The sequence below is a fragment of the Cantharellus anzutake genome (assembly GCF_015039405.1).
Source record: "Cantharellus anzutake strain C23 chromosome Unknown EI90scaffold_56, whole genome shotgun sequence".
Lineage (NCBI taxonomy): Eukaryota > Fungi > Basidiomycota > Agaricomycetes > Cantharellales > Hydnaceae > Cantharellus > Cantharellus anzutake.
Window position 1 is genome coordinate 57444 of NW_024067006.1, and position 71614 is coordinate 129057.

Sequence of the window (71614 nt, forward strand, 5' to 3'; positions counted from 1 at the left end):
ACCCACTTCAGCGGTTCACTCGCAGTCCAGATGTAATATAGAAAGAAATATAACTAAAATACACACAGCACTCCAGTGCCCATATTTATACTCCTCAATAACATTCCAGGCTCTTCTATGCCCAGCGCTTATGCAGGTGCCTAGTAACCTGTAGAATATTCCCGGTTTAGTCTAATCATGTGACTCGTATTCCAACATTCCTTCTCATAACATACACTCTTCACTTAACAATTGATTTCTCACTGTACATAACTTAATCTAAAATGTTGTCTGAAAATAGGTTTTGCCCTCTCTCATGAACCCCCCGTACCCTGTGTTCAGCATTTCCCAAAATGACACCCCTTGGTTCATTGGGGCCTTGCGAGAACAGCCTCACTGGAGAATCCAAGTGGCTGAACGAGTATTTAACAGCATATCAGATATGTTTGGGTTGCCCCTTCCACCGAAATTGCAGCAGATCTCCTAAGGGATGACCAGTGGGCATTGCTAACTTCCTTAGGAATCGGAGGAGCGGTACCACAACACCGGACATGCCATGCATTCTTACTTGTGTTTCTCTTCTCTGACACTCGGGATTGACTGTGGAGCCACCTGTGACAACCTGGCTTCATCTGGGGCTGATGTGGCACCTCCACATGACCTGTTTTCACATGTATATAAACTTAGCTGAAGCAGGACCAAAGAAGCAGCCTTCTTCTCATTCCTGCTTCAGGCAAGTAGTTCAACCTAGTTTAGCTTTTCATCTTAATAATAATACATTCCCACTTCAGCCTAAGAAGCCACACAGGGACACAAGCCCAAGTGAGGGCTGCCCACCATACAATCCCACCGCCCTGCTGCCATCCAGGCTGCTAGTGCCAAGTGCTATGCTGCTACCCCCACCTCTCTCAAGCTGTCCCTGACATTGTGTCAGTGCCACATGCTGACTGTCAGGGCACACACCCTGACTAGCCCGGACCTGCTTCCACCCACCACGCTTCCCGCACGCACGCACGCTCCGCGCGCCGCATCCTCCGGGCCCGGTTCCTACCCTTCATGTGACTTCCGGGTATCCCCGGAAGTTTTGCTGATATTGTGGCCACTGTGGGAAGATGAGAAGTTAGCTTCCTTCTCATCTCCTTACCCACAGTAGGCAAGTGTATTCTACATTGCCTTTATCTATTCATCTCCTTACCCACAGTAGTTGTTGCCCTGGATAAGGCTGTTCATAGGTCAGGCTGTGGACCATAGGAGAGGGTCATGGGGACCCGGGAGTCGTCCCCTGACACTGACCCCTGCTTTTCTTTGGCCATCTTTGCCACTTGGCAACATTATTCATTTTTTGCCAAGTGTCTATTACATTTATCTATTCATTTGCTTAATTTGCCAATATTGGTGTTTTGTCATATCCATACAAACCCGATCCCAATCCGACTCCTGGAACCTCTGCTTCACCCAAGGGGTGTCATTTTGGGAAATGCTGAACACAGGGTATGGGGGGTTCATGAGAGAGGGCAAAACCTATTTTCAGACAACATTTTAGATTAAGTTATGTACAGTGAGAAATCAATTGTTAAGTGAAGAGTGTATGTTATGAGAAGGAATGTTGGAATACGAGTCACATGATTAGACTAAACCGGGAATATTCTACAGGTTACTAGGCACCTGCATAAGCGCTGGGCATAGAAGAGCCTGGAATGTTATTGAGGAGTATAAATATGGGCACTGGAGTGCTGTGTGTATTTTAGTTATATTTCTTTCTATATTACATCTGGACTGCGAGTGAACCGCTGAAGTGGGTTGCCATATTTGGAATGCCACATTTACAAGGGTGGGTTGGAGTGAAGGGTTGGTCAGCAGAAAAAGGTCAGTCAGCAGCAAAGGGCCGGTTGAAGGCAAGAAGCTGGACAGCAGAAAAGGGTTGGCTGGTGGTGAAGGTCTGATTGGTTAGGTAATTATCAATTACATTGTAGTTACATTGTAGTTCATGTACTTTAAACTGAGTGCTTATATGTGGCTAGTTCATAATTTCAATACACTTTAGTGGGACATTTCCACATGTGTTCATTTGAGATGGAGTGCTTGCTGGGCCCATATGAGAATTTAAGAAGTTTTGGAGTATTTTGGATGAATTGGGATTTCAATTCTTGCTCCAGACCAAATTCCTAAATTTGGGAACCGGCATCTCCCGAAATGATGGATACTGCCAATTGAATTGAAGAGGGGGGGGGTCTTGCACACTGCCCTAATCCTAAAAAGGGACATGATGTTTAGGATTTCCATAACTGACCCCCCTTGCAATGAACTGCAGCAGGAATTTTATCACTTTCTTACCCATAACTTACTTTGGTTCGTCATACTGTCTCAGGGTGAATTCACGTTGCTGGATGAGTACCTTCAATCTAACATAAGTTTATACTCGATAATTTGAATGATTTAAATGGTGTGACACCATTTCACTCTAGGATAATAATTACAATTCAACTATTAAGAGAAGCGAACGAATATGTGGTGGACCAATACTCTTGTCCTCCACGGGAACCCCTACCTTACATATATGAAGCCCAAAACTGAAGTCGTCCGTTCATTTTATCCTCGGCACATTTTTCGCTCCATGCTCCCCTTCACTCCAACATCATCTCCACTCTTCAAATCATACAGTCATCTCTCTGATCCCGTTCAAATCTTCAGCATTTCTGGAGAGTTCACTGGTCATCTGATTCCATTAAGCGAGCATGCACTCGATGCTTGGAAGATTATGGAGGCAAAGCTAAGCAGGATGTCATGGGGGCAGAGGCCCAGGGCTGATTCTTTGATCCTGATATTCATGAAGGTACAGTGACTTCTGCAGCAATCTCCAAAGACGGTTGTCATATCGCACTCGGCTTCGGAAATGGTGGCATGACATTGATCAGCAGCATTTCATCACTCGATTCCAATGTGAATCGTGTAGTTCCTCAGTGTGGATTGAGTTTATCTCCAGCAGGCACTGGATTGCTACCGAAGTTAATGAAGGGAATATATTCATCTTCGACCATGGATCACAGCCCCTGAAGCTTGGTACACTCCCCAGCGGGCACCATCCCCCTGTCACTGTGGCAGCAGACAATGGATCATTCATCGTTTGACTCCCACGGCATCTTGGTCTCAACTGGTGCGAAAGTGTATCGATCCTGTATGTTTCGGGGGAGCCATCCATTCACTTTCTTTCCTCTCCTGGTTCTATACCTACTACTGCTCCAATTCGCCACTCTCACTTGAATTGTCTCCTGGAGCACAATACCTTGTCGCTTGCGATCAGAACCAGGCTTTCATTTGGTCAATGGAGTCACGCAAGTTCATTATCAGTCACCACCTATCGAATTTCGGAGCTTTTGTTACAGGCATAACGCTGTACTGCCCATACATCACCAGTGGGGACATTAAGGACTCGGAGGATGGCATCCCTCATACGCAGGGCTCTGGGGCAAAGTACGATTCTGATAAATCGTGGCTGGAGTCGCTCTTTCATAGAAGCTCACAGCTCTCATGACAGCCAAAACCTCAGCTGGCGATGGGACTTTTCGGTCACGATCAGGGCCGTCTGGTCAGCCACCCTAAACTGAAATTATTGCTCAATAATACATTGAAACTCATTCTCCCAATCGAATATCATCCAATCCTTCTTAGTATGGGGCACCTTGACGGGCTAGGAGAATGATATGGAGATCGAGTGATAGGGTATGAAGATTTCATCTACTTTCCCTGTGCTAGCAAGGATGGGACGCGATTCTTGGTTCAGGGCCGTATGAGAGCCCCTATCGTCGTTGATATTAGCCAAATCATTTAGCACCTCTACAAGCCCATGATCCACATTCTTCATACTTGTTAATCAGCTGGGTGACAGTTTGCGTTCCAGTTGTCTCAGGAATAGCAATGGTATCAAAATCTGCGATCAGGATGGATTGCATCTGCGTACACTCATGAAGCCGATGGACTGGTGCATTGTCGGGAGGAATGGACTACATTTGTCAAATTACTCTCGCCTTATCATCCAGTACTCTTGAGGTCACACTGGGCGAGTCCTTGAGGCCACGTCAAATCTGGGAGACATGCTACCCTCGTCTGCGATCGATATCATTGGAAATGACAATCAGCCTGCTATGACATGGCAACCGTGCTCTTGAGATTGTCCTTTACACCGCCTTGATATCCCTGCCTAACATATACTTCACCAGTACTCGATATTTGGAAAAAATCTAGGGTGGAGGAGGAAACAAAGTCATAATGGGATGTTGTGGTGGAGACAGTGTCAGGGTGGGTCGTGTTAGAAACATGGGCTATGCATCAATGGGTGCATTGGGTAGGAACAAACGACTGGCCAAATGATGAAACACAATTGTGGTGGTCTGTGGGTGGGATGTCGGATGCGACGAACCTACCCAACTCCAGCCCAGCTGTTGGTTAGGCTGAATGTCAGCAGACGGAACGAATTGGAACATGGATTGGCATATAAATGAAGATCATGACTCGCAGGGAAATAAACATGAGTAGACTGCTAAGGCTATAACCAATGGTGGTTAGGATTACATAGGTAGTTTACGAGTAGAGGCCCCTGCCAGTGTTTTGAATCGACTTGTAGCTTTCGGATTTGAATTAGGGTGGAGAGGACGAGGAGAGTATGATAACCCTTCATATGCAGTTAAAATACCTAAGCTTCGAAAGAGTGAGTGCTCTTAATGTGAAGGTCGGGCTGAATGAAGCATGAACAATTAGCTGCCCCAATGCATGGCCAGGTGGACATATGTGCAGAGAGTAGTATGCAAACAAGCTGGGTGGACAATGGGAAATGGGAATCGGAAAGCATGAGAGAGAAGGCTAACTTGTCAAGGAAGAATGTGTGTAGAAGGTTCCCCAGTATGGCATTCCTTTTCTCTGGTCGTTGGTAATGTAGAAAGTTCACATCACGAACTATGGTGCTTGGCTTTGAAATCAATTGTAGGTGGGATTGGGGGCCATGCATGGTATTAGGCTATGACACATTGGTGAGCTTACTTCAGACTGCCGGAACCTGGTGTGGGGCTCCGACATCGATAACTGAAGCAAGTAAACATCACAATCCTTCTCCATCATATGGAAAACTAGAATGTAAATGGGTTTGATCTTGCCAATAAATGATGAACTACATAGGATCATGTGAATACCGGTAGTGTACAATCTGGAATTACAGGGCGAGAGAAAGGGGAGGAGCAGGGACTGATGGTGGGGGAAGCGGAGTAGGGCAGGGCAGCGTGGGGTGCGGCACAGGGTCAGGTGGGGTATGCCCTGACATCACCCCCTCCCCCCCCTTAAGCCGCTTCACCTTGAAGCAGCCAGGCGGTTTTCTTTTTCTCTCCCTGGGGCATGGGGGTGCATTCAATGGAACTCCTCAACTAGGTCGGAGGCGTGGGTCAGGTGGTTGCATGCAAGCCATTGGTTTTCCGAGTGTGGCCAGCCTGTATACTTTACCAAGTACCAGAGTTTTCAGTGTAGTGTCAGGGCACACACCCTGACTAGCCCGGACCCGGACCCGCATCTGCCCGCTGCGCTTCCCACACACGTGCATGCTCCACACACCGCATGTCCCGGGCCTGGTTCCCACCCCCTCATGTGACTTCCAGGTATCCCCAGAAGTTAGCTTCCTTCTCATCTTCTTACCCACAGTAGGTTGTGCCCTGGATAGGGCTGGTTACACCATAGGGCTGTGGACCATAGGGGAGGGTCATGGGGACCTGGGAGTCATCCCCTGACATGTAGCCATTTAGAGTCCAGAATTTCTTGACCTCATACTCCTCTTCTCCATCTACAAGGTCTGGGCCCAGGCAGGGGTCAGCAGGCCATTCCGTGATCTCGTCAGGGCGGTGCAGCCTGATGTTTGTCATGGATACAACTAGGTGGATCCCTCTTTGTCAGGTGGTGAGCTGGAGTTTGACGGCAGTGGGGGAGGCAACTTTAACAATTGTGAAGGGGCTGGTCCATTTATGGTCCAGCTTCTTGGTTGGGCAGTCAGTTGTGTAATTCTGGGTGCTGAGCCAGACTTGGTTGCCTTCTTGGTACATAGGGGCCACCTTGTGGTTCCAGTTGTAGTAGTGGGCCATCTTGTCTGCTGCGTGCTCTAGCGCCACTTTCGCCTCTTCCTGCATCTTCATCATCCTCAATGAGAAGGCATCAGCAGCTTCTACCTTGGACGTGCATGTGGGCTCTGTCCCCATCCTGCATCAGCAAACCCAACCAGGAGGTATGAGAGCTCATAGAGCTCTCAGAGCTAAGAACTTTGAAAATTGCAGGTCCCCCTCTCTGAGAGCTTGGGAAAGTAGCTCAAAGCTCTGAGAGCTCATAAAGATATATTTGCCCACAGAGGACTATTAGCTCTATGAGCACCCTGAGCCCATGTTTAATTCGCAAAATATTCAAAAAATTAACAATTAAAAAGCTTGACTACACTATCATGTGACTGGCCACAGTCAAGTCCCTACCCCAGGGTCAACTGGACAACAGTCTGCTTAACTTGCAACCCCTCATGTGGCACTGCACACCAAGGCCACACAACCCAATTGATATATACACTGAATTTAGGGTGATAAATAGGGTTAATCCGAAATTACTTAGGGGAAAATAGGGGGGAATGGGGGGGATGAGGGAGAAAATGAGGGGGAAAATGAGGGGGAAATGGGGAAATTTGGAGGGGGGATGAGGGGGGAATGAGGGGAAAATTGGAGGGGGGAAATGAGGGGAAATGGAGGGGGGGAATGGGGTGACATTTGGAGGGGGCAATGAGGGGGAAATGAGGGGGAATTGGGGGAATGAGGGAGGAAATGGGGGAGATTGAGGGGGGAAATGAGGGGAAAATTGAGGGGGGGGAATGAGGGGGAAAATGAGGGGGAAAATGAGGGAGGAAATGGGGGGTAATTGAGGGGGTAATTGAGGGGGGGAATGGGTGAAATTTGGAGGGGAGAATGAGGGGGAAATGAGGAGAAAATTAAGGAGGAATTGGGGGGGAATGAGGGGAAAATTGAAGGGAGGGATGGGGGGAGAATTGCAGAGGGAATTGGGGGGGGATGAAGGGGAAAATGGAAAATGCGGGGGAACTGGGGGGTTTCTAAAAACTTGAAAAAAAGTCAGGGAAAATTAAGGAAAATTCAGAAAATTCAGGGAGAAATGGGGGACTTTCAAAAAAAATTGAGAAAAGGAAATTTTCTAAAAAATCAGGGAAAATTCAGAAATCTTAGGAAATGTTAGGGAGAGAAATTTCAGGACATTTAGAAATAATTTAAAAAAATTGAAATCACCTTTCTATCATAAAATTTTTGCTGTCTGAAAATTTCAAGGCAAACTCCAAAATCCAAAAATTTACACTATATATATTTCATCTCCTTTCTCACCCAAAACTCAACCAATTTTGACAATTCAAAAGGCTTGGTATGGATATATGGATGATATCTGAAGGATACATCAGCTTTCTGTTTGCTTTATTGGGCTGTATTTTAAATTTACTCTTTTTGGGACACTTTTCAAAACTGATTTATACCCTACATAACATGCATGGTTACATTGCCACACTTAAGTGCTTTCCAATGCACATAGATAGAATCATCAAAATTGGATGAGTTTTGAGCAAGAAATGAGATGAAAGATAAAGTGCAAAGTTTTGAATTTTGGAGTTTTCCTCAAGTAGCAATAAGTGGGGTGCTTGTCGGGGGACGGACCCCGGGTCCCCATGACCCCTCTCTCTATAGCCCACAGCCCTGTGTGTAAACAGCCTATCCTAAGGCACAACCTACTGTGGGTAAGAAAGTGAGAAGAAGGTTAACTTCTCACTTTCCCACAGTGGCCCGATATGGCAAAAACTTCCGGGGATACCCGGAAGTCACATGAAGGTAGGATCCGGGGACTGGAGCATGCGGTGTAAGGGGGCAAGGGATCTACCACCCTAACGAGAAAGAGAGGGGGCCTAGTGTTGGGAATGCTCAGGGGAGGTTCAGATGAAGAGGAGGGGGGGGAAATGGTCCGGTGCTATATGATAAAAAAAGATAAACTTGTAAATCTCGCTAATAATCAAACTGATGGGAACTCTGTCCCTGCACTATGTCTTGAGCCTCTTTGGCTTTGTATTCGCCACTCTGGGTGCTGGTAATGTTTGCTAAAACTTCATGTTCGTTGGGGAGCACCTCTCTCTGTTGGGGGAGTCCTTTTTGTAAATACAGGAAAGAGGGTAACTATAAATATGAAAGAAATATGTGGAAATCCGAATGATCCGACGGGTTTAGGACGGCAACAGATCCACAAGAAAAAAGCAATATCAAAGCAATATTGATGTTGTTAAGGAAATAAAGAACCATGGCGATCGGAACAACCGCTGAACTAAATGCGTCATTCGTAACATCGTTCGACTCGTGTTGACAAGGGCTTTCCAACGATACCAAATTCGTCCGGATCGGTTGAGAATTGATGGAGCTATGGAGGAAGCGGCAGAATATGCGGGTGACAGTTGCCCAATTTGGAAACTGATGGTTGTCCATGGTCAGGAATGGCTTGAAAAAAATCGAAAAAAATATGGGAAACATGGAAGGGGTATCTGGAACAATGGTAAATGTGTTTCGGGAGTGGGGTGCTTGATGTGGGTGGTAGAATCACGATAATCAGCTCGTTTGCGATGGTACCGGCTGTGCCTGCCTACAGCGGCGCACGGATCATGCGGTGTGGGAAGCATGCATGGGAAGTGGAGCAGGTCCGGACACGGGTCTGGGTCCGGGCTAAGTCAGGGTATGTGCCCTGACAGTGCTGTATCTCAGCATATTCCATGGATACATCAGTAAACACAAAAGGTCTATGAGGTCTATGAGCCTGCTGAGATCATAGAGCTCATAGAGCCTTTGGAGCCTTTGGAGTGATGAGGATGGCTATTTTCCACACATTTACAGAAACATATATCCATATTACCATTGCACTACTGGTGCCAAGATAACTCAGCAGATTCCATGGAGACATGAAGACCATTCATTAGTAAAAAAAAAACACAAAGCTCTATGAGCTTTTTGAGTGATGATGATGGCTATTTTACATGCATTTCCAAAAATGGATATCCATATTATTTTTGCACTTCTGCATCCTTATGAGAACAAAATCATATATATATTTCATTTTCTTGACTCTATGTGTAGAGGGTGCACAACAAAAGACTCAATTTGCTCACAGAGCTCTGAGAGGTCCGTACCAGGTTTGCTGATGTGGGGTGTTGGCCAGTATTGAGCTTGAAGGGGGTCCAGCAGGTGGAGGAGTGGACACGGTTATTGTAGGCAATTTCTGCTAGCGGGAGCCAGTCCGCTGTAGGTGGGATAACCTACTATACCCTACACTGCCAGTATTTTTGCGGTTTTACGTTCCTTAAGGATTTCCCATATGCGATGATCACCTACCAATGCCAATGGTGCATAAGAACATTTTATTTCATTTAATACAGGGTACAATTGCGCATAATGCGCTGGTACTGAATTGGTTCAGCCCAAAAACTACGCTTGGCACTACTGGCCACCAGAAGACGATCAAGAGCTCAGAAAATAGAGAAAAATCATAACTATGGATTCCCCGAATTTCGTCCAGATCGACACAGCCGTTGTGGAACAATGGTGGTGACGATTTCTCATCTTACCATGAGGTTCCACACGATGTCGAAAGGCACATGAGGGTGGCAGTGTCAAAAGTCCCATGTGGCGGAGCCAAGATCCATACTTCGGGAGATCGCGAAACTGGTTTTTGGCCCAATATGGAAATCACAAGCCATACCGAAGCAAACAAACAGCCAAAATGCACTCCGGAGTGCTCATAAAAACTCAGAAAAATCACAAAGGATGCATATGAAGATCCAATTGACACGGGGACTCTCACAAACACTTTTCGGGACGTCTAACCCTGTGCACGGGCCAATTTTACGATTTTCACGCCCACCACTCGGTCAAATCTCAACCATTTGGGACAAATTTAGTATCGAGAGAAAGCTGCGAACCTGGGGAATCGAATGGAGAGGTCAGGAAAGGATGCTACGGGTAGGAAGAGACGGATGAGTGTAGTGTGATGGTGGAAATTGGTGGAGAATGGCAATTATTAGCAGATATGGCCCGCTTATCACTCCTGTTTCTTTTTATTGAACTTCCACGTCAGCTGTTGGACTTATCGGCCGTACTTAATGGTCCACATGGTGCCCGTAACAACAATCCTTCGTTTTATATTTTTTCCTTTCATTTGTTTTTCCACATTATTGCCGTTCCATGTGTTTAAAAGCTTGTACATGTAGGAATGGAAAAGAGACCTCCCTTTTTGACTACAAGAGACTGTAGCGCTGAGAGATCCAAGAAAAAGAGAGAAATTCTAAGCTTGACTCTTCGAGTATTATAAGGAAATCCCTGACGATTGTCCAAGATGGACCAGGGGTACATAATTCTCAGCGAGTTTTGTGATTGTTTTTGTTTTGTTAGGACCCGGACCAAACCTAGGACGAGCTTAGGATAATCCCAGACTTCCTCCCCACAAATTTGCTCGCATTTAGGGGGTTAGATCTCTAGCCCGCTTGCACTGCCCAGTCATCTTGGCGGTGGTTGACAAATACCCGGAGGTAGGCCTCTACCTCTTGGTTTTGTCATATCCATACAATCCCGACCTCCGCTCCGGGCTCCCGGAACTCCGAACTCCGACTTCCGGAGCCCTACTTCCCTTCCATCACCTTCTCCTTGCAAGAGGTATTCCCACCTCCGGCTCGGACACCACCTTCGGTCCGACTCCGAAACATTCCGGGTCCGACCCCAACCTCGACACCTTCCAGACGAGTATGCAACACCTATGCTCCCGACTCCGGACCTCCGCTCCGGAATCCCGTTTGCGTCTCTGTCCCCGGAACCTCCGGTCTTAGCTCCGACCTCGGACTTTGACCCCACCTCCGCTTATACCCATTGTATTGGTTAGCTCATTCCATTTAATTGCCTTTGCCAATATTCCGGAGTTTAACTTCCGAGTTCGGACTTTCCGGACTTACTCCGGACCTTGCAACTATTGCATTGTCCATTTCAATTCCGCTATTCTCCCTCATTCCTATTTGGGCTGCTGCTTCCTTCTATTCAGTCAGCTAGCCATTCCCGACTCCCATCCTCCTTCCTTCCTCCTTGGGCCTTGGCCCTTCATTCCTCCTTTGGGAAACACCATTGAGTCAAACACTTGACCCTCGGTGTTGTTCCTCTTTCCATCTCCCTTTGTCTCCTTTTGTCCTACCCTTGTTCCTTTTGATTCCGGACCCCTCCTTATATACAATGTACCTAGTAACTTGTAACCTCAGTCCGAAATCGACCTGAATTCCCCCCAAGAGACTTTCCCTCTGCTAGATCCGAAATTAGGGACCCCCAGGACAACCAGCAATGGCACAGCGCTCCACCTGAGTTGCTGAGGCTGAGGTCCTTCCATGCTAAGTCTCCGATTCCATTCCGGAGTCGTCCGAATCCGCAAGTTCTAACAGGTTTACTCGCTCCATCTGCCCATCTGTCTGGGGGTGGTAGGGCGTTGAAGGGGTGAGTTTGATGCCAAGGAGGTCCACAAGTTCTTTCGAGAAACGTGAGACAAAGGCGCTCCCCCTGTCACTGAGGATTTCTTCAGGGAGACCGTGGTGCTTCCAGACGTGTTCAAGGAAAAGCTGCATGATTCCCACTGAGTCCACTGTTGTCACCGTTGGGATTGCATGGATGCATTTGGATAGGCAATCCACTATGACCAGAATGGCATTGTAGCCCTTCAACTTGGGGAGTTCTCCAATCATGTCCACTGAGGTCACTTGCCAGCAGCAGGTGGGGATCTTGTTTGGGATGAGCTTCCCCACTTTATGGGAGGGGAAGGATTTGACATGGTTACAGGTGTCACACCTGCAGACGTACCGCCCAACATACTCCACCATCCGTGGCCACCAGTATGTCAGGGCACACCCCACCTGACCCCACGCCGTGCTGCCCTACCCCGCTCCCCGCTATCACTCCCCGTTTCTTCTTTTCCCTTTCCTTCTTTCTTTCTATTTCCGTTCCACGGTCAACTTCCCCTTCACTACACACCTAACCCTGCTCCCCTGATCGCCGCACCCGCCGTGCGCATTCCCGCTCACAGAGCAGCACACCTCCAGGATATCCCACGGAGATACCCAGGGAAGTGTGGCTGTGTGCGGAGATGACATGGCTCCTCCCACGTGACCCCAACCACGTGTATATAATAGTGCCTGGGGTGGGAACAGAAGAAGCAGCCTTCTTCTCAACTTCCCACTTCAGGTAAGTACTGTAGCTTCTCCCCTTTAATGATAACACAACTTCCCACTTCAGACTAAGTGGTTGGGGACACTCACCCTGCAATGGGACCACCGCTATGCATAGCTGACATCTGTCCCATCGAGTCCCTCATGCCGGGACCTCACCGCTTTCGGAGCTGTCCCTGACACAGTAGTCGCAGGAGATGAGTTCCAAGGTTTTCCACCACCCTGGGTGCCCTGTCGCCTGTGCATCATGGTGTAACTGCACCAGGTTGTGGCGGAGCTGTGGGTCTTTTGGGACATATACCTTTCCTCTGTACAGAACCAGCTCTCCCTGTTTCTCCCACTTGCCCAACCTCAGTGTGCCCTCTCCTAGTTCTTGCATTGCCTTCACCACCTTCTCATCCAGTTCCTTCACCCTGCTGATCTTCTTGAGGATAGTCATCTCTTTGCCTTCCACCAAGACTGCCTCTGCTGCCCAGGCCTCAAACCAAGCAGGTTGGAGGAGAGTCAGCCCATCATTATCATCCCTACCTTTCAGGTGGTCAGTGCAGTGTGAGAGCACATCGGGTTTCCCCATGAGTTTCCCTGGGTGGTGGATGAGGGTGAAGTGGAATTGGGAGAGGAAGAGTGACCACCATGCCTGGCACCGTGTCAGGGTTCAGCACCCTGCCTTAGGGTGCCCCGGACTCCCCACCTACTTTACCCCCTTTTATTCTTTGACTGTTGCCTTGTTGTTGCCTTTGTGTGTTGTGTACATGCGCGCACGGGATAGCGTGGGAACTTTCTGAGCAAGCAGCTCGCCCAGAATGTTCCCACGGGTCACAGCCACAGTTCTGGGCGAGCAACTCGCCCAGAACGTTCCCACGCTTACTGGGCACTGCCACCTGGATGTTCCCTCCGGGTCACACTACACAACTCTAGGAGCTGTATAGTTGTGGGCATGTGACCCATTCCTTTATATAGCAACCATGCGGGGAGATGAGACCTTTACCCTTCTTCTCATCTCATGCCCCGCATAGGCAAGTGTATATTATCTTTCCATTTACTATACATCTCATGCCCCGCATAGTGTGAGGACAGGCCAGATGGGGGTTGAGGTCAGGGAGCCTCCGAGTCCGAGGCCGGGCCCTGACACACCGGTTCAGGCATTGTGTGGTGCAGAAATATCCTAGGTTGTGGTAGTCAGTGTAGACATCGACCTTCTCCTCCACTCCCTGTAGGAAATGCTGCCACTCCTTGAGGGTGCACACTATTGCAAGCATCTCCTTGTCACATACCTCGTAGTTATGCTCCACATCCATGAAACTCTTGGACATTTATGGGGTGGAACTCTCTGTCTGTTTGGAGCTGGGATAGGACCGCACCAGCTGCAAAGTTAGAGGTGTTGCACTCGAGTTTGAAGCGGCCTGTATTGGTGGGGAAGGTGAGAACCAGGGCGGAGGTGACAGCATTTTTGAGAGCATGGAATGCATGGTCTTTGCCTGGTCCCCAGACCCATGCCTCAGTTTTGCAGGTCAGCACATGGAGGGGGTAAGCTGTCTCAGAGAAGTCCTTGATGAACCGGTGATAGAAGTTGACAAACCCCAAGAAGGACTGTACTTCTTTGACCTTGGTTGGGGTTGACCAATTGAGGACTCTGCAGACTTTCATGGGATCCATTGTGACACTTCCCTCGGAGATGATGAGGCCAAGGTACTCAATCCACTTCTGCTCAAACTTACACTTCTCCAGCTTCAAGAAGAGCCTCTGCTTCCACAGCATCTCCAGGACCTCTCGGACAACCCTCCGGTGCTCCTCCAGGGTGGCAGTGAAGATCAAGATGTCATCCATGTAGCAGATAATGACCTCTTGCTTGATGAAGTCTCGGAGAATGTTGTTCATCATTGTCTGGAATGTCACTGGGGAGTTACACAGGCCGAAGAACATAATGGTGGGCTCAAACAGTCCCCAGTTGGTCAAAAACACCACTTTCCACTCATTGCCATCCTTGATGCGGACATTGTTAAATCCCCAGTGCACATCTAGTGCTGAGAAGTATTTGGCATTTCAGAGGCATGCAAGGATGTCTGAAATGAGCAGGAGGGGGTACGAGTTTTTGACCCTGATCTCGTTGAGCTTCCAGTAATCTTGGACTAGGCATAACAATCCATCCTTCTTCTTGATGAAGAAGACCAGTGCTCCCATCGGGATTTGGACGCCCATATGCACCCATTCTGCAGGTTCTTGCCCAGGAACTCATCCAGTTCCTTCTGCTCTGGCCACGACAGGGGGAAGGTCCTCCCTCTAGGGTGTTTGGTGTCCAGCACCAGGTCTATTGCATGGTCCCAGGGCTTCCATTGTAGGAGAAATAATGGTCACCCTATGAAAACTCATTATGGAAATATGCCAGAAAAATCACAAAACCCCCATATGACAAGGAGAAATGAGAAAATAGAAGTGCCTGAATTTTAACGAATTTTAATGAATTTTCACAAATTATTATGACTACATATGACAAATAGGAAGAAGGAAAATTAATAAAAATACTTCAAGCTTAGCATCAACAATACGGAATGCTCGAGAGAGTTTATAGCAAATATCAAACAAAAAACTAGGTCAATCGAGTAAGATCTGACTGTAAAATCAACCAGAAAACCTCCACAGAAACTACTTTCCCATGCCTGCACATGTAGCTGAGGTTGGAAGTACCACAGAACAAGGATTCCATAGGAACCAATGCAAAATTCAAAGTTGTGTTTATAATAGGGAATGTAGATGCCTCTCAATGAAAGTAATTTCAGGGGACACTGCTGATAAATGACAGAGAAACAACCAAAATTGATGGGAAACGAGGACAATGTTCAAAAGGAAAGCGCAAAGAACAACCAGTAACGACCGAGACAAGTTTGATAGCCCATTAGAAAGGAAGGGATCTATTCTTAATCCACGCAAATTTTCATAATACAAGGTTCACGCATCAATGAGATATTCATTAATGGGATGAGTGACATTAAAGTCATGGCTCAGGGAAAAGTCGACGTTCACGCAAAGTCCATATTTAAAACACATAACGAAATTTACATGGAAAATATGATAAATTGGAAACTACCACTATGCAAAGTTTCAGGCCAAACGGTCCAGCCGTTGTGAAGTTACACCAGCAACAGGAATAGAGAGTTCCGCACTATGCTTAAAGACATGTGAGGGTGGCAATGCGAAGGGAACCGGCCATTGGAACTGAGATCCGCACTTCGGCAGATTGCGAAGACCAATTTCTGTCCAAATAAGGAAGACTCCAGTCAAAACAAAGCACAGAAAACACAAAAACACCTTAGATCATGAGGGAAAAATCTGAAATAAATCATGGAAGCCTGTATTGAGGATACAAACACCCACCCTGTAGGAGAAATAATGGTCACCCTATGGAAACTCATTATGGAAATATGTCAGATAAACCACAAAAAACCCCATACATCAAGTAGATATGAGAAAATAGAAGAACCTGAATTTTAACAAATTTTTACAAATTATTATGACTGCATACGATAAATTGGAAGAAAGAAAATTAGTAAAAATACTTCAAGCTTAGCATCAACAAGACGGAATTCTCGGGGGAATTTATAGCAAATATTAAACAAGGAACTAGGACAATGAAGCAAGATTTGACTATAAAACCAACCAGAGAACCTCCACAGAAACTACTTTCCCACGCCTGTATCAGAATCTGGAATATTGTCAGAGTCGGGCAGACTGTCAGAAGACGGATTGGGTTTCTGTCTGAGTTGGGGTCTGTTAGAACCGGGCGGGAACAGACGACTCCGGAGTGGAATCGGAGACTTAGCGTGGAGGGACCTTGGCCTCAGCGACTCAAGCGGAGCGCTGTGCCATTGCTGTTTGTCCATTTGGTCCTTAATTTCACAGTAGGTGAGCAGGAAGTCTCTTGGGGGCATTTCAGGTCGATTTCGGACTGAAACCAAGACGAGTATGTACAAGCGCCGATATATATAATGGAAGGGGCAAAAGCACAAAGAGAAACAAAGGGTGACCGAATCGGAACGAAGACGTCCGAATGGGAACAAAGGGTAGAGGGAGCGGAGCGGTACCGAAGGTCATAGGGCAAGACCTGTGATACGTCCGAAAGGAGGTAGGGAGGGCGAGGCCCAGAGGGGCAGGAGGATGAGGGGAAGTGGGGATGATGACTAACTGGCTAGAATAGAAAGAAGCAGTAGTCCAAATAGGGATGAAGGGAAAACGCGAGAAATACATTACAAGCGGCGAGAGTGCCGAAGGCGGTCCGCGAAGCTCGGGGGTTGCGGAGCTTACGGAGGTTACGGAGGTGGGGTTGGAAGTCCGAGGAATATTGGCAATGGTGTTTACGCAGTATGAGGTCACCAATGCAATGGACTAAGGCCGAGGTGGAGTCAAAGTCCGAGGTAGGGACTATGACGGAGGCTCGGAGTAAGGTACGAGCGGTGTCCGAGTGCGAAGTACGGAACAGCGGTGGACGGTCGTAACTTGGCGGAAGGGTGGCGGAGGAGTAACGGAGGGAGGAGAGAGGGGACAGGTAAGGGGAGAAGGAGTGGCGGAAAGGAGAGTAGTCAGGTCCGAAGGTGAGTATCGGAGCGGACGGGGGAAGTGTAGGAGGATAACGGGAGGGTGGAGGTGTTGTGAAGGGGGAGCGGAGTAGTAGGAGGGTAACGGGAGGGTGGAGGTGTTGTGTAGTAGGAGGGTGGTGAGAGGTAAGGAGGAGGTGTGTTGCCAGGACCGAAGGTGAGTATCGGAACGGCAGCGGTAGGTTATGACTCCGGAGGTGAAGAGGGTGGAGGTCCGGAAGTTGGGTCGGGGTCGGGTATGCACGGATATGACAGGGTCGGAGATTGTGGCAGAGGTCTGTTGGAGCACACACGTGTGGATATGCAGGCGGAAATGTGCGGCACATCCAGAAGCACTGTTCAAGGTTAGCAGAGTGGGATTGTGGCCTCAGCGACTCAGGTGGAGTGCTGTGCCCTGAGCTTGACATTTGGGGGAGATCCCATATTTACAGACTGACACTTACAGCGGATGTCATATCCATCCCCGGCCATCAACTTCCGGTCCCTCCGATCCCTCCGGTCTACCTCCGCTCCTTCCTCACTAACCTTGGAGCTCCCGTATTCCGCAATCCTCTCGGTACCCCTCGATGGTCACCACCCCCTCATTTCAATTTATTACCTACGCCTCCCTAAGTACAGAGCCCCAAAGACTTCCGGACAGCTCCGACGTCCGCTAGCGCACTCCCGCCTCCGCTGGGCAATACACTCGCCTGCCCTGCAGAGCCCACCTTCAGGCCTATCCCTCCTTTCCGTTTCTGGGTTATTGCCTGCCTTCCCGCTAACCCCGCAACCCGACTCGTCGGTAATATTCAGTCGGCTAATGTTTAACCCCGTTAGCTCCGCTCCGTTCGGCTCCGCCAATTGCGGGCCCGTCTCCGCTGTAACCATATATATATCCAACTTGTACATGGGTTACACTCCAGTAATAAAATCAACTAGAGTTACCCCCTTCGGTTCTGATTGCCAGTCAGTAAGTTAGGGCACGGACGTGTCACTAGGCACAGCGCTCTTGGCATAAGTCGCTGAGGCCAAAGCCCTCCGCTACGGAGACTCTCCCTCGTCTCGAATCCGGTCTCTGACAGCGGACTTCAAACAAGACTTGCAAGTGGAGCGGACCTGTAGGAGGAGCATGGACTCCGCAAGCACGGACTCAGAGGGGGGGAAGCCCCCTTTGCAGTAGGAGGGACTCAGATCAGAATAGGGGGGGTACTCTAGTTGATTTCAGACTGAGGTCCCTGAAAGTATTTACAAGGTATAAGTAGGTAAGAGAAATCAAAAGAGGGACCGGTCGGTCCGGTGCAGAAATAAGCGGAAATGAGCGGGGACTTGTCAAACTAAACCAAGGACGAGAACCCGGGAAATGGGAGGCAAGGAATGAATAAAGTCAAAGCGGATCAAGTACCAATATTGACAGATTAAATGAATGAATAGGAAAGTGCAATAGCACACAGATCAAGTGCCAATATTGGCAAGTTAAGCGAATGAAATGGGTGAACATAATAGGCACTTGGCAAGGAATGAATGAATGCTGCCGAGTGGCAAAAGGCCAAAGGAAAAGCGGGGTCGGCGTGCGGCACCGACACAAGTCCGCAAAATGGGATGCGGGAATCAGCATGGCGCTGATAAGTCCGCAACAGAGGGTGGTCCGTCAGTGCTGTCACAAATGAGGACAGCATGATGGCCAGCAAAGGTATGGAGGGGAGTGTTGACCTGACTACAGGGTGTGGAGGTCAACCAGGAGTGGCAAGGGTGCAGAGGGTGCAGAGGTGGGCAGAGGTCCGGATGTGGAAGATGCGCGGAATATGGAAGATGCAAAATATGCGGAGGATGCGGAGGCAGGGATGTGAGACTGAGTTGTGCTATAGGCCTAGGAGGAACCAGAGGGACTGGATGCCAGGAGCCCAAAGGCTCGGGAACTGGAAGTGAAGTCGGAATGCCGGCAGGGTCTAGGGTCTGATTGTTGGCAAAGTCTCACTTGATAGGGCAGGGGGGCCAGACATCGGATTGAGGGCTGGTTGGATCAGGTTTCGGGTCGGCAGATTCGCCTATTGGCATTGATTCACTGCTGATGGAGCCCCAGGATTTGTCGGTCATGACAGCCCGCACATGTAGCCGAGGTTGGAAGTACCATGGAACAAGGATTCCTTAGGAACCAATGCAAAATTCAAAGTCGTGTTTATAATAGGAAATGTAGATGTCTCCCAAACGGACCCAATGAAAGTAATTACAGAGAAAACTACCCATAAACGACGGAGATATGACCGAAACTCTCGGAAAACGAGGACAACATTTAAAAGGCAAGCGCTGTAAGGGGGCAAGGGATCTACCACCCTAACAAGAAAGAGAGGGGGCCACAGAGTTGGGAATGCTCAGGGGAGGTTCGGATGATGAGGAGGGGGGAGGAGAAATGGTCCGGTGCTATGTGATAAAAATGAAAAACTCGTAAATCTCACTGGAAATCAAACTAATGGGAACTCTGTCCCTGCACTATGTCTTGAGCCTCTTTGGCTTCATATTCGCCGCTCTGGGCACTGGTAACGTCTGCTAAAACTTCATGTTCTTGTTGGGGAGCGCCTCTCTCTGTTGGGGGAGTCCTTTTTGTAAATACAGGGAAGAGGCAGTTATAAATATGAAAAAGGTATGCGTGGAAATCCGAATGATCCGACGGGTTTAGGACGGCAACAGATCCACAAGGAACAAGTAAGAAAAAAGTAATATCAAAGAAATATTGATGTTGTTAAGGAAATAAAGAACCATGGCGATCGCCTCAACCGCAGAACCAAATCCGTCGCTCGTAACATCGTTCGACTTGTGTTAACAAGGGCTTTCCAACGATCCCAAATTCGTCCGGATCGGTGGAGAATTGATGGAGATACAGAGGAAGCGGTGGAATATGCGGGTGACAGTTGCCCAATTTGGAAACTGATGGTTGTCCGTGGTCAGGAATGGTTTGAAAAAAACAGAAAAAATATATAAAATGTGGAAGGTGTATTTGGAACAGTGGTAGATGTGTTTTGGAAGTGGGGTGCTTGATGAGAGTGGTAGAATCGCGATAATCGGCTCATTTGCGTGGTACCAGCTGTGCACACCTACAGCGCAAAGAACAAGCAGTAACGACCGAGACAAGCTTGATAGTGTTGGAGGACAGCCTCGAAACATGTATTTACATATGTTTGTGCCGACAATTTTATTTAGCGGTCTACTGTCATCTTGTCCAACCCCGGCCCTGGAACTGCCATAACCCTATATTTTCTATAGATAGCCCATTAGAAAGGAAGGGATCTAATCTTAATCCACCCAAATTTTCATAATAAAAGGTTCACGCATCAATGAGATATTCAATAACAGGATGAGTGACATCAAAGTCATGGCTCAGGGAAAGGACGACGTTTACGTAGGATCCATATTTAAAACACACAACGAAATTTACACGGAAATTATGATAAATAGGAAACTATAGTTATGCAAAGTTTCAGCCCAAACGGTCCAGCCGTTGTGAAGTTATGCCAACGACAGGAATATAGAAATCCGCATCATGCTTAAAGACACGTGAGGGTGGCGATGCGAAAGGAACCAGCCGTCGGAACCGAGATCTGCACTTCGGCAGATCGCAAAGACCAATTTCTGTCCAAATAAGGAAGACCCCAGTCAAAACAAAGCACGGAAAGTACAAAACAACCTTAGATCATGAGGGAAAAATCTGAAATAAATCACAGAAGCCTGTATTGAGGATACAAACACCTGCGCATACCATAAATCCCGAACAATTAAACAGAAACGGCACCCACATACGAACGACTACAGGAATGATGCATGTGATTACCAAATGTGCACGTGAACTTTTGCTAACTCGACGAATACCAAGAAATAGAACACAACTTTAGTACCATTGGAAAGGTGGGAATAAATGAAAATTTATGATGCTGAGAACATGAAATACCATTCAGAAATGAATGAGATACAAGGACATGAAGTTAGAAACCTGAAAATGCGCAGGAAGACAGCTTCTAGAGGTCCAGAGCCCCAAATAAAATACATAAAAATATGATATCTTCGAGGACGACCTACTATAACAATGAACAATACATATGAAGGACTAGGATGCAATAATACAAAGGGGAATCAGGGGAGATGGACAAAATCCACAAAAACCACAAAACTACGATGGACCATGGCGGGAATTTTAGGGAACAATATACTAATGAAGTGGAGAGTGTCAGGGCATGGGAAAACATTACCATGACTCGCCGTCAGCGACCGTTAAGGTCCGCTGCTCCGGCGTAACAGCCCATTAAGGGCGGGGATGGCAATCGCGGCAGAATGGGGTTTCGGCTTCAACGACTCATTCGTGAGCATTGCGCCTCGTACTTGACGCAGCCCCGATATTTCAGAAGGCAGAGGGTGCGACTGAGTCAGACAGAGAGTGCAGGGGGTAACCCTAGTTGATTTTCGAACTAAAGTATGAGGTAGTATACAACCGGTATTTAAGTATGACGGAATGAATAGGATTAAGTCGCAGATCTCACGGAGATTGCGGGCGGGCTTAAGAAGGAACGAAAACAAACAAAGAGTGTGGGAGGAGGATGGCTGTGCACGGCCATCAAGAAAAACAAGTGTGATAAGGAATGACTCACAGGCCCGTGACGGGTCATGGAAACAGGTAGCAGTAACGGGGAAGGGTGATGGGCTTGTTCAGGCGGTGTCAGGCGGGCGGCAGAGTTGACGGGGTCGAAGCGGAGGAGGGAGAAGGTGTGGGGAGTGACCACCTGACCGTGGGAACTGCCGGGTCGTGACAGAGAGCTATAATACATTTGTTTGAACAATTCTTGACTACTAGCAACTTTTTCTTTCCGTTCTAAACCTGAATAATTCACTCATTTATCATTTCAAGTCTCATTTCAACTAAATGTTACTGGATAAAAATACAATAAATCAGCTGAAGGTCTCAGCACAGCTGTATGTATAGTAATGCGAAGTTTGAATTCAGAATGACTGAGTCATAGCGAACTTAATGGTAAATATGAGGAATTTGAAATAGCAAACTGCGACAAATGCAGCACAGTCAAGTTCTAATTAAACCATTAAAATAGCTTAGGCAAGGAAGGACAATAAGGATTCTAGGCACAGTCTGACCGCAGTAGAGCCACAGTTCAATGCAGCTGAGCACAGTAGAACTATAGCATGAAAAATTCATTTTTTATTCAGTTTGAGGAAAATACACTGTAAATAAATCCTGTAAATACGAGGTAGAGCGTGAAAAAGGAAGGCAACCTAAGGAGTATAAAAGGGAGACCCTTTCTGCAACTTTTCGCCCCCCTCAGAGAAGTAAGAAAATAGAGTATTATTTTTCTCAAGCATTTCTGGTTGTCACTCCAGCGCAAAAAAGTGATATACAGTTAAGATTGCCACTGTAGTAAAAGGCAGCAATTAGGGAGAGAAATATTAAGTAAATATTTCAACAGGAGAGCTGGTTAACACTCCGGATTTCAAAGTGTAAACACAAAACAGTTATTTTGCTACTGTTAAAACAAGCAATAAAATAAGACAAAAATAAAACAAACTCAAGGGACACTTCAGGCACAATCTAAACCCATTAACTGAGTAGAATCTTTGAAACTTCACCAAGTAGAAGATTTAATTCAAGTTAAAATCCAAACTAAATGATCCTACACAGAATTACACCCAGACAAATTGAGAAATTACAATAGAGGAACAGCTCCACAGGGCTCTGTTTATCTGTAAGTCAATTCTCAGAAACTTTTAGACTAACCCATAAAATAGAATTAGCCAAAACGCTCGGATTGGTACTATAATTACAACAAATATTACTAGTACACTTCCCCATCCTAACTAAAGAACCAGGGAACAGCTTGGTGGTGGTCTCATTTGAACCTCCCAACTGACCCTCCTTCGTTCTCTCCTTCAATGCATACAATAAATCCCGACTAGTTAAACAGAAATGGTGCCCATATGAACGAGTACAAGAACAACACATGTGATTACCGATTGTGCACACGAACTTTTGCTAACTCAACAAATACCGAGAGTTAGAGTACAACTTGAGTACCATTAGAAAGGTTGGAATAAATGAAAATTTATGATGCTGAGAACGTGAAAAACCATTCAGTAATGAGTGAGATATAAGGACATGGAGTTAGTAACCTGAATATGCATGGGAAGACAACTTCTAGAGATCTCAAGCCTCGAATAAAATACATAAAAAAATGATATCTTTGAGGACGACCTATTATAATAACAAACAACACATACAAAGGAGTAGGATGCAACAATACAAACAGGAACCAGGGGAAATGGACGAAAACCATGACAAACCACAAAACTATGATGGACCATGGTGGGAATTTTAGGGAACGATATACGAATAAGGCAGAGAGCTCTAACACATTCATTTGATCAATTCTTAACTACTAGCAACTTTTTCTTTTGGTTCTAAACCTGAACAATTCACTCATTTATCATTTCAAGTCTCATTTTAACTAAATGTCACTGGATAAAAATAGAATAAATCAGCTGAAAGTCTTAGCACAGCCATACGTGTAGCAATGCGAAGTTTGAATTCAGAATCACCAAGTCATAGCGAACTTAATGGTAAATAAGAGGAATTTGAAATAAGGAACTGCGACAAATGCTGCACAGTCAAGTTCTAATTAAATCATTAAAATAGCTTAGGCAAGGAAGGACAATAAGGATTCTAGGCGCAGTCTGACCACAGCAGAGCCACAGTTCAGCGCAGCTGAGTGCAGTAGAACTATAGCATGAAAATTTCATTTTTATTCAGTTTGAGGAAAATATACTGTAAATAAATCCTGTAAAAACAAGGTAGAGCATGAAAAAGGAAGGCAACCCAGGAGTATAAAAGGGAGACCCTTTCTGCGACTTTGTGCCCCCCTTAGAGAAGTAAGAAAATAGAGTATTATTTTTCTCAAGCATTTCTGGTTATCACTCCAGTGCAAAAAAGTGAAATACAGTTAAGATTGCCACTGTAGTAAAAGGCAGCAATTAGGGAGAGAAATATTAAGTAAATATCTCAACAGGAGAGCTGGTTAACACTCTGGATTTCAAAGTGTAAACACAAAACAGTTATTTTGCTACTGTTAAAACAAGCAATAAAAATAAGATAAAAATAAGACAAGGCTAAGGGACACTTCAGACACGACCTAAACCCATTAACTGAGTGGAATCTTTGAAAATTCACCAAGTAGAAGATTTAATTCAGGATAAAATCCAAATTTAACAATCCTACACAGAATTACACCCAGATAAATTGAGAAATTACAATAGAGGAACAGCTCTGCAGGGCTTTGTTTATCTGTAAGTCATTTCTCAGAGATTTTAGACTAACCCATAAAATAGAATTAGCCAAAACACTCGGATTGGTACTATAATTACAACATTTTTACTAGTACACTTCCCCATCCTAACTAAATAACCAGGGAACAGCTTGGTGGTGGTCTCGTTTGAACCTCCCAACTGATCTTCCTTTGTTCTCTCCTTCACCATGGGGGCAACTGGTCAAAGGCCTCCTTCGAGAATACATCGCGGAAGTCCTGGTACTGTTCTGGGACTAGCACCTCAAACAGTGTGGGCTCCACCTCTGGTTCACGGGCCTCCTGGGCCATCTGCTGAGACAGTGTTGTGGTCGCTCTCAGCTCATGTCCCCACCCCAGAGGGATGATCACGGCATAGATCCCATCCCCAGGTTTCACTGTGGGGTCTGGGTCAGCGCACCATTGCATCAACCGGCAGGAGGATGGGCAGCAGGACATGTTGACCTTTTGCTGCATCCAGTCCACCTCTGGGTTGTGGTGGAGCAGCCACGAGTGTCCTATGATGAGGGACTGCCACCCAAGGTTCACAATGGCAAAGCGGGCCCACTCCATGTGTTGTCCAAACATCAGGAGGGCCTCTAGTTCCTCAGTTATGGCCCCATTCTCATTTGGGGTCCCATCGACATTGTGGACAGGAATGGGTTGGTGGAGCGGGGTCATCTCAAGCCTGTGCTTTCTGACAAACTCATGGCTTACAAAGTTCCCTGTGGCTCCCGAGTCCAGGAGCGCTGACACAGAGACAGTGGTGAGGGAGGTCAGGGTGGTCAGCTTTACAGCGAGGTTGAGGGATCTGTGGGGTTGCTTGGACAGCACATAGATGGTGGGTGGCAGGACTGCTACCTCTGGCACCACACCTGGGGTTTCTCTGCCCTTACTGATTGAGGATGCAGTTTTCCTCTTTTTCTTGGTGATGACTCGGTGGGATTTGGATGTCAGTGCTGGCTTAGGTGCCTCACAGTATCTACATGAGCTAGTACTATCACTGCAGGCAGCCAGGGCACATCCCTCACCAGTCGCCTTCCTGAAAATCCTCTCAGGCCTCTGCCTCCTGCCTTTCTCCTCCATCTGTCTCCAGCTCATCTACTAGCTGCCTCCTCAGCCCCTCCATGAGTGCTCTGAGGTCCTCTGGGTGCATCCATCTGGCTCAGTGGACTTTTGGTTGTGGGCAGTCTCACACGATGTGCCCTGGTGCATTGCAGTTATAGCACAGCCCATTTCATCTTTGGTCTATCCTCGAGCAGTCAAGGTCCATGGGTTGTGGCCCTGCCCCTGCCACAGGGTGGGCTACAGGAGGTGGGGGTGCAGTGGCAGCTGGAGGGCACGGCAGTGTGGGGGCTGGGCATGCTTGCGGGAAGGTGGCAGGGAGTGGGGGTCTCGCAGGTGGGAGTTGGGGTCTGACTGGGGGCAAGTGGGGCTGTGTTGCCTGGAAGCGCTGCCACTGGTTGTCAAGGAGGGTGGCCTCACACTTCCACTCGGCCCAGGTCGTTGGCATGGGGCGGAGGTGGTAGATGCTCTCACTGTTACAGGAATGGGTTCTGGGGAACCCAACCTGAGCCGTTCTGCTCATGGATGGAGGTGGCTGCGTAACCGTTGAGGGGAGAGCAAGAGGAGATCCAAGGCCAGGTGGGCTAACAGTAACTTGGCACTCCAAGGAGCATACCGGCAGTGGGTGTGGTGGTCTGCTAACGGTGACTTGGCACTCCAAGGAGCGTACTGGCAGCGGGTATAGTGGGGGCTCCTTGAGGGAGCCACCTAACAGTTGGCTAGTGGTGACTTGGCGCTCATGTGAGCATACCAGTAGCATGGGTAGTTGGCACTCCTTGAGGGAGTAGCCCAGTGGTTGACTATCAGTTACTTGGCACTCAGGGGAGCGTACTGGTAGCGGGATTTGTTGGGACAGGTGGGTTGGTTGACCAGTGCACGGTAGTGAGTGACCATGGGAATTTGGGCCCGCAGGTACGTGGCCAGGCATCCTGGGGCTGCCTGAGTCACTTCTCCCTCCCAAGAAGGGAGGAAGGGTTGTAGGACCCAGTAGGGTACTACAGGAAGGGTAGGAATGGGAGCTCAACCACCCAGTGGGGGGGTGGGAGCAGGAAGGGCGAGGTCCAGTGTCTGAGCACTCACCAGGCCGTTGAGGTTTTCTCACAGATTGTAAGAATATCGATGTAGACATCAATATGGACCAAGTCAGATGTTACAGAGAAGGCTTACAGTGGTGGCACAATGGTGTGGCAGTTACAATCATGGTACAAGGTTTTGTGGGTTATGTATTAGATAAGGAAAGACATTTTTCGGCATCTGCCTTACACATCATATGACTTCTAACTATCTAATATAAAAGTCACAATGGTCAAGGGAAGTCCCTTGAAACTCAACAAATTCCCCAGCCAGCACCAAAACCCAGTGGGAAAGCTTGGCATGGGGTTTGACAGTGAAATAAAGGTGAAGGGACCAAAGGCTTGATTGTTCATAGTCACGGACCATCAGATTCTAGGTCCATTCCTATAACACTCACAGAGCCAGGAGTTGATCACCTGTTCGAAGCGGTCTACCAGCCCCACATCTCCTAGCCACAAGGCAGGGTGGAGGATCTCAAACTCTTGGATGACCTTGTCCACAGAGTCGGTGCCTTGTCACAGGGTGGCCAGCTTCTGCCTGGCCATGGCCTCATGGTTCAGGTCTTGGAACATTGTTGAACTTGTCCATGGTGAGCCCAGGGGAACCTGTTGTCAGCAGTGAGATGGTGCACTGCATTGCCCACACCCCTGCAGTCCCTCCCTTCATGTAGGATAGGACAAAGAGGATTTGGGAGAGGGCATTGGGGAACTCCGCTGCCTGAACATGGAAGTATATGCCACATTCAGCCTTGAAGCAGTCAAGGTCTTCGGTTGCTCCAGAGAAGGGGGTGGGGGGGGCAACCTTAGGTGGTTTGGGTCTGGGGGTGGGTGCAGGCACTGGTGCTGGTGCTGGTGCAAGCAGGAGCGCAGACCAAACTCTGAAGATGGTAGGAAAGCACTCTCACTCACTCCCCAAAGGATTAGGGAAGAAAGTAGGGGCTAGGGGTGTGACAATTGACAGGTCCGTGAAATCAACTAGGGGGAGAACTCGAGGTAACACTATGTAATCTTCAATTTCTTGTCATGGTGGATTTCCCTAAGGGCCTCTGTTGCCCTTACCAGTCAAGTGGCTGCTCACAACACACTGACTTCAAAGATGGAGGGAGAGGGGGGAATTGTCTATTCCATTTCAATCGCTATGTACATATACCCATACAGCAAACATACAACTTGTGAAAAGAGTCCAAAATATACAGGTTCAGCTGCCATTGGCTTAGAGTAAAATTCCAAACAACAAAAGAAAATGAAAAGAAAAACACAAACTTCCTCATACCACTCCAAACACTGCGTCAAAACTCCGTCCCTTTATTCCATTCGACTCTCCTCATCCATAGCTTTCTAACGATACCGATTTTGTGAAATTTGGTAGAGATTTGACTGAGAATGGGAATTCTCAGACATGGAATACATATCTTGATTATCTGTGCACAGGGAAACTTGGACCAAATAATATGCCATAATTCCAAGACTCCTCCAATGACTTCTTTAGCATTTGTATCATTTAACTAGCCCATATTCTCTTGGAATTTCACTGAGACTAGCTCGCATGTGAGCATCCGCATAGTTCATATTGTCCTGTGACTCCCATCATGCCTGATACTCAGAATATCTCCACAACCACTGAACTGATTAGGGTGAAATTCAACACTGAGTCTTTGGGCATTTAATGACCCCAAGATCATCCTCTTTTGACCTTGTTCCCTTGGTCATGGTCAAGTGCACAGTGTCAGGCCTGACCAGGCCCCACCTCACCCGGTGCCCCACCATCCGCTCCTCCCGACCTTCCCCCTTTTCCCTTCTACCCTCTCCTTCTCTCTTCTCCTCTCTTTCCTCTTTCTTCTCTTCTTATCACACGGATGACTTCCCTTGTATCAATGTACCATTGACCCAGCTGCAGTGTAATGTGCCTGGACCCAGACACACCAGATGACCTCCTGCATACCAGATGCTCCTGGGACCTCTTGCAGAGGCACCCAGATGGATGTGGCTGTGTGCGTAGATGATGTGGCGCTTCCCACGTGGCCTTAACCACATGTATATAAACACAGCCTAAGTGGGAACTGAGAAGCAACCTTCTTCTCACACTTCCCACTTTAGGCAAGTAGCTTACATTCCCCTTGTTAACAATAACAACACACCCCCACTCCAGCCTAAGCGGCCAGGGACACCTGTCTGCTTCAGGCCCATTGCTACATGCGCCCACATCACACCCTACCGGGCCCTCAGCCCCGGGCGATATACCCGGATGCTCTCGACCCTGGGTCGGTCCCTGACACACAGACTTCGCACATGAGGACATCTCAGGTTGAATTTCTCCACCAAATCTCAACCAATTCCTTTGCGGAAAGGCTCTTTCGGTTCGTACGAAAACCCTCTTTCTTCTTTCTTATTACTTCCCCCTATAATTCCTTTTTCCTAATAATGTACAAGGGCAGGAGCCCAATTTTGATGTATTTGCTGCGTATGGTTCCATGAAATTGAGCACACCTGTTATGCACTCCTACACCGGCGCTGGTGCCAGTGCAGGCACAGCTGGGGGTTGATTTTGGGCTTGGCTCTCCATGATGGCCTGGAGCTCTTGGAATTGGGACAGCAGCTTGTCATACTGCTCTTCAGTCACCATAGCAGGAGAGGTAGGGGAGGTGGGGGAAATGAGGTTAAAGCCTTCTTCTGCTGTCAGGGACAGCTCCGAAAGTAGTGAAGTCCCAGTGCAGGGGACTCGATGGGATGAGTATCAGCTATGCCTAGCAGCAGTCCCATTACGGGGTGAGCATCCCTGACCACTTGGTCTGAAGTGGGAAAGTGAGAAGAAGGCTGCTTCTTCTGTTCCCACCCCAGGTGCTATTATATACATGCAGCTAAGGTCACATGGAGGGAGCCACATCATCCCCGCACACAGCCACACCTCTCTGGGTGTCTCCATGGGAGATCCTGGGGGTGGCCACTGTGTGGGCAGGCATGTGGGTGGCAGGCACTGTAAGGGGGCAAGGGATCTACCACCCTAACGAGAAAGAGAGGGGGGCCACAGAGTTGGGAATGCTCAGGGGTGGTTCGGATGATGAGGAAGGGGGGGGGGGAGAAATGGTCCGGTGCTATGTGATAAAAATGATAAATCTCGTAAATCTCACTAAAAATCAAACTGATGGGAACTCTGTCCCTGCACTATGTCTTGAGCCTCTGTGGCTTTGTATTCGCCGCTCTGGGCACTGGTAAGCTTCTTGCTAAAACTTCATGTTCGTTGGGGAGCACCTCTCTCTGTTTTGGGGGAGTCCTTTTTTGTAAATACAGGAAAGAGGGTAACTATAAATATGAAAGAAATACGTGGAAATCCGAATGATCCGACGGGTTTAGGATGGCAACAGATCCACAAGGAACACTTAAGAAAAAAGCAATATCAAAGCAATATTAACGTTGTTAAGGAACTAAAGAAACATGGCGATCGGAACAACCGCTGAACCAAATACGTCACTCTTAACATCGTTCGACTCGTGTTGACAGGGGCTTTCCAATGATACCAAACTCGTCCGGATCGGTGGAGAATTGATGGAGATATGGAGGAAGGGGCGGAATATGCGGGTGACAGTTACCCAATTTGGAAACTGATGGTTGTCCGTGGTCAGGAATGGCTTGAAAAAATCGGAAAAAAATATGGGAAACGTGGAAGGGGTATCTGGAACAGTGGTGGATGTGTTTTGGGAGTGGGGTGCTTGATGTGGGTGGTAGAATCGCGATAATCGGCTCATTTGCGTGGTACCGGCTGTGCCTGCCTACAGTGCAGCAATAGAGGCAGTGGCATTAAGGTGTAGTGGTACATAGAGAAAGGGGAAGTCGACCATAGAACAGAAATAGAGAGAAAGAGGAAAGAGAAAGGGGAGGAGCAGGGAGCGATGGCGGGGGAAGCGGAGTAGGGCAGGGTGGCACAGGGTGCAGCGCAGGGTTAGGCAGGGTATGCCCTGACATTCACATGCCAATCTATTCATTCTATGTGCTAACATTCAGCCTAATCACAGCTGGGCTAGAGTTAAATTGCTTTGTCACATCCAAGATTACACACTTAACAACTCCTGCTTCATGCCCAGAATCCATCCATCTACTCATTGGCATGCAGATCCACTAGAAAGGTTGCTTCACAACCATGACCTTGCTTGCACATGACATGGTGCTACTTTGCAACTATTCGCAGCATCACACTCTAGTACTAACTTTAAGCAATCACAGCTGTGTTCACATGCATAATGAGTTGAATCAGCATTTCAGGGGATATTTGATTGATCTTGCACCCCCCACCAACAGGAGAGCCCCAAGGCTCTCCAGACAGTTCCAACGTCCACTAGCGCATCCCCACCTCCACTGGGCAATTCACTTGCTTGCCCTGCAAGCCTACCTTTGGGCCTATCCCTCCTTTCTGCTTGTGGGTCATAACCCATCATTCCGTTAAACCTGCAACCTGACTTGTTGGTAATATTCAGTCAGCTAACATCTATCCCCATTAGCTCCGCTCCACTCGGTCCCGCTATTCATGGGCCTGCCCTTGCTGTAACTATATATACTTAACTTGTACATAGGTTACACTCCAGTGATAAAATCGACTAGAGTTGATCCCCCTTTTTAGTTCTCATTGCCAGTAAGTAAATTAGGGCACGGATGTGTAACTTGGCACAGCACTCCTGGTCTGAGTCGCTGAGGCCGAAGCCCTCCGCCACGGAGACAACTCCTTCATCTCACTCCGGTCTCTAACATTCACAATTTATGACAAATTACATATCTTTATTTTGGAGGGGCACAGAGAGCACACGTGGTCCAAAGAAACCAATATCAACATGTGGGAAAGTAAAAGTTCCCACGAATTGTGTATGCAAAAGAGACCTTGCAAGCAAGGTAACTCACAAACCACAACAATTGTATTTTACTATTGGCCAGTCATTTGTCACCCCCTAGGTACACACATTGATGCACCACTCATGCATCCAACATGCCACACCATCTCTGCCATGAGATCAGCATCCCATTATGTTTAATTCTTCCTCCACCCTCCAAATAGTAGAACTCGAATGGACAAAGAAAGGGGATCATGGACATCAACAGAGATGCTAAGCGATTTGGCCGATATCAACGACAATCGGGGCTTTCATACCACCCTGAACCAAAAGTCGCGTCCCATCCTCGCTAGCACGAGGAAAGTAGATGAAATCCTCAACCCATATCACCCGATCCCCATACCATCCTTCTGGCCGGTTAGGAACTGGATGATATTCAATTGGGAGAATGAGTTTCAATGTGTTATTGAGATATAATTTTGGCTTCGCGGCACCACCCATTGCTGGACTATAAAAATGATATAAGCGTTTATGAGACAGCGACTCCAGCCACGATTTGTCCAAGTCGCACTCAACCCCGGAACCCTGAATATGAGGGATACTACCCTCTGAATGCTGGGTCCCAGTGGCGATGTACGGGCGGAATGTTGTTGCACCAGTAACAAAAGCTTCGAAATTTGGTAGGTCATAATGAGCGATGAACTTGCGCGACTCTGTTGACCAAATGAAAGCGTGTTTCCGATCACAAGCGACAACATATCGTGCACCAGGAGACAGTTCAAGTGTGAGACCGCAAGGAATAGTTGGGAGGCGAGCTGGAACAGGTATAAACCCAGGGGTGGAAAAAATACAAATGGATGGCTCCCCCGAAAGATACAGGATCGCCACGCCGTCATACCAGTAGGAGCCAAGATGCCGCGGGAGTCGTACAATGAACGACCCATTATCCGCCACCTCAGTGACAGGTGGATAACACCCACTGGGGAGGGTACCAAGCTTCAGCGGCTGCATACCGTTGTCGAAGATGAATATGTTCCCCTCATTGTCTTCGACAGCAATCCGATGCCCGCCGGAGATAAACTCGATCCATGCTAGGGGATTGCGCGAGTTACATTGGAATCGAGTGATGGCATGCTGCTGATCAATGTCAACAACTTCGATGTCACCATTTCCAAAGCCGAGCGCAATGAAATGACCGTCCTTTGAGATCGCTGCCGAGCTCACGATGCTTTTTCGAATATCAGGATCAAGAAATTCAGCTTTGTAATCGATTATCTCCAGACCCCTGTGATCAACCACCTTTCGCCGATTGCTTAGCTTTGCCTGCATGACCTTCCGAGCATTGAGTGAGTCCTTGCTTAATGGAATTAAATGACCAGCGAACTCTCCGGAAATGCTGAAGATCCGAACGGGATCCAAGAGATGATGGTACAATTTGAAGAGTGGGGATGGAGTTGGAGTGAAGGGAAGCATCGATCGAAAAATGTGCCAGGGATCAAATGAATACACAGGCCCCATCAAGGAGTACCCTTTAGCTTCGCCTCTGCACCCATAACAAGGGTGAAGGACATATTTGCTTATCCTTTTGGTTTCTCTCAATAGCTGAGTTGAATTGTGATTCTAGAGTGAAATAATGTCACACTATTGAAATCAACAGAGTCTAAACTTACGTCAGATCGAAGTAATTCACCTGGCAACTCGAAGTCACCACCCGACAGCGCAATGAACGAAAGCAGGCTTTGGGTAAGGAAATGATCAAACTCCTCCTGCAATTCGTTGGAATCTTGCGAGAACAACGCCAGAGGATCCAAGTGGCTGAACAAGTGCTTGACAGCGTACCGGACATGGTCAGGTCGCTCCTTCTTCTGGAATTCCTTCCACTTTTCCTCGGCTCCTAAAGGACGATTGGTGGGTATCATGAAGTCATTCCGTTCGATGACGCCCCGTAGAAATCGAAGGAGCAGCATCCCCAAGAAATACCCGTTCTTATCATTGATAAAGAAGGAAAGATCGCCTGCATCACCAATCGGTTCCCCCATAACGAACTCCTTCGCCGTCGCATGATAAAATCTGGGTTGCCCTCGTCCTGTTAAGGGGAGATCGATGATTGAACTGATCGGTCTCAAAGTGGCATAGACCTCATCCTCCGTAATTCCTAATAGCTGTGAGATAGAATACAAACTCAACGGCTCCCGTGCCCCACCAATCACCCCCACTACAAGGCGGTAATTTTCAATTACATTTCGACGGACGCGCAGCGGGTCGGGCATATAGGCTCGCCGCAGTATTCGTAGGTACTCCGAATTGAGATCAGTCGGCGTGTCGAGGAGGTCTCGGAAGTAATCGAACTCCGATTTAAGGGTGGCGCCTCGTTCAGTCTGAACGCATACCTCACGTATGCGCAATGAAGCGATAACGGGCAATTCGCGACATGCCGAAGTGAAAGCGTCAAGATCCTTTTCTGATGGTTTCCATGAAGACTCCGAGATGCATTCCGTAAGCCCCTCATGTACCATGCGGCGTATTGTGTGAAAAGTGTCACTCTTGTCAATCATGTCGGTATCCACGCACGGAATGACATGGCCCATCGATCGAGCTCGAGCCCAAGCCCTAACAACCTGCGTCTCTGGACGAGAGCTCACCAACACGGCAAATGAGTAGGGCAAGTCATGAAGCTTTAGCACGAGCTCCATCAAAGTCTTAAGTGCCTCGGGATTCCCGCACTCATCTAAACCGTCTAGCACAACGACGAAGCGGTCCGTTCCAGAGGGCAGCATCTCTATCATATCGTACATTGGTTTGATGATCAAGCAGTTCATTTGGTCATCTAGAGGAAGGCTCGTGACAAAGTCTAAAGATGGATGTCGAAGGTGTTTGACAAGCGACATCTTGAAGTCCTCGTTAAAGACCGCGAATTGGCGCGCGAGAGTGGAAGGAAAGTGTTCAATGGAATCGAGGCCCGTCGCCGCTTGGTTCTTATCCCAGAAGAACGACGCCGCCAGGGTACCCTGACCGTTGAGGGTGGATGCAACGCTCATACAAATTGCCGTCTTCCCGGTACCAGGGGACCCACGCAACCACGTGAATCGATTCTCGGGCACCTTGAGATATTTCAATAGAGATGCTTGTATCTGGACCCGCGTCTGTTCAAGACATTCCGACTTGCTCTTGACATACGTGTACTCGGCAGCGACCGGCTTGAGTCTCGAAAGCTCCGCTGAAAGCTGCACTCAATAAGGAGTTCATGCTCGTGTGGAGAAAAACGTACACTGCACCGACAAACGTTCAGTACGTAGCAGAATTAAAGTTGATATCCTGAGCTGCGGAGAACACATTCGGTCAAGGTCCAATCGCCTGAATAACACTGAAGTGATAAACCTCGGAGCGATAAATAGCAACATTTAGGCAGTTCTCCATCCTAATTGTTTGCCGTATTACATCAGATGTCTGAATGGCCTCCTTCAGCAAATTCTTGCGCTGGACCGATTTAATTTCCTCTACTTGTTTTTTCAGGGCTCTACAGGAATATGTTAGGGCGGGCAATAAGAATGCGACGGAGGCGACAAACATACGCGTAAAACCCTCGTGTTAGACTTTCTAGCTCGGGAGGAATCTCGCCGGTCCACTCCTGGAGGGGTTGAAGCACCGAGCTCTGCACTTGCTGGATCACGAAATGCAGCTTCTCTATGTCTTCAACATTGCTGGTGACACTCTAAGTCGACGTAGCAAAACCAAAGACATTGATAAGATCACCAAAGTAACACAAGTATTGTACATACCTCATAGATTTTAATCCACGCCAGGAGCATGTTCGGAATCTGATCGAGATTTGGCATAAGGACGGGTTTAAGAGAAATAGCGGAAGTTTGAAGGAGAGCTTTAATGACACCCATGTTGGTCTCACCATGTGAGCTGGTCGCTGCTGCTGATGTCACTGAAGCTGGTAAAGACCCTGTGCCCGATGAATAACTGTCGCCTGTGGACCCCAGCTGCTCATGGGATGCTGCGTTCCTTTCGCGGATGGCTTGCGCACTGGCATTGGGCGTATTTTCCCTGGACTGTTCGCGGCGGTGTGTAGTTGTTTTAGGGCGATCGGAACTGAAACTTGGCTGGCTAGGAACCCATGAATCAGAACGGCGTTGGAGACGTTGGAGAATAGTCTTTATGCCTCCGATGAATGATTTCTTTCTATCCCCACCCTCGTCGGCGGATGATGGCGGCACTGGTTTGGATGGGGAACGCACATCGAGGCCCATAGTTGGGTTTCGCAGCCATACACCGGGACTCACAGAAGGACGGTGCATACTGAGTGCGCCTGGTGTTGCACGAAGGTGATCGATACTACGTATGGAGGAAGGGAGAGATGACAATGATTTGGAATCGTCAAAGGACTGCTGAACTGATGTAATAGAATCCCAAATGGGAGACGCGTTTGATTGGTAAATGCGATTGGGATCAAGACTTGGACTACTCTTGGACAGCGCAGTGGCATGCCCAGGGGATTGCTTCGGATAACTACGAGTATCCGAGGGCGGCTCTGCTGTCTGCCCCCTTGTCTCTAGGTGTCCAGGTGTCGCCTTTGGCAACAGCTCAGCCTGTTTCTGTCTTTGCATGGAAACCACATTGTGAACCTCAGGTAAAGAGGCAACAGGAGCTACTTTCGCATCAACCTGAGTCGTCGTCTCCTTGGACGACGTTGCGAGCATTAAGCTTGTACGGCCTCCATCTGGCGTAAGGAATACATTCACTGAGCTGTCGGAGAGTGGTGGCGGCAATGGAAGGTCTATTTCAGGGTCAGACACCTCGAAGATCGAGGCTGAACCTGGCTTAGCGCAGGTATCCATGAGTGATCGGAAGACCTCTCGCATCGTCGATCGCGCATCAGGAGAAACCGCACAACAACCAGATAGTATTTTCTCTACCGGAGAAGACTGCTTCCAGTCCCAAGGCGATTGGCCGGATTCAAACGCCTTCCATAGATGGGCGTCATTGGTGATCGAAGGGAAGGGACTTTCATTAAAAAGGATCTGCTTAAGTTTCAGTCAAGTGCAGGGATGTTATGTTCGCGAATTGCAAGGGCTCACCATGGCACAAGTACAGGCAAATGAATACATATCACCGGGTCTCGTTTTCTTACCGCTCTCCAGGACTTCTGGGGCACAATAGCGTAAGGTGAATCCAGGTCCTGACGATGTGAACCCTGTTGTCAATCCGTCCGCTATCAAAGAGAAGCCAAAGTCACACAACTTGGCATGCCCAGTGTCACTGATCAATACGTTGGACTATACGACGTCAATCGCCCCGTGCCGGCTTCACAATACGACTTGGCTTACAGGCTTGAGATCGCCATGGACAACAACAGGGTCACGATCGTGGAGGTAAGTCAGACCTCGGGCAACATCAAGAAGCTATTTTGACGATGTTCATCTTGTAAGTCCACGAGATTCGCCAATACTGCTCACCAAAGCCAGCCGATTGCAGGATGGATTGCGATGCAGATATTGAACGAGGTCCCCATTTGAACACCATTCGGACACTAATGCCGCCTCTGGTATTGCACCCCGATCTTCAATTGCAAAACCGATGAATTGCACGATATTCTCATGATCCAAATCTTTCCATATCTTCATCTCTCTCTTCAAGTGCTGGTGCCGAATGGTGTCTTGTAGGCTATCAGTCAGGCCGAAAAAATTCCTCACCTTCATAGTTTTCCTTATCTGTTCCACGACAGCCGGCATGTCCCTCATAGGTGGTCTGAGAACTTTGTAGCAGACCTCAATAGAAGCAGTGAAGTGAGACAGCCAGTACCCCAGTTTAAGAGAACATACATTGACAGAAGAAGCCTGGGTGCCAGGTTGGATCCATTCTGCGAGATAAACCTCGGAGTAGCCGCCCCGTGTAACGAGAGCCTTAGTACCAAACTGCCGACTAAGGTTCGGGACATCCTGGATTGTAGATAAGATTTCCATCGCAACTGGCAAAACGGTATCCATGGTGCGAAGGACTAGGATTGGACAATGATTAGCGCATGTCTAGATGCGCCAAAATGTATGTACGATAAGGCGAGAGTAAACTTACAGACACCTGATGCTATGACGGCTCTGAGGGCGCTTCGATAGGAAGAGTGGGTTATTGCTGCAGATTATGGGAGACCTTGGACATCGGGGCAGAACACCTGAGGCAAACCTAAAAGGCAACAACAGAAGCTGATGTGCGCGCGGACTCGTACCACCTAGTACTCGTGACTCAGTCAATACAAAATGGTCTATGTGGTTGACCTACCTTCTTGGAGCGTTTGAGAGCTTGCACTGGTGCGCTAGGGCACTGAGAGCTGGTTTTACTACGGAGGGGCCCGAAGCTCTGTGACCAAAATTTTCAATTACAATACAACGCGCAAACACTTCAGCGCCATTTTATGTCAAATGCATTGCCGGCATCGTCTTCCGATCCGTCGTCATCGCCGCCGACAATGTCAAAGTCGATCTTCACAAGTTTCGCATATTTTTCCCCTTCATTCTTTTTCCTGCTTACATTTACTTCGCTGGCAACATAATTTAGTGCTTGTCGTTGTAGATTGAGAATGCGATTGGGCCTCAACCTAGAAGCCCTATATTAATGCCACTCTACGGTACGTATGCACACATTGGCAACTCGATCAAGCGCATTTACATCCCAGACAGGCATGACGTTTCTATTCAGTCGTTGGTCAATGGTCATTGACACACGGTCGCTCGCGCACTTGCTTTCGTTCAGGACGCAGACGGTCGAGGAAAATGCGATGAGACAAGTAGATGGTGCGACGTGTGGCCATGAGCGCGGCTTGAAGAAGGTGCAAACGTGATTAAGCACTCCACCGTGATACGGAGATCAGGCTCGTGTTCTGGGCGAGAAAGTCGAACGAAGGGGTTCTACCGGCCGCGAAGAGCAGAGTAAGGTTGAACACGCAAATGTGAGGCAACACACTGTGGGAGAAAATCCACCGTGTTCATCGCCGCTTCGCCCAAGCCAAATGCCATTCCCACCCCTGCCCAAATGAGGAACGCCCTCATTAAGTCACCCTACGCCAGAGTGGTTACAAGCACATCTCCATTAGAGTAATGTGCATACGTATGTCCGGTGAAAAGTGGTATTGATCGTATCCAGTAACTGAACTCCGAGAGAGAACGTAAACACAATTTGCATTGAACGTTCGTCCGCAGCTGGACAGCAAACAATATCGGGGCCGGATTGACGTCATACGGCGGCTGAGCAGAAGACCAACCAGTGCTGACCAAGACAATGTCGATTGGGCGGGGTGGAGCCCGCACGTCCGTCAGTAGAGGGGGCATACTCGTTCGCACCGACGACAGCTGCGATCACACCCCGGCCAGAAACCCTGTGACTCTACACTTCCCTGATTTCATTGTTTGGGTCGGGCCTTCATTTGTTACTGTAAGTGTCCATGGGGACCATATACAGAGCTCATTGTTGCGGGAGATTCGCTAAGGATCTGATTCAGGGCCGTTTGCGGGTGGAGCCAGGGAGCTTGGCCTTATGGTGATGCAGATCAGAATCATACAGTAAACAATAGCCAGTCTCCTTTCGGCTGCGCCGAAGCCGCATGCGAACTGACAGCCCGTGTAAAGTCACAGTGCATACCGGAAGTTCGTACCCAGAAGCAAATGATCGGCTGGGCAGGTTACCAGCCTCTAATGATGTACGACGAGATAAGGATTTCTGAAGGTGTCAGCGTGCACTGATCTAGCACTTGTACGTACCAACTTGTCCTAGCTCCAGAGCAGGCCTGAGGCTGTGCTCATCCGTTGGTAACAGCAGCGTCACCTGGGAATGCTCAGGACAGGTATCAGGCACAGCGGCCGAGTGTAAGCTATCTTTGTCTAGCCCAGACCTTCACCTCGCATTCGAGTCAACGCCCAAAGTCGTTCAACTTCCTAGCAACAAGTTGGCTATCGCCATCATAGACCAGATACTTATATCCAGCATTGAACCATGACCTGGAAACGAACTTGGCAATCAGCTTAGATGTAACACATCACTCGACAGTTTGGGTGCTCCGTCTCACAGGCACAGATACGGGGTTTAAAATGATACATATACGCACACACACACGCTGAAAAATGTCTGTGCCGCAGAATAGGTTATTGGCTGATCCGCGATGGATGATTGCGTACACGACTGAAAATACTTCCACGCAGTGAACATGGCGTAGGCCTACGAACTTTTTGTCTGTATAATTATTCACGCCATGCACACATGCGCTGGGAGGAGAACACTGGGATGACATACCGTATCTGTGCATGTATACACATGCATCGGCGCCGAACTAGCAGTGTTATCGTTAGAGAGCCGCCTCCGTCATCAATTTGTGCATGCATTCTCTCTCTTGCGGATACTTCCTCGGGCGCACCACATGTGCACTCAATTGCACCTGCCTGCTCTATCTTACCTACGATCTGTTACAGCATCCCCTTCTCGTGATGGCCGAGCCAAACGCAACATTGCTCCCAGATTTATTTTGGCCACAATTCAATATCGTCTCGCCAGGAGTATTTTCATGATCAATGAGGGACCTTATCGCGGAAGCCGGCACCAGCATGAAACGGTCCAGCATGGCGAGTTACTTGCGCGTCGAAAGGAACCGTGAATGGGTCGTGATCCACCTGCTTGCGCCGATGACTCCCTTGAGTGGGTTCTTATGTCAATCCTTGTCGGATGAACTACGACCTGACACTTACGCTGGAGCGACCAATTCCTTGGCATTCGTTGTTCGACCTGGACAACACGAACTGAACCATTGCAATTGCAATCCGCCCGATTCCCCAGGGCCAATGTCAACCATTTTTGCAAACATTTTCAGAAGATATATTGTCGTCCGAGATCGATGATCTCCCCAGGTTTGGCTGTAGAGCAGTTCGGTCCATGTACAAACAAAAATGAATAGAAAAATGGACGGGAGTAAAACGAGCACTAGATCACTTATACACGAATGTGGTCCGGGGAATAATATCGATGAAACGCGTTAGAAATTTGTTGGGGTGGGCATCAGGAGCGTTAGGGAGACTTGATACTAATCGTAGTGTTGAAAAAGGACAGCGTTGTGAACCTAGATGCTCCCACCTGGGTAACCCGTCCCGAAATATTACGTCATCGACGAGTTTGGTGGTTTAGATTTGAACGGAGGAATGAAAAGAAAAATCAAATCAAAATCAAAGTGGTTAGTCGTGATGTGCGAAAACTAGTAAATGACCAAGGCATACGTTTCCAAGCACACCAGTTTGAAGCACGACTTTCGTCACTCGATTTTTCGTCGTGCTCAAATCCACGGGTAACCTCAACGTCACGTTGAATCCCTTCGGACTACCAATGTTCCCCAAATTCGCCTCCCAGAGATCTATTCCACCAATGTCGATCCCAGATTTTCCCTTCCCGCTGGGTCCGCTAAAGAGGTTACGTAAACCCAATCCACCATCTGCACCAGGAACGGGGGCCACAGCCGGAATGGGAAGTCCCAAGAAGGACACTCCCAAGCCAGGAAAGGGTGCAATCCCGAAGAGAGCGTAGAATTGAAGGTTGCTTTGGATGTAAGGGGTTGTGTGGAATGTCACGATGAACTTTTCACCTGGGTGAAGGATTTTTGTAGGTGCGGAAATGCTGTGGATCAGACTTCGAGCCGGGGAGATGAGAAGGAGGAAAACGAAAGAAAGAGAGGTCGTAAAGGTGCTAGTCCTCATTGCGAGATCAATCTTGGTGAAAGCAGAGTGGATTTTCAGGATGGGTCTGGAAAGTTTGGGTGGCTGAACTTCGCACCAGCAGTACTTGTCAATTGCCAACACGCTTGGTGCTCAATCACTCCAGTCAACTTGAGTCCAATAGTACAAGCTTCTTATATCCCACAACAGACAAGAATATGAAATTTATAAATACGTACAAAAGCTGCAACGTCGTGCCTGTTTCTCAATTTGGACCCATGCTGCACTCTCCAGGGATCATGAGTCCACCCAGTTACATAAATCAACACCGTGCGAGCTTGCAGCACTTATTATTAGATCGCGAAATCGAAAGGGGCAACTAAATGAGCGTAGATAAGATAGATATACAAACGAATTCCAAATGTGTGTGGTCACCCGATTATCCGCTCTGGGTTTTCTGTTGCGTTTGGCCAATGACGTGAACGCTAAGACAGGACACTTGTGGACCAGGCACCCCACCGATATTTGAGATCCCGTTTTGTGTCCCGTCGAACGAATGAGTTGCCCGGACGAAATTCAGCTGTGATCAGAGCTTCATTGCTTTCCAACCCCTGTCCGCTTCAGACATGGCCTTCATTAAACACTGGGGAAAAAGATTCCATGACAAAATCATGCGGACGTGAGGATTTCGTAGAAAATCTTGGCAAGGGATAGGATTCTCCGTGACAGGATTTTCCGTCGATCTTGCTGCATGACAGGATTGCGGTTCCAGGCTATCTAAAATCCTGCACAAGGAGGATTTTATCATCAAAACTTGTATACGCTATAATTTTCAGCCATAATATTGTTATCTTGTAACGCATGTTATGACATATATTCAAGGATCCGCTGCGATCTACAACTGCCCACATGGATCCACCTCCCCAACCCTGAGTCGACCAACAACGGTACACGCAGCGTCTAGATCCACAACCTCGACGTATGGAACTGTTTTTAAATATGCTAGTTCAGAAATTGCATCATGTCTGGTTTTGCGATTACAGCGCATTTTGATATCGACGTTGACTTTGGAAGGAGGCCAAGCTTCGGCTCTTCACGCTCATGTCCCTGAAAAACCCAAAAAAGATAGTGCAAGTTGTCGAAGGAATGCGATGTCGAGTTTTTCGAAACAGGAAGTAGCAAACATGTCGGGGTGGAAATCGATGACAAGGGGAAATGGGGTGTAGGAAACGAATCTAAGGGCGTCACAGAACGTCAGAATGGCGACTCAGGGGGGAGATGAAAGCCAGAAACAATAACGCGAACGCACCGAAAATCGACCAATTAACCAAAACTCGCGCATCCAACCCTCAAGATCCATTCACATCAATGCAAAGGGACTGCACGAAGAAGCCCCATCGTCACAGACTCCACTCCTCATCGATCGAGCCCGAAGCGCCCAGAAGGTCTTCCAAAAGATATAGCGACTCGCCGCAAAATCACTTCACAACAATCATGAGGCCATGAGCCAAAAGGGCCGCTCGGGTTGGACTTAGGGGAATACAAAAATGCTAGCGGGCATCTACGAGCTGTGGCGTTCCAGAGAAGCTGTCGCCCATAGGAATGATGGAGCCCTTAGTTTGGGCCTATTAATAGATGTAAATGCTGGAAGCAGAGTAGCAGAGGCCCAATAGTAATGAAATGTTGCAACTGAGGGAGTTGGGACTTCGACGGGTTGTGTCAGTGTGTTTGGTGTTGTTTATGTTGGCCCTCGGGTTAACTTCAATCCCACACTCCGTGAACACAACTCACTCACCATGCCTCATTCTAGCCAGAAGCGAGCAATTGATCGGGGGCAGGGGAGGCTAGAAGCGGCACGTGAAGGTGTGCCCTTTCTCTTGGAACAATGCACTTATGTGTGGTTCACATTCGTGCCATGACTGTGCCATCTTCATGATATGGGTAGAGCTCCTGGCAGAAGTTAACACGTGTAAGGAGCTACTTAAACCGTTTTTTTTGTCTTCAAAAACCAACTAGAGTCATACAGCACAAAGAAACGCGTCCAGGGCCGATTCCAATGCCATGCGGCTCTGAGATTGACCATAACGTGCGTAACCCTCTCATATTATCAAATCTGATGACCTTCAGGCCAGATACCATTGAGTTCCCCCAACTTGTCGCTTCGATCTCAAAACCTGTCACTGGTACTAGGGCATCGGCAAGAAATCGCAAGGTGGCCAACCATTACTGGGTACATTCTTACCACGTACTGTTGTTATGAGTAGACTGTGGTGATCAGCGGCTGCACTCACGAGATAACAAGGGACTAAGGTAAGTACCAAAGTTGACTATTATTGCATTTAACTATGGCACTTTTTATATCTAGGCCATGCTACAAGGTGATTGGTGCACGGACCAATCGGGAAGGCAGTGTCGCATGTTTGGGATGTTGCACGCTAGCGCTGTGCATGGGACATGTTGCCTGAACGGTGACAAGACTCATAATCCAACATGTACAGGTGAGTGCTTAACATTTCACCATGCGCTTCTCTCACTAGTAACGGTGCTAGGCAAGCCGCAGTACTAATAATATGTCGCACTGAACCCCCACCCCTATGCTTTTCTCCAACAATGCTCACGGCACTCTCGACCCCCCGTTGTTCGCCTCAACTTTTCAAGTTCCTGACACTGCGACAACTCTATGACCCCTCACTTTCGGTTGTCATTTCATTATGTTTTTGCAGCGCTCCAGTCATATTATCGTGTCGACTAGTCAATATATAATCCTTCATCCAGTCAGACATAAGCCGTCATTAGACAAGATTTGACCTGCTTTTGAGCATGATTTCCTAGGATATTATTACGGATAATTACATGATAAAAGGATTATTCCCTGTTATTCAGCAGGACTTTTTGACAGGATTCTGGTCACAATCATGTACGGCAGCAGGATTTTTCCAACATGGAAAATTTAGACAAAATCCTGCATCTCAGTGGGACTTTAATCCTACTTCACGGAGGATTTTCTCATGGATATTTTTTTCTCAGTGTAAATCGTTGAAGACGTGAATTTGAGACGCACAGTACTTGGTAACAAGCGATCCGGTATATGTAATTGAATTGCGGCTCGCTCCGAAAGAACGTCTATATAATTTGCATTCACATAATATTACGAAGTCATAGAGGCAGGAGTCCTGCCTACCGAACGCTCCCCGACGTATCCCATCATTTATTGGCAACTAGATCAAACCCATTCCAGCTTTCGTCACATTTTGTGTGACGGAGAAGGGAAGCGATGTTTACCTCAGTCATCGATGTCGGGGCCTCACATCAGGTTCCGGCGATCTGAAGCAAGCTCACCAATCCATCATGACCTAATACTATGGATCCGATCTCACCTACTAGATCGATTTTAACGTAGAGGGGTCAAAGCACTATAATTGATATGGATTTCCACCTCTACGTTATCCACGACTGGGGAAAACGAATGTCATCCTAGGAAACTCCCTACACCTTTCTCTCTCAAGTTGTCCGATCCCCATCTCCCATCTTCCGCTTTCGTTCGGCCCGCTTATCTGCAGTGCCTGCCACACACTCTGCATATCCACCTGGCTATGCATCAGGGCATTTGTTGGTGTTTCATGCGGTGCGATTTTCACGTTAAGACCACTCATTCTTCTAGTGCTTAGGTGTTTCAACCGCGAATGAAGGCTCGCCATACATTCCTTTCCTCTCCACCATGATTCAAAGCGCTGAGTAGGTGGACCGGGCGCCCTAACTAGGAGTACGTACCCATGCGATCACGTTGGGCCTAACCAGGCACCATCAAGATGGTTGCAGCGCCCTAAGCTTTAGCAGTCCGTTATTATCTATTTCCGCATTTACATGCCAGCCCATGTTCTTATGCTAACGGTCTAATCGACACCTAAGCTGGAGTTCGGCAGGTTTGTCGTGTCCAAGACCACATAGTTAACGACCCTGGCTTTTATATCCGGAGTCCATACATCTACTCCCACTCACCGACCACGACAATAAAATTGTATCATCATTTGGTGTCAGGAACGTGCCAGAAGTGTATCCGGGTGACCCGCGAGGCGCGCGAAGTCGTCCGGGCTCGTAAGGTCGGAGGGGCGGGACTTTAGCTTCAGCGACTCAGGTGGAGCGCTGCGCTTCGTTCTTACGTTGGTGTCCCAATTTCAGACAGAAGCCTTACGATGAGGATAAGAGTTCAGAGGGGGAATCCAAGTCGATATACGAACTGAGGTACATCCGGTGTAACCTACACGCGTTATAAACACAAGTAACTAAATGAGACCGGCCCGGAAGGAGTGGCAGATCAAGCGCGATATTAATGAATGAAGAAAGGAACAAATAGTTAATATCGGCAAACTTGATCAACAAAAGGCAAGCAAGGAACAAAAGGAAAGAACAATAGTCCGTAAGCGGACAAAAGAGAAAAGGCCATCCGGCCGTCTAGCAAGCCGTCCGGCTGGGGGTGGACAACAATGAAGCGGGCAACCTAGGTTGGTAGGTACGCGCGTGAGGGAGGAAGTGCGGATGAGGGTGACAGGTGGACAGATGGGTGGACGGATGATGATGATAGCGGGAGGGACGGACCAAGTGGCACTAGGGCGCATGGAGGGAAGTGACGGATATGTCGGGTCGTGACATTTGGCCAGCTATCTGTTCCTAGCCGATGCACCCATTGATAAATAGCCCGCGTCTCTAATATGGCACACCTCGGCACCGTATCTGTCACGAGATTGGCATCCCATCATGGTTTTGTTCCTTCCTCCACCTCCAAATAGTGAATACAACCTGATCTAAGACAATGCCGGTGTGGAGCCCCATGTCCGTCTGTCCGCAGAGGAGCATGCTCGTTCGTACCATGACTGCTGCGATTTCACCCCAACCAGAAACACCTGTCGCTCTACATCTCCCTGATTCTATTATTCGGGTCAGGGCCTTCGTTTGTCGCTGTAAGTGTCCATGGGAACTATATATAGAGCTCATTCGTGTTGCGTAGCATTCTCGCTAGCTAAGGACAATCCTGTAGCACTGGAACCCCGTGCAGGGTTTACGAGTGAAGCTAGGGAGGTGATACAGATCAGGAGCCACACGGTAGAGTCGACAATAGCCAGTCAACGCATTCGGCACACCAGTATCATCGATATAATGGAGCCAGCTTATAGCGGAAACTAACAACTATGCATGGCCGCACACGGAGCCTCCTAGAAATGGGGTCCTTTCGGCTGCACCGAAGCCACATGCGAACTGACAGTTCGTACCCAAATGGTTCGGCGACGGAGCCACGATCGATCGGATCGGGATGTACAACATAAGGAAAGACCCTAGCATGGCAATTAGGGGTGCCGCGGTTCCCTGAGAACCGGGACCAAACCGAGAACCAAACCATTTCTGGAACCGAACCGTGGTTCGGTTTTGACCCAGTTCCCTGGTGGTTCGGTTTTGGTTCTCTACCTTGGGAGGGTGAGATGAACCGGTTCTAAACCGAACCGAACCGTGGAACCATGGTAAGTGCGGGTATGTAACCCAGGGTATATATCACATAAATGTATTCATAAAATCTATTTTATTAATCACTTTATCGCGAATGAAGTCCATGTTACTTAACTGAGTCTGTTAATATCCTGTTAATATCACTCTGTCAGTTGTGTCCGGGGATGACCGGGGACTCGCAAAAGGGAAACTGCTTTCAACTGTACACTTTGGGCATTGTGCCAGTAAATCCTTGGGATGGATGCTCAGCCTGAAAGTGGGTGGCACACAGACCCCGAGAACCCAATGCTGGGTCCAGATGGTAAACTACGCGATGCTGCCGACAAACCAGACCAATTCGTCTTCAGTCCTTCGGATGCTTTGCCACACGGTCCACACCCACCCCCTAATTCTGGGGCTTATAATCCAGATGATGACCTACCTACTGCTCATCAGACATTGCAAAGGCCAAAGTGGGTTGTAAAGCAGGTTACTTGCGAAAATCCAGTTGAAGCTTTCGAACAGCAAAAACTTGCCAACAAAACCAAAAATCGGCCTAATGCTTCGCAGAACAAGGATGTCGGTGTTGCTCAGCGAACCCTGGAAGCACTCTTGGAGGTCAGACACCAATCAAAAAATCTTGGGCTACCTGAGAACTCAAAACACTTGACAACGACAACCAAGCTCAGGAATGCTGCTTCCGGGGGTCCATCCACATCGGACTAAGAGCAACAGTGCAGTCCAAAGAAGCGGAACAAGTCCAGCTGGGGGAAAAAAGCGAAAGCTTTGAAGTGAGCCCGAACCGGCAGTGCGGCAAAGGGACCAGTGCCAGCACCCAGGCCCGAAGTTGATTCGGATGGAATGGACGCAGATGGGGATGATGAGGTTGCACCTGGGGCTGATGAGGATCAGGAAAAATTCGCATCAGAAGATGTGCATGTTTCCCAAGCAATCCAACAGACCCAGAAAGCATGGCAGACACGAGACCTTGAAACAGTGTTCACCGACGTTGTTCATGAGGCTGGGAAAGAAAGTTATCGGATATGTTGGGTGTGCCAGTGAGTTCAAGAGTATCTATGATTCTGTTAAGTGGTCAATGAACATGCAACAGATCTGCTTACAACAAAGGGGATCGTTCAAGACTGTTGACACCGCATTTCTCAGCTAGTTCTGCATCAAGCACACTCTGCAAGCATATTGGTCATTATGGGGGGAAGCATTGGGATCTATATCTGAAGCAGTGCGGCGCTCTTGGGATCACACCTGATGATAGAGCGATACCTGATTCAGCATGACAAGAGCAAAGAGATGCTTTCATCACAAATGAGTGGGCACTTGTTCAGTTGAATTCTAATTCAGTTCAAGTCCAACCTATGTATCCTAGGAACGCACAAAAACGGATCACCAACTTCTATTGCAGAGGAACCACTACCTTCCTATTACGGAAGAACATCGGCCTCAAAATCTGAGGCCAAAAAGTCCCCTGAAAGCGACCCAGTAGCCCCCTTACAAGGCTATTATGCCAATGGGCACTGGTCTGAGAAGGGGCTAGGAGTCGGGTACCTATGGATGTACCTCCATCAAACGGATGTAGTTCCCCAGTACCCCGGGTAATCCCGAAAAGGATTAGGCTTAAAAGAGCCATGAAGCACTACCAAGTGCCTCTCGTCCCACTCTCGTAAAAATGGAGGCACACCAGAAATGTGTGTTACCCGAGAGCGACTCCTAAATAACTACTAACAACTACATTATGTAGTGGTTCCCTCCCACGCCGCAGGTGCACGTACTACCCCTCCCCCACCACCTAGCCCAACCCACCACGCACTGCAAAACACTCCAATGGTGACCAGCACGTTCGATGTGGATATGATAGCTCACACCCTCAGGAATGACCCCATCCCCGGGGCAAACCCCCAATTCACTATGCTCCCTATATCACTCAGCAACCACATGTGCCCCCCCGTTACCACACCTCCCTGCCCCCAGGCTCTCACAAGTTCTACATCTGAAACTCTGAAACGCCTCCGGTCCCCGGAATCTGCAAAAATCCAAGGCCCTACTCTTGCCCCACCCCATGTTATGTTCCGGGTCCCTGCTAACACTGACGACCCTTTCCTTGCAAACTACAATACCCCAGTAGCCACAACTATACCCGCTAACATCCACCCAAATCCGGCTACAACTGATACCAACAGCTCAACTGACCCCCCCCGTTTAACTCGCTCCCCTGCGCCCACGGACGCCCCTGCACAGGCCACTGCCACCACTCTGAGACCCCTAGATGACAACCCAGATTATAACTACATCGACCTCACGGGAGAGCTGGCCAACTTCCGTGCCCACGGAGCCCGCCCAGCTCGCATCCTAGCAAACATCAACGAAACCCACTTCAACCAGTGGATTACGACTCCGAGAGCAATCCTGATCTACCCCCTTGATGCTAAACATAGTCCTGAGAATGACCACAAAATGAGGAATGACCTCACAATCTTCCTAACCAGAGCCTTCCCCTTATCCACCCCCTTCATCAAGGTCTGCCCCCCATTGCCAAAGGATATGACCTGCGGGGGCACCCTGGGGCTTCCTAATCGAAGGTCTCCACCCCTCCCATGCCCACCTTCTGGTGACCAGACACCTCTGGATGAGCCGCTCTATCTGCTTTATCGCCATTGAGCTGGCCACCTATTGCCCGACAAGCTATGTCGTGACCCTTAAAGACTTAGGTGCAAACCTTGATGAAAGCGTGGTTGTCGCCAACGTGGTATCCCAGAAAATCCAAGAACCAAACTCGATATTCAAAACTTTCCTCGAAAAAGCTAACATCGACAAGGATGATATCGCGAGGATTGCCAACAGCTGTGTTGCAACTCCAAGAGGATATGGCTGTCATATCCATCCCCAGCCATCGACTTCCGGTCTCTCCGATCCCTCCGTTCTAACTCCGCTCCCCCCTCACCAACCTCGGAGCCCCCATATTCCGCAAACCTCTCGGTACCCCTCGATGGTCACCACCCCCTCATTTCAATTTATTACCTACGCCTCCCTAAGTACGGAGCCCCGAAGACTTCCGGACAGCTCCGACGTCCGCTAGCGCACCCCCGCCTCCGCTGAGCAATACACTCGCCTGCCCTGCAGAGTCCACCTTCGGGCTTATCCCTCCTTTCCATTTCTGGGTTATCGCCTGCCTTTCCGCTAACCCCGTGAACCGACTCGTCGGTAATATTCAGTCGGCTAATGGTTAAACCCCGTTAGTTCCGCTCCGTTCGGCTCCGCCAATTGCGGAACCGTCTCCGCTGTAACCATATATATATCCCACTTGTACATAGGTTACGCCCCAGTAGAAAAATCAACTAGAGTTACCCCCCCTAGGTTCTAAGTGCCAGTCAGTAAGTTAGGGCACGGACGTGTCACTAGGCACAGCGCTCTTGGCAGAAGTCGCTGAGGCCAAAGCCCTCCGTTACGGAGACATTCCTTCGTCTCAAGTCTGGTCTCTGACAGTATTTTTCTACTCCCTGACTAGTACACGTCTTGTATGGCACCAAAAGTCCTTCGCACTCGTTCGCAACTACGCACATTAGTCCCCAACTCCGCTTCACCTTCCCCAGAACCCTCTCAGCCTGGTCCTAGTCGATTGGCGAGAAACCCAGTTGAGTTTCGAAGCTTTTCTAACCTTGAAACCCCTCTCCCATCGACTCCGATCATGCGCCCCGTTAGGAATCGATCACCAGTCGCAGACTCCGACTTCGGAGATACCACGGAACAACCCATAGATCCCGCCCACTTCTTTGGACTCGGTTCCGAGGTCCCCGACTTCGTCGACCCTCCTCCTGCTGATCCTCCCATTCCCACTGTCCCAACCACCGACGATCCCGAACCCACCTCCAACGTGGCCATTACACAATTGGCCCAAGCCATTGCCAGTCTGGCTCGTCACACCGGACGACGATGACGACGACCATCTTCTGCTCTCCGGACCAAGGTCCGCGAACCCGAACAGTTCGATGGAAAGGATCCCCGAGAACTCCGAGTATTCTTGGTCCAATGCGAGCTCAACTTCCAGGACCGTCCCCTCGCTTTCGCTAGCGACCGCGCTAAAGTCATATTTGCGCAGTCCTACCTCAAGGGAATGGCCCTCGATTGGTTCGAGCCGGACCTGTTATTCGACCAGAATTCCACGCTTCGTCCGCGATGGATGAACGACTATCAAGAGTTCGTTAATGAACTTCAAACTAACTTCGGCCCTCACGATCCTGTGGGCGACGCCGAGGTTCAACTGATGACACTGGACATGAAGGACGGGCACCACATCAACAAATACATCGTCGAGTTCAATCGACACGCCTCTCAACTTCACGGTTACGGAGAAGCCGCGCTTCGTCGTTTCTTCTATAACGGATTGCCGGAACGTATCAAGGATGATATTGCCAGAGTAGGTAAACCCTCTACTCTCTCTGAGCTTCGCACCCTTTCCCAAACTCTCGATGCACGCTATTGGGAGCGTAAATCGGAAGTTACACGTCACGCGAAACCCTCTTCCTCTAACGTTTTCGACAAGTCCACCGCCGCTTCTCGTTCCGACCCCGTCCCTTCCTCCTCCTCTTTCAACTCCGCTTCCGGTAGTAGGCCTCCGAAGGACAATAAGAAGTCCGAGGCCAGCTCCGCTAAACCGGACCTCTCATCTAAACTCGGAGACAACGGTAAGCTCACACCACAAGAGCGTAAGCGTCGTCTCGACGAGAAACTGTGTATGTTCTGCGGTCAGTCTGGCCATATGGTCAAGGATTGTCCCAAGTCTTCTTCTCGCGCCTCTAAGGCCCGTTCGGCCCAGACCGAGGAGCAAGGATCCGCTTCCGCAGAAGCAAAAAATTAGTCCGCACCCCTGTGGACTCCGCATGGACCGGGGGTTGCGATCCTTCCTTCCGTGCGCTCAAAGAAGTGCGTTTAAACGCGTCTTCCATTTCTGACTTATCCTCCCTCCACATTCCCGTTTCCTTCTCTCTTTCAAATGGTCTATTTTCTCCTTTCAATGTTGACCCCTCGGGCAATGTTCTACCCGTTGTAGATAGTGTTGCTGATGTACCACTCTCTCCTCCGCCCCCTCCGACTACTTCCGTAGATCGATCCACCTCTCTCCGCTTCTCTTCGTCTTCTTCTCTTCCTGTTTCTCCTCCGTCCAATAGTAGGACACAAAATAAACTTTTCCGCTCCTATGAGAACGTACCCGCACTCGTAGATTCTGGGTCTTCGGACTGCTTCATCGACGACACCTTCGTAAAAAAGCTGGCCTTGAAGACATACCAGATCAAACCCCTACAACTATGCCTATTCGACGGTAGCACCAACTCAATCATAACCCATGCCGTTGATATTCCCCTCCGCTTCGCTTCCGGAAACATCACCCCCACGACTTTCTTTGTCACATCGCTGGATGGATCATGTTCCCTAGTCCTAGGACACAACTGGCTTACCTGCTACAATCCGTTGATTGATTGGGTCTCAAGCAGTATTACGTTCCGAACTTCCGAACCTACCAAGACAGTCACTCCGAGCTCTCCCCCGTCGTCTCCGGCAACACTGCCGTCGTCCGACATCCAACCATCTGATGTTTCGCCAGCACCTCAGTCACAGGCTGTTACTCCTCCATTACCATCTATCGAGTTTGTCAGCCGTTCCGCATTCGCGAAGGCTTGCCGACTTGAAGGATCGGTATCCTTCAGCCTAACCATCCCTTCCGAGGAAAGCCGCTTGAGGGCTGCCTCATCCCACACCGATTCCGTCGACCTCTCGGCCGTTCCGAAGGAGTATCACGAGTTCGCGGATGTGTTCAGTAAGAGCAAAGCCTCGATGCTGGCACCGCACCGTGAGCACGACCTAAAGATCGACCTTGAGGAAGGCACCTCCCCACCCTTGGGTACCATGTACTCTCTCTCTCCTTCGGAACTCGAGGCCCTCCGGGCGTTCTTAGATGAACACCTGGCCTCCGGTTTCATTCGCCCCGCTACTTCCGCTCACGCAGCACCGGTCCTCTTCATCCGCAAGAAGGACGGATCCCTCCGTCTCTGCGTCGACTTCCGAGGGCTGAACAAGATCACCAAAAAGGATCGCTACCCTCTTCCCCGCATCTCCGACCTCCTTGACGCACCTAGCCGTGCCACGGTCTATACCAGACTCGACCTCCGGCATGCTTACCACCTGGTTCGCATTGCAGCAGGCGACGAATGGAAGACTTCCTTCCGCACGCGCTATGGTTCCTATGAGTGGCTTGTCATGCCATTTGGTCTCACGAATGCACCTGCGGCTTTCCAGCGATTCGTCAACACGATCTTTGCCGACCTCCTGGACGTTTCTGTGGTAGTCTACCTAGACGACATCCTTACCTACTCGAAAGACATGGCTTCGCATCAGGAGCATGTCCGAGAAGTTCTTAGGAGACTCCGCAAACACGGCCTATACGCCAATCCGAAGAAATGCGAGTTCCATACAGACACTACGGAATATCTCGGTTACTGCCTCTCTCCTTCCGGACTCACCATGTCCATCGAGAAAGTCAAAGCCGTCCAAGATTGGCCCGAGCCCCGTAAAGTCAAGGATGTCCAATCCTTCCTTGGCTTCGCTAACTTCTATCGGCGTTTCATTCACCAATACTCCGACATTGTGGTCCCCTTGACGCGCCTCACGCGTAAAGGAGCCCCCTGGCTATTCTCCGACGATTGTCGCGCTGCTTTCAACACCTTGAAAGAAGCCTTCACCTCCGCTCCTATCCTCACACATTGGCTACCCGACGCCCCCCTCATCGTAGAAACCGACGCCTCCGATTACGCAATCTCCGGAATCCTTTCCATTCGCTGTGATGACGGAGAGATTCGCCCCGTCGCTTTCCGCTCAAGAACACTCTTGGCGCCGGAGCTCAATTACGATACCCATGACAAGGAACTGCTCGCCATTCATGATGCGTTCCGATCATGGCGTCATTACCTCGAAGGTTCAGGAACCCCAATCGACATCGTCACCGACCACAAGAACCTCGAGTATTTCTCCACCACCAAACTCTTGACCCGGCGGCAAGCCCGCTGGTCAGAGTTCCTCTCCCAATTCCACATGACAGTCCAATTCCGTCCTGGAAGACTCGGAGTTAAACCAGATGCGCTGACAAGATGCTGGGACGTCTATCCCAAAGAAGGGGATATGGACTACGCTCGCGTCAATCCGCAGAACTTCCGACCGGTCTTCACTTCGGAGCAGCTCACTGCGTCCTTACGAGCCACGTTCCTAGCTGCCACAGTAATCCGAGCAGCCGTACTCGTTGACACAGAGGCTCTTCATCGAGACATCCTAACCTCCCTCTCCTCCGACACCTCAATCTCTTCTCATCTCGCTTCCCCCAACCTCCCCAACTCCCGCTGGTCCGTTGATGCCGAAGGCCTCTTAAGGCTGGACAATCGCATTTACGTGCCGGATTCTAACGATCTCCATCTTCGCGTTTTGCGAGACAAACACGACCACCAACTTTCCGGACACTTCGGGCAAAACCGGACTCTGGATCTAGTGCGTCATGAGTATACCTGGCCGGGCATCCGTAACTTCGTCAAGAGTTACGTATCCTCCTGCACTTCTTGTGCCCGCGCCAAGGTCCCCCGTCATAAGCCTTACGGCTTACTCAAACAACTCCCCATCCCCAAACGTCCTTGGAACTCCATCTCCATGGATTTTATCGAACAGCTACCCTCCTCTTCCGGATTCACTTCCATCTTGGTCGTCGTGGACCGCCTGTCCAAACAGTGCATTTTTATCCCTACCCACGATACCATCACCTCTCCGGAACTGGCCAAGCTTTTCCTCCTCCACGTGTTCTCCAAGCACGGGGTTCCATCCCACGTCACCTCCGACAGGGGTCCGGAGTTCGTCTCTCATTTCTTCCGTTCACTTGGTAAGGCCCTCGACATCCGCCTCCACTTCACCTCCGGTTATCACCCGGAAGGAGACGGTCAGACCGAACGGATGAACCAGACGCTCGAGCAGTACCTGCGTATTTACAGTAACTACCAGCAGGACAATTGGTCCGAACTCTTGCCTCTCGCAGAGTTCACATACAACAACGCTCCGAATGCCACCACGGGCGTCTCCCCGTTCTTCGCCAACAAAGGCTACCATCCGAACATCACCGTTCACCCAGAGCGAGACCTGACATCGGTACGCGCCCAAGAGTACTCCATCGATCTCGACTCCCTCCACCACTTTCTTCGCGAGGAAATGCATCTCGCTCAGATCCGTTATCAGGGCCCGGCAGACTCCCGTCGAAGCCCTGCCCCAGCTTTCGAAGTAGGAACCTCGGTCTACGTAAAGGCCAAGTACTTCCGTTCCACTCGACCTTCCAAAAAGCTCTCCGAGAAAAACCTCGGCCCATTCGAGATCATCGCCCACGTTGGAACCCACTCCCTCACTCTCCGCCTGCCGGAAAACATGCGAGCCATTCACCCGGTATTCCATGTCTCGCAGATCGAACCATCCGTCCCGAACACCATTCCGAACCGCCACCAGCCACCTCCGCCTCCCGTAGAAATCGAAGGCGAGATGGAGTTCGAGATCGAGGAGATACTCGACTCCAAGATCGACCGACGTAGACGCAACAAGTTGCTCTACTTGGTCAAGTGGCTAGGCTATGAAGGGACCGACAAGGAGACACAATGGCTCCTTGCCGGTGAACTCGATCACGCCTCCGACCTCGTCGAAGCGTTCCACTCTCGGTACCCAGCGAAGCCTGGACCCGAAGCTCCTTAGGAACCCCGACTCCTCTCCCATTTCTCCTTTCCCCTCCGCTCCTCACTTCCGTTTTCATTTTTATTTTCTCATTGCTTTTCTTCCTGTAAGTGCAGCTCCCCTCGTCTTACTAATTCTGGGCCTTCAAGGGTTCAGGCCTAAGAAGGGGATACTGTCATATCCATCCCCGGCCATCGACTTCCGGTCTCCCCGATCCCTCCGTTCTAACTCCGCTCCCCCCTCACCAACCTCGGAGCCCCCGTATTCCGCAAACCTCTCGGTACCCCTCGATGGTCACCACCCCCTCATTTCAATTTATTACCTACGCCTCCCTAAGTACGGAGCCCCGAAGACTTCCGGACAGCTCCGACGTCCGCTAGCGCACCCCCGCCTCCGCTGAGCAATACACTCGCCTGCCCTGCAGAGTCCACCTTCGGGCTTATCCCTCCTTTCCATTTCTGGGTTATCGCCTGCCTTTCCGCTAACCCCGTGAACCGACTCGTCGGTAATATTCAGTTGGCTAATGGTTAAACTCCGTTAGTTCCGCTCCGTTCGGCTCCGCCAATTGCGGAACCGTCTCCGCTGTAACCATATATATATCCCACTTGTACATAGGTTACGCCCCAGTAGAAAAATCAACTAGAGTTACCCCCCCTAGGTTCTAAGTGCCAGTCAGTAAGTTAGGGCACGGACATGTCACTAGGCACAGCGCTCTTGGCAGAAGTCGCTGAGGCCAAAGCCCTCCGTTACGGAGACATTCCTTCGTCTCAAGTCTGGTCTCTCCCAATGGCCCTGCTACCCACCTCTCCCATCTCACTGCAACAGAACGCAGGATCCCCCCAACCAACATCGACGCATCGATGTGGGAGATCCACCTTCCATCCCCCTTCTTCCACATCACGGACCGTGCCCCAGGAACTATGAACAACATACATGACCAATGGACCGGCCTCTTCAAACTCTCAACCTTCTCAGGCGACACAACCGGAAATGGCCGCGCTGTTGGTGGTCTAATCTATTGCCACACATGCAAGGCCATTGACCACATCTTCTCTGTCTGCCCGATCCATGACCACTATGCATGGCGTGAGCTCAACCCATCTGCTGGAAAGCCAGAACCGGGCCCCTCAACTCCCCAGTCCCCCCAACCAACTGCAACTGGAAACCCCATGGAAGAGGCAGAGGAAAAGGAAGAGGCCTAGGCCCCGGCAACCATGCCTGGTCCTAATCTCTGTCCCACCATAAATCCCAGCCAAGCCCTTTTCTCCTTCTCCTTCCCCAACCTCTAAACAGGAGGGAATGTAGTCCGGCCCCCCAATCAGCCGCTAACTACCTGTAAATATATCATGGCCGCATTTCATTTTCCTTCATTCTTTTCCTTTCCCCTAAAAAATATACAATCCTCTCTCATGTTTAACTCTAACCAAAAGAAGGAAACTAACCTCATTCCCATCCAAACCCACTATACCCATGAGTGTTAAGAATAGCCAGGTCAGTACTGCTATAACAGATGGTATCGTGGCCTCAGTAGCTGCGATCTTGTCCAAACCTCCTGCCCCAAAAAGCAATGTCGCGCTCTACATGACTCTCAACACTTATATACGGCTGTGACAACTAATAATAAATAATAAAGAAACCTCCCATCCGTTAATGCTACTAGCATGCCCAAATCTACTGGGCCGAAAGGTGACAGGAAAGCATGCTAGCCTCCCCCAAAAAAATAAAAAAACAACCCCAGCTCTCTCCAATGGCTGGCAACCAGGAGTGCGTGTGAAAACAACTGCCAGTACCCACATAAACCCAACGATAAACTCTAAGGATCCCCAATGTCCTGGTCTTAGCTCAGCTGGTAAATGGCCGCTCCCTTCGCCCCCAGAGGACTGCAGGTTATCCCATTTTCCGAATGTCCAAGGAAGGGGGACGATGAACCGAAAACGGACCCCAACAACCCCCCTCTGCACCTGAGAGGAGGTTACCCCACCCCACCCAAGGACTCCTTCAACCTAAGAATCGGTGCCCTAACCATCAAAGGGGCTAACAGCCCCTCAGCCGGGTACAAGTGGCCATCCATCCTGAGAAAAATGAAACTTGAGAACCTCGGCATCCTATGCCTCTCCGGAACCCACGCCAGCGTCTCGCGGCAATCCTACCTTAACAACACATATGGTGCTGAGTGGGATATTTTCCACTCCTTCAACTCGGATCACTCATGCTCAGGAGGAGTCGCCATAATTATCAATGAGAAAACAGTTAAAACAAATCCCCTCTCCACAAAAGATGTAATACCTGGCCGTGCCCTCCTCATGGAGGTTGAATGGCCAAAAAACTCCCCAATAAAAATCCTTGCCATATATGCCCCCACTAACTCTAGCAATAATAACACCCGCTTCTGGGCTGGATTGAACCAAAATCTTGTCGGTACTGAGATAGACATCATGCTCGGCGACCTAAACATGGTAGAAGAAGCCATTGATAGAGTTCCCCCCCACCCAGACCCAGAAGCAACAGTAATGGCCTTCCGAAACCTCATATCCTCCAAAGCCCTCTCAGACAGTTGGAGAGCTACTCACCCAGCCCCTGCGAAAAACTTCACCTTTGGCCACTCCTCCAGATCATCCCTGTCCAGAATTGACAGGATATATGCCTCGATGCCATAAGAGAAAAAGCCCTCACCTGGGATATACTGAACTCCGACCTCCCCACTGCTGACCACCAACTCATCTCCCTCGAACTCCATGATAACCAAGCTCCCAAAATCGGTAAAGGCCGATGGGCCATTCCCCTATACCTCACCAATGACCAAAAATTCCTAAGCGAGATCGAAACCATAGGCAATGAAGCCCTAGACAATTGTGCACGAAGCAATAGCCCCCAAAACATATTCCAGACCTTCATAACCACAGTAACATGCCTTGCTAAAAAAACAGCTAAAATAAAAGCCAGAAAGCTTAATTCAGAACTAAGACACCTCACTCACAGATGTGACCGTGCAATGAAAAGACTAGAAATCGCCAACAGCACCCTCACGGACCTGACACAAACCCAAATACAGAACCTCACTATCAGAATCAATGAAATCCAAAAGACTAAACTGGCCAAAACCCAAGCCCGCTCCGGGGCCAATAAGCGTCTACTGAGTGAATCCTCCAACAAATATTGGTGTAACTGGGGCAAAGAAAACAAACCACGCGACTCCATAAACGAACTGAGAATACCGGGATCCGACCCCCCCAAATACACCTCCAAAACAGATGATATGTCTTCTATAGCTGCCTCATATTACAATGCGGTCCAACACAAAGACATTCCACCCATCTGCGACTCAAGAGAAACACATATATCTGACTCCCTCACCAGCCGTGTTCCCCCAAACACCTCCGAAACCTTAGCCAAACCTCTGAGCCAAGATGACATAGCGCGTGCCTTAAGCCAATCACCCAACGGAAAAGCCCCAGGCCTCAATGGCATTCCCACAGAACTCTACAAAAAATTACACACTAGATGGAAAAAAAGAGAACACGATGGCCAAGGCCTACACATTGTCAAACTCCTCACCCTCCTTGCCAATGACATAGAACGGAACGGCACTACCTGCCCCCAGATCTCCGAAGGCTGGCTCTGCCCACTATATAAGAAAAAAGATAAAAGAGAAATTGAGAACTATAGACTGATAACGGTCCTCAATGCCGAATATAAGACCATCACCACTGCCCTAATGAACAAACTATCCCCGATCGCCCCCTCCCTTGTCCACAAATGCCAAGCGGCCTTCATTAAAGGCCACAGCATCTTTGACCAGATAGACCTTGTGAATCGAATGACAGATTTGTGTGAGATCATTGGTCAAGACAGCGCAATCATCGCTCTAGACCAAGAAAAGGCCTATGACTGCATCAGACACGACTACCTATGGCATGTCATGGAATCAATGGGGATTCCCAACTCCTTCACTTCAACAGTCAAAAACATATATGCGAATGCCAAAACCAGAGTAATCTTAAATGGTGACATTAGCGAGGAATTCCCCATCATCTGAGGGGTTCGGCAAGGTGACCCGCTATCATGCCTACTATTCAACATTGCCATCAAACCCCTATCAATTGCATTAAGAGAATCCCCCTCCCTTAAAGGCCTCATAATCAAGACCCCCTCCCTCTCCCAAAGAATAATAATCTCCCTCTTTGCCGACGATGCTGCTGTCTTCCTCTCCAAAGATGATGACTTGAACGACCTGCTCAGTATCCTTGATGGCTGGTGCACCGCATCCGGTGCCAAATTCAACCAAGAAAAAACAATTATCCTCCCAGTCGGCACACCCTATCACAGAGACTGCATACTCAACAAAAGGACTATAAACCCCCAATCGAGTGTTAGACTGAGTGAATCTATTACAATCCTGAAAGACGGACAAAGCATGAGATACCTAGGGGCCCAATGTGGGAACAAGCCCAACCACAAGGACCCCTGGCCGGCCATATTAACCAAGATAGAAAAATCTCTCACCCAGTGGAACAAATCCTATCCCTCAATCGAGGGCCGCTGCCTAATCACTCAAATGACCATTGGTGGAATGACACAATTCCACACCCGTGCCCAAGGCATGCCCAAAGACGTGGAATCCCACCTAAACAAAAAGATTCACGAGTTCATTTGGAACTCCGAAAGTGTCACGGCCGTGCATTCCGGCCCGTTAGCCGCCCGTCCCGATGCCGCCCGAGCCCGTTACCGCTATGCGAGCGTGAGCGCGAGCCCCGACCTCAGCCCTATCCTCCCTGAGGACTCCCTGCTCACTCCCCCACTTGCCCCTAGGCTCCCCTACACTTGGCCGACTCCCCCACAGCCACACCGACCTCCCTGCGCCGAGTCTGCCTCTGGTACTGACCTAGCGTGACTCCGCAACATCGCCTACTCCGCTATGATACCATCGCCGCTATCGCAGCCCTACACCCCTTCGTTTATTTATCTATTATTGTTTGTTTTGACCCTCGGTCATTGCCGGCCGCGGTGCGGCCAACCCCGCTCTTTGTTCCTATTTGCTTCCGGACCCTTCGGCCTTCGGCCCGGGTCCGCTTCTATTCATTCTATCTTCATATATATATCCTGTATGCTACATTATAGTACCTCAGCTCTAATATCGACTTGACCACGACCCCAAGCCCTGACCCCAACAAGGCAGCCCCAGTAAGTTCGAAATGAGGGCCAAGAGACAACTAGGGGGCACAGCACTCCCTTTAGAGTTGCTGAGGCCAAATGCCCTACCCTCGGGCCTTGTCTGAGGCATCGCGGCCATCGCGGCCCTTAGCGGTCCGCATCGGCGACCTTCGGTGCCCGACCCCGGATCAGTATCTAACAGAAAGCCCCCCCCCAATAAGCATGAACCTCCTAAACAGGCCAAGAGATCAGGGAGGGAAAAATGTCCTGAACATCCGAGATAGGAATGAAGCAATCCGACTCACCAAACTTCAACGAATCCTCGACAGATCCTCGGTCAGACCCCCGGCCTCAGACGCCGCGGAAGCCATCATAATGGCAACCCTCCCTAAAAAACTACTGCCCACTGATCCCAAACACCCCTTCATTGTCGACATTCTCATCCAAAAACCCTTTCTCAAAACCCACTGCCACAACAAAAACATCCCAGCTGAACTACGAGACTCTCTAAACACTGGCGCAAAATACAACCTAAGACTGGAACACCCAATCTTAGACCTGAACACTAAACTCAACCTCCCCGCTTGGGCTCACCCTGGCCTAGAAGACAACCCCCCCCTCAGTGTCCACTCTAAAACAGCTCAATGCTTAAGAAAAACCCACAACTGCCTGAAAATCGGCGACCTCATATCTCAGGCCGACCTCCAAGAACGCCCTGACCATAACCCCTCAAAGAATAAATGCCCCTGCCCACCCTGCCATTCCCTGCGACAAAACAGCTGTAAGAACCCGGAAGCCTGCTTCCAATCTGCAATAAAGATCATCATGAACCTCAACCCCTTTTACAACCCACACAGTGTCAGGGTTCAGCACCCTGCCTTAGGGTGCCCCGGACTCCCCACCTACTTTACCCCCTTTTATTCTTTGACTGTTGCCTTGTTGTTGCCTTTGTGTGTTGTGTACACGCACGCGCACGGGATAGCGCGGGAACTTTCTGAGCGAGCAGCTCGCCCAGAATGTTCCCACGGGTCACAGCCACAGTTCTGGGTGAGCAACTCGCCCAGAACGTTCCCACGCTTGGCACTGCCACCTGGATGTTCCCTCCGGGTCACACTACACAACTCTAAGAGCTGTATAGTTGTGGGCATGTGACCCATTCCTTTATATAGCAACCATGCGGGGAGATGAGACCTTTACCCTTCTTCTCATCTCATGCCCCGCATAGGCAAGTGTATATATTCTCTTTCCTTTTACTATACATCTCATGCCCCGCATAGTGTGAGGACAGGTTAGATGGGGGCTGAGGTCAGGGAGCCTCCGAGTCCGAGGCCGGGCCCTGACACACAGCGACACTCATATCCTCCCCACCCCCCCTTCCCAGGTCTTCGCAAGCTCACATGCCATCGGATCTCCTGAGAACATTAGAACCTTTGACCCAATACCACAACGCAGCTTACCGCTTCACCACTTCTTCAGAATCTTCAGGAAATCCCCCCCAAACCCTCCAGCCCCACCAGAACCAGTAACCCACTCCCCCCCGGACATCATCGCCTACACAGATGGGTCCTGTCCCCCTAAACGGAAACTCTGATGCAAAGGCCGGCTTCGGGGTCTGGTTCAGTCCAGACGACTCAAGAAATGCCAGCATAAGAGTCAACCCCCTCCTCCCCCAAACCAATAATGTGGCCGAAATGCTTGCGATCCACCATGCCACCTCGACCACCCCCCCTGAATCAAACCTCCACATTAAAACTGACTCAGAATGGTGCGTCAACACCCTTTGCCAAAACCTGAGTTCCCTTGAAGACTCCGACTATGCCCATGCTAAACACAAATTCGCCACTAAGTTAACTGTGAACGCCCTGAGGAACAGACAAAACATCACCTCATTCGAGTGGCTCAAAGGCCACACTGGCATAACCGGCAATGAAGGGGCAGACGCCCTAGCTGCTCGAGGCGCCCTGGAAAACCCATGACCCAACCCCCCCTTGTTTCCGCCCCTACCTCACACCCCTGGTGGCGCCCGCTTAATTTCCATAACTCAATCCACCGCAACCAAGCTAATCTGTAGAACAAGATTAGCTATGAACCCCGAACCCCGAACCGAAACCGCCAATAACATTACCCTAATCCAGTCTGCCCTCAAGAACATGAATAACGGCTCCCCCTCCCAGGACAGAATCTGGCAAAACCTAAGCAAAAACAAAAGAGACGTACCCCCAGAAATCAGGAATTTCTTATGGAAATTAACTCACAACTGCCTCAAAATAGGCAGATACTGGGGGAAAATCCCCAGATTCGAACAGCGCAGCGAGTGTGACCACTGTCAGCAAACCGACTCGATTTCCCATATCCTATTTGAGTGCCCCCAGAACCATGGGGAGAGAATATGGTCTATCGCTAAAGCAATATGCGACCGAAGAAAGATCCCCTGGCCTGCAAACCTTGACATCTCATATATCATGGCAGCACCGATCATCGAGATCAAAGCAACTAATGGCCGATCGAAAAATGGCGAGACAAGGCTTTTCTGCATTGTAGTCCTGGAGTGCACATGGCAGCTGTGGAAAGCTAGGTGTCGCAGAGTCATGAACCCTGATCACCCTCAAACCACCTTAAACGAAGTTAGAAACGCCCTAAAAGCCGGCCTTAACGCCAAGCTCCAGCAAGACATCGCCCTAACCAACCGAAAGAAGTACGGTAGTAAGGCCCTCCAAACAAATCTAATACTACATACCTGGAGCGGTAACTTACTGAACGAAGAGAGGCAACCGGACAACTGGCTGAACAGCAGCAGGGTTTTAGTGGGTATACCGGACCCCCCGTGATCGGGGGCGCCCGGAAGTCCCACACAAGCGTGCGTAATCGCATTTCCTCACAGTGGCAGTTCCAGTCCAAGCCCGATTCCATTCCCGGGGATCACCTGACCCCAACACAAACCCCAAATACAACGTATTCGCAAAAGCTACTGGGGTTCCACAAAAAAAAAACTTCTATTGCCCAGCTGGGTGCTATTATCGCGGCATTGCAGCCTGATCCTCTGAGCATGATATCACAGTGTCATTAGATATCGTGCTCTCAGCTCACATTACACTTATATACATTTCTGAGTGGTACAACGGAACAAAGGCCAAAGCGTTAAAGCAGTAAAACTTCCCACAAAAGGGAACAATAACCATGGTGACAAAGGGCATCGGAATGCCACTTCAACACTGGGGTTGAGGAATCATGGTCAGTGGAAGGTCTAGTGTCATGGATTGAAAATATGATCATTGAGCATGACCTCGTGTGTTTTTATGTTGAGGATTCTTGGTCAATGTCTGACATGTGCTGTCCAGGGCTTTGATTTCATCGACTCACACTCATTTTGTGATCTAATGAGGTTTCAGGCTCGTGCTGGCATTGGTGGTTTGCCATGCTACAAGGAGAAAGACCTTCCTCATCGAACAAAAATGACACAGCTTGTTATCAGATGCTCAGAGATGGTCATGCAGAACCTGAAGAACCAGCTCAAAGTTTGTTGTCCCATCAAATTTTTCATCTTATTACTGATTATCATTGTATATTGTTTGGAAACAGGAAGTGCCAGGCCTTGTTCACTTTGCATTTGATGCATGGACTTCCGCAACTATGCAAGGCTACCTTGGGATTATGTGTCACTTTTTGGACAGTGGTTGGAATATTCAATCTGAGCTGATGTCCTTCCACAACCTTGATGGACCTCACACAAGTGAAAATATCGCAAAAGTTTTATTAGCAGAGATCACCAAAATGATACCAGCAGAAAAGGTAAGTGCAAGTTGGGGCTTTGTGTTGATAAAATCTGATTACTCAGTAGATTGGGTATATTGCCTCCGACAATGCATCAACAAATGATGCGGCAATGCATGTGATAAGTGAGATTCTCAGTGAGGAGCACAATGTCTGATGGGATGCCTCCCACTACCATGTCAGGTACACAACTTTTGCACCTGCCAGGTTTCTTAGCTTACTTTTCCCACCACCTAGATGCATGGGCCACATCGTAAATTTGGCACAACAAGCATTCATATGTGCTCTTATTGGCAACACTGACAACTTCACAGAACCTCATGAGAGCAGTATTGCAAATGAGGACAAGATTGACCTTTCTGGCCTTGAGATCCCTCAGGTGGAAGGTGCTATAATTGGGCCGTTGCTGACTTGTATTTGTGCTCTAATTGTTTGTGTGAGTTATTCCTTTACTATTGCGACAATGTCTCAATATAATGTATGAATATCACAGATCCGTAGGTCCCCTGGTGCAAAGCTTTATCTAAAGGAATGCTGCACCAAAGTATTGATTAAGCCACTGGAACTGGTGATGTATGGAAACATGCGGTGGGGATCATGGCTAATGCTTCTGAACCGATTTATTGAACTGCGACCAGTATGAGTACATTACCCATTATGTATCTCGCTTATCTTTCTTTTTGATGATAGGCTATCACCCATTTCCTCGAACATGCTGATCGCAAAGATTCTGTGCCAAAAGCAAAGGGCTGTACACCCAAATATCGCACATGGGTGTTTAGTGATAGTGACTGGAATAATATGGAAATGCTCGTGGATGCACTGAAGGTGTGTTCTTATTTATATATTTGCTATTTTTAACTGCCATCACACAGTGTTAGGTTGCTGCTCATGCACAGCAGTCATTCTCCGGGACATCCAAAGTCTCAAGTGCCCCATGCTTGCTCTCAGTGTATGAGGGGATCATTACCAGTTGGGAGGAAATGAAAAGGAAGCCTAAGTATGCCCCTATCTATGATGCTCTTGATGCTGGTATTACTCTTCTGGGGAAGTATTATGATGAAACAGATGTTTCTCCTCTTGCTGTGCTCAGCACAAGTACATTGTTCAATCCTGTCACGGGACAATGGCATCTACTAATTATGTACATTCCAATCCAGTTATCGACCCAACAACAAAGGATTCTTACATCGCTTATTACTTTGCACGACAATACTGAGAGACTGCGATGCAGAATGTGTGCAATATTGTGAGTTGCCTGTTCAAATCATTTGGAATATTGACCATCATTGACTGTTACCAGTTTCTGGAGTATCATTCTGCAAGGGCAACTTGGTCTATGGATACAGCCAGAACAAATAGGGGTGAGGGCACAGCACCACCAGCCACCACCTCAGCCGATGAAGTATATGGCCTCTCTCGCCATCTTGCAGCCAGCCAGGCTTGATGGGCCCAGGAAGTATCAAGTGACGATCCTTATGGAGAACTTGAACGCTATCTCAACGATCCACTTGAACCCACTGGCACGGATATCCTCGATTTTTGGATGGTATGTGATCAGTGTCTCATTCAAACTTATCTATACTAACTTTAGAGAAAAGGCTCTATGTATCCAGTCTTATCATCCATCATGCAAGATCTGCTGTCAGTCCTAGTATCCTCCATCCCATGTGAAAGATCGTTTTCAGCTTCCAAACACACTGACATGAGCAGTCAGAACCGTCTCACTCCCAAGCATCTTGGGGCTCTTCAAATCGCGAAGGCTGATCTGCAGTGCAACTATTTCAAGGAGAAGGAAGCAAGGAAAGCATTGGAGGCAGCAAAGGTTCGAGAGTGGCAGGGCCAAGAGGCAAACCTCATGAAGGAACATGCAGAGTGAGCAGGCATCATTATTTTAGACTGAGACTGAAAGGTTATCTTACTAGTTTGGGGACGGTAATGTTCCGTTCCCCCGTTCGCCTCAGGCCTCAGTAATCCGTCTAAGTATACGCTTGATTTGGCTGTATATTGACGGGGTAGAAGTAAAGGCTAATCTGCCTTTTACAGCTACCCCGAGGGTTTATATACAATCTTATACATTCTCGGCACAAATAAATAGAGAAGCTTCCGCAACGCTAAATTAGCGTCGCGACATAATTATTACACAACACAACATCAACTGATGTTGTGGGCGGAATATAGACATGGGCCGGGGCCTCACATCCTCCTCCCTTGCGATACTAGATCGCAGACAGGGTACTAGCATATATACACAAGGGGAAAGCAAGCATTTTTAAAGAAATAAAATTTTTTTTTTTTTAACGTTCTACATACGAAGAATGTATGCAAACGGGGGCACACTCATTGCAGGAGGCTATAATAGTATTTTGTAGGCGAAGCCCACTTAGAGTTTCTCCTGGAACATATGCACCCAGATCTCGACGACAGTGTTGTCGACGATGGAACGACTTTCTCGTCGTTGTGAGTTTATTAAATACCATCGTCCACCGTGACGATGTTGATGGTGTAGGTCGTCGACGGCAGAGTTGTCGCCGATGAGGAAATGAATAATCAACGACGATTGCGTTGACGAAGGACGAAGGGTACAGAATAGACAATCAACGACAGCATTGTCGTTGACGAAGGTAAGAGATTATTGATCAACGACGGCCTTGTCGTTGACGAAGGTATGGATGAGTGGGGGTCAGTTCCTCATTCGTTTACGCGGCGCTGACCCGGATGGGCCAGAGCCGGATGGGCGATTCGACGTAGTCCTACGAGTCGTCGTGGACCTAGCCGTGTCGACAGCGACATCGTCACTCAGATAGTTGTCGTCGTAGTGACGAGTCTCGACATCAGCGTCGTTCATGGACGAATCCTCGTCTTGACGATGGTGCGAATAATGGACATGGTGCGCGGGATGGCCACGTCCATGAGAAGAGGGAGCACGCCCTCGCACTGGTGGTGCGTGGGCGGATTCGTACACCGACGAGTGTGCATACGTCGGAGGGGGGTATTGCGGCGGAGGTGGGGCGTTTGAATACGCCACAGGGTGTGGGCTCGCGTACATCATAGGCGGGTTTGAGTACGACGTTGGGGGAGGGTTCGAGTACATAAGTGCTCGTTCCTGGCGTTGAATTTTACGACGCTCACGAGCGTCGTCAGTCATTGGTTTTATCCATCGACACGTGAGGATGTACATCCGTGCAATACGAGCCGGGGGGTACTGGTCGGGAAGTCTTTTCGCCTCCGTCTCAATGTCGTCGCGCGACATACGCATTCGTGAGGCGCGGTTGTTTGTAGCCACCCTGTACCAATCGGTACAGGTGTCGACGTCCTCTTGCAAGGGCTTGCCCGTCTTGAACGACCAGGCAAGATGGTACATTGTAGCATAGAACCTCACACCCTCTTCGGTGTGTATGTAGTTACGAACCAACTCGAACCACTTAGGTTCTTTGTCGCGGACGAGCGCAGCCGCGTCTGGGAATTCGATTCTATCGACATGGTCGATGTCGTAGAAGCGGGTAGGAAGGGCCACCAATCGACAATATGTCGGTGGGGGTAGGGGTTCGCCATGCACTTCAGTGAGTTTGGCGTCGTAGTACTCGTAGTAATGGTAGCCGGGTGGACGGTTCGCGACGAATTCTTCGAACGGGGCATCAGGGTCGACGACCCATTCGCCTTCCATCTCGTCATCGTCGGACGTGGGAGCCCATCTCTTGGAAGAGGTGGTTTTTTTCGACGGCGCAGACTTGGCCGACGCAGGATCCACCGGGCCAACCCCGGGGATAACGATGGTTTGGGGAACAGTGGGCCGTGACGACGAGGGAGCAGAAGATGTGATCGGGGCAGGTTTGGGAGACGCAGGGCGTCCCCTCGCCGTGCGCGCGACTCTAAAGACGTCCTCGTTGAGTTCGTCGTTGGCCTTTTGGAGGGATTCGACCCGTCAATGAAGATGGTCGTTTTCAGAACGCAGGTCGTCGGCCTCGTTCTGCAGCATCTCATACTTGTTCCTGAGCTCATCGAGCTCATCACTCCTACGTTCGTCTTCGAACGTAGTCTCTTTGCGTTTCTCGAGTTTCTTCTCGATACAGGCCCACACGACTTCTGTAATCATTTCGAGTTGATTGAGCCCTGTCTGCATGGAACGCGGCAGGTGGGGGTATTTCTCACTCGCGCTTACGCGAGTGGGCAGGACCAAATGGTCCTGTTTTGGGGTTAAAACGCCTGTGCTGGGCGCTCCAGGGGTGACAGTCTGAGCGACTGTGGAGTTGTCGTCCATCGACGACATGGCAGCATCCGTGGTGGGACTTACAGGTGGGGAGTTTGGACTGGAGTCTACGAGGGCCTCCTTGATGGGGGAAAGGTCGAGGGAGGAATCAGCGAGGGGGGATTCAGTTGAGCGATTTCAAATTTGATGGTAGGAAGCAGGATTTGATCCCGCTTTCGTCGCATTTATCCGATATTATTCGGATATTCCCGGACTTGCCAGTTTAGGCAACTCATGGCTTCAACGCCATAGTTGGCCGTGATAAGGCATTGATATCCGCTGGTATCGGACCGGTAGGCGACGTTCACGCCATGGTCGTGATGGTCCACTGGATCTATTGTCCGGCGTCTGATCCCGTCGTTGACGGTTCAGTTCCTCGACGTTCTCTACCCCTTGTACTGTTAGGTAGTCATCCAACGCAATTAGATCGTTTACATTGGCCAAGGGTTCCCAAGTAAGGTCACCAAGTCCCCATCGGACACGGAACCATAAAGACTTATCGTTGTCCCATCGATGGTCGACGATTTCCTTAACCTGGTATTCCCGTTCTGGGTCGTCGCCAAAGTCATAAAACACTTCTACGGCGCGCCCAGGGAACAGCACAGAATCATTCGGCTCATGAGGTGCGAGCCGTGAGACGTGGAACTTCGCAAAGATATTTCTTTGCGTCAACACTGGGGGAAGCCTGAGGACGTAGTTTGATGAGTCCTCAAATACCTCCAGTATTTCGTAGGAGCCAATATAAGTTGGCAACAACTTATGCGCCCTCCCCTTGGGGAGGTTCAGATCTTTCGTTGAAAGATATGTGTAGTCCCCTTTCTTCAGTTTTGGGGAATCAGGGCGCCGATGTCGGTTCGCCTGGATAGCCTGTTCTACACGACTCTTAATAATAGCGTCGTGAGCGGCCTGGATGTTGTCCAGGGCCCGCTGGGCAAAGGATTTCACCCCCAGCAATTCGGATGACAGCAGAGACACGGTCATTTGTGGGAGGTATCCGTATACCAACTCAAACGGGGCGAATCCCGTTGATTTGTTCGCACTTGAGTTCAATGCGAATTCTACCATGGGTATATGCACGGCCCAATCTCGCTGATCGGGTCGGACGAATGACCGAAGGATCTGGACCACCGTCTGGATCGCTCGTTCTGCTTGGCCATCCCCTTGAGGATGGAACGCGGTAGTTAACTTGAGCTTAACACCCATGAGTCGGTGTAACTCAGTCCAAAATTGAGACGTAAACTTCGTGTCACGGTCTGACACGATGGATGTTGGCATGCCGTGCAAGCGCACGACATGTTGCAGGAACAGATGCGCCAGTTCAATAGTCTTGACCTGGGTCGTCACAGGCACTAGGTGAACCTGGCACGTTAGTCGGCACAGAACTACCCAGAGGTAGTTATAACTCAGGCTCGTCGGGAATGGTCCGACGAAATCCATGGTGATTGACCCCAAGGTTTCTCAGGGACCGGGAGCTGGTGAAGCAGTCCCGGATATCTGAGTTTGCTTTTCTTGGTTGTCTGGCACATCCCGCAGGACGTGCAGAATTTCTCGATGTCTTTTGACATCGAAGACCACCAGTAGTGTTTGCGTATGTACTCGAGCGTCTTCTTGGCGCCGAGGTGACCAAGGATGCGGTGTGCGTGCTCGATCGCGATGCCCGTTATCCTCTCCCCTTTATGAATAGATTCAGGGAGGACAAGTCGTGGCTCGCCTGACTCATTCAGACGGAAAATTAGGTCATCGACGATCGAGAACCTAGGGAAATCCCCAGGTTTTGCCAGGATCCCTCTCCAAGCATTGTGTTTGGAGTAGCCATCTTTCACACTTGCGATGAAAGCTTTGTCCTCTACATGAGGACGTAGCTCTGCCAATGGCGGCAGTACATCTTCGAGGGAAAGCTCCCTCCTCCCTTGACGATCGTCAGGGGGATCGAGCACGGATGCCTCGAGATCTCGTGGCTCCTGAGCGTCTCCGATAGAGTGGGACGCACCCAGCCGTATGCACTGCAGTCTCAACCTGTGCAGGTGTAATAATTCCTGTGCTTCCTCAGCACGCGCCAAGGGCAGATCGTCGCCCTCTTTATCAATCCGTATATCTGCGGATACGTAATCGTCGTAGTGGACATCCTCGTCTGACGAGGACTCATAGTATTGCGACAGGGCGTCAGCCACTTTGTTTGTGTGGCCTTGTACATACACGATGTCACAATTGAAACCGTGAAAGAAATTCTGCCAACGAATGTGATGCGGCGCAGTGTGATTCTTCTCTTTGAAGTAAGTAAGCGCCTTGTGGTCAGTGACCACAGTGAATTTCCGCCCACCAGTCAGCTCGTCGAGCCATTTGGTGAGCGCTTCCAGAACGCCTAGAGCTTCTAGCTCATAGGCGAAATACGCCCGTTGAGTCGGGGTGAACTTCTTCGACATAAACGCAGCAGGGTTAGAGGTTTGCCATTCTGCACCCTGTGCGAGCACGGCCCCGACGCCAGCGGGGCAGGCGTCGGTGATCACCCAGACACGGTACTTGTTTTGGTCTTCTGAATCCGGTATATCCCAGATTATGGGCTTTAGAATCGGCGTCTTGCACGCGATTACTTTGATCTGCGCGAAACATTTTTCGTGTAGGGCGCTCCAGCGGAACGGCATATGGCTGGTGCATATGGATTGCAACGGTCCAGTGTATGCACTGACGTTGGGTAGGAATTTCGCTAGGTACTCAATGAGCCCTAGGAATCGCAGAACCTCGGTGTGGTTCTCTGGCGTTCGCCAGTTCCTTATTTTCTCTAGTTTGTCGGAATCTGCGTGGATTCCGTTTGAGTCCACTTTACACCCCAGTATGTCGAGTACAGGGGCGAATGGCTCAAATTTTCTTGGGCTTACATAGAGCTTCTCGTCCCTTAGACGAGTATATATCCACAAGAATTTCTCGTTGTGTTGCTTCACTGACGTAGTTCCAGTGAAGATGTCGTCGAACCATACGTGGACGGCTCGACCGATTTGGTCCCTTAGGATCCAAGTCAAAATGCGCTGGAACGTGGAAGGGCCGTTACAGTCCCCTTGTTGCAGCACGTTCGATATGAAAGTACCGTACGGGGTACTCATCCCCGTGTATTGTATGCAGTCCAGTTCAATACGAATCTGTTCGTACGCGTCTGTCATATCGATCTTTGATCGATAAGTTACCCGAGCCATACTATCCATGATGAAACGCATGTCAGGCATGGGCGTGACATCGAGAATGGAGTTTGCGTTGCGATTTCTCGCATCGATTACAGTCCGTAAAGAACCATCCTTCTTTGCAAGACAAAGAAGTGGAGCCGCCGTTGCGACCGCCTTGCGTTCCCACCATTGGGCTCGCTCATAACGAGCGATCTTTTCTCGAAGCTGCGGTTCGAGAG

The 71614-nt window shown here is 49.2% G+C and overlaps 6 protein-coding genes across 6 annotated transcripts; 2 read left to right on the top strand and 4 right to left on the bottom strand.

Moving 5' to 3' along the window:
* Window positions 1–31322: 31322 nt before the first annotated feature.
* EI90DRAFT_2203210 (uncharacterized protein) lies at window positions 31323–33002 on the bottom strand. Its single transcript, XM_039052684.1, has one exon. It carries the CDS (start codon window positions 32641–32643, stop codon window positions 31399–31401), a length of 1245 nt encoding a protein of 414 aa, XP_038911937.1. The 5' UTR covers window positions 32644–33002; the 3' UTR covers window positions 31323–31398.
* Window positions 33003–33845: 843 nt separating this feature from the next.
* Window positions 33846–34205, bottom strand: EI90DRAFT_2826421 (uncharacterized protein; the record flags this gene model as incomplete). Its single annotated transcript, XM_039053590.1, has 1 exon — window positions 33846–34205. A coding segment is annotated over one exon (360 nt), but the record flags the coding sequence as incomplete, so codon positions are not given.
* A 1977-nt stretch (window positions 34206–36182) lies between these two features.
* On the bottom strand, window positions 36183–36830 carry EI90DRAFT_2933364 (kinase-like domain-containing protein; the record flags this gene model as incomplete). Its single annotated transcript, XM_039055094.1, has 3 exons — window positions 36183–36407; window positions 36459–36533; window positions 36588–36830. 3 exons carry the CDS (start codon window positions 36828–36830, stop codon window positions 36183–36185), a joined length of 543 nt encoding a protein of 180 aa, XP_038911939.1.
* Window positions 36831–40126: 3296 nt separating this feature from the next.
* On the bottom strand, window positions 40127–41011 carry EI90DRAFT_3073946 (uncharacterized protein). Its single transcript, XM_039061468.1, has one exon. The coding sequence runs from the start codon at window positions 40854–40856 to the stop codon at window positions 40341–40343; it is 516 nt and encodes a 171-aa protein (XP_038911940.1). The 5' UTR covers window positions 40857–41011; the 3' UTR covers window positions 40127–40340.
* Window positions 41012–42586: 1575 nt separating this feature from the next.
* EI90DRAFT_3291902 (uncharacterized protein) lies at window positions 42587–43587 on the top strand. Its single transcript, XM_039067307.1, has 6 exons — window positions 42587–42677; window positions 42831–42900; window positions 42942–43044; window positions 43093–43124; window positions 43180–43312; window positions 43364–43587. The coding sequence occupies exons 1-5, from the start codon at window positions 42611–42613 to the stop codon at window positions 43277–43279; spliced, it is 372 nt and encodes a 123-aa protein (XP_038911941.1). The 5' UTR covers window positions 42587–42610; the 3' UTR covers window positions 43280–43312; window positions 43364–43587.
* Window positions 43588–46550: 2963 nt separating this feature from the next.
* EI90DRAFT_3019285 (uncharacterized protein) lies at window positions 46551–48965 on the top strand (the record flags this gene model as incomplete). Its single annotated transcript, XM_039057339.1, has 7 exons — window positions 46551–46910; window positions 46982–47083; window positions 47112–47350; window positions 47404–47492; window positions 47677–47902; window positions 47952–47995; window positions 48049–48965. 7 exons carry the CDS (start codon window positions 46551–46553, stop codon window positions 48963–48965), a joined length of 1977 nt encoding a protein of 658 aa, XP_038911942.1.
* Window positions 48966–71614: the final 22649 nt, after the last annotated feature.

Bases quoted from the DNA above. Each gene is read 5' to 3' on its own strand.
- EI90DRAFT_3073946 (XM_039061468.1), bottom strand. From the start codon at position 40,856: ATGAGGACTAGCACCTTTACGACCTCTCTTTCTTTCGTTTTCCTCCTT.
- EI90DRAFT_3291902 (XM_039067307.1), top strand. From the start codon at position 42,611: ATGCCTCATTCTAGCCAGAAGCGAGCAATTGATCGGGGGCAGGGGAGG. The intron at 42,678-42,830 runs GTGTGCCCTTTC...AAAACCAACTAG, and splicing joins GCTAGAAGCGGCACGTGAAG to AGTCATACAGCACAAAGAAA. The intron at 43,125-43,179 runs GTAAGTACCAAA...TTTTATATCTAG, and splicing joins CGAGATAACAAGGGACTAAG to GCCATGCTACAAGGTGATTG.
- EI90DRAFT_2203210 (XM_039052684.1), bottom strand. From the start codon at position 32,643: ATGGGGCCTGTGTATTCATTTGATCCCTGGCACATTTTTCGATCGATG.